This window comes from Rutilus rutilus (assembly GCF_951802725.1).
Source record: "Rutilus rutilus genome assembly, chromosome: 5".
NCBI classification, from domain to species: Eukaryota; Metazoa; Chordata; class Actinopteri; order Cypriniformes; family Leuciscidae; genus Rutilus; species Rutilus rutilus.
The window spans coordinates 44,107,831-44,168,778 of NC_140213.1; the positions used below are offsets into that span (position 1 = coordinate 44,107,831).

The window sequence follows — 60,948 nt, forward strand, 5'->3', positions numbered from 1 at the left end:
AGACACATCCCAGACGAACTTTCTTTCTGGAGGTCAAAGGGCAAACCCTGCATCCTTGGACTGGCAATCAGACAAAAAAAACAAGGCTAAGACATCACAAATAAGCCAAGATACAAGAGGAAAACTCAACATATACACAGGTACAAAGCTGCCCCTCACAATGTTAAATATATTTTCCATAAATCTTCTTTATGTATCCTTCTCATTTTCTCTCTCACATATTGATAAAAAACGATTTAATAAAGTAAAGCTTTCGACAACCATTTTAATATGTCTTTAAACCGCACAAGTCTACTTTGACATTCAACAAACACGTACCTCAAGTGACATCCAAGAAAAAGTAAAGTACAGTTAAGTTTATTTGCTTGTCCATAAACCAGTTTGTGCTTTTGTTGTTGTTTTAGATTTAATGTTTCTCCATCTGTGCAGAAAGAGATCCAGCACGTGGGGACATATGGACCACAGCTGAAAGAAGCAAAGGTGTTGACCGATATTCCATACAGGACATTGTCAGCATTGCTCGGTTACAGACGAAATGACCTTTATCATGTACAGAAATCCAAAGAACATATCAAAGGTAAGGTGGAGAGAGAACGGCCACAAAACAGAGGAGACAAGAGACAGCTGGAAAGAAGGAAAGTGTCAGAACAGCCAACACACTCTCATGGCAATTCGTAACCGCTTTACATTTTGGTGTATGAATTTGTACAATGTCATTTGTAGGTTTTCGTACGATCTGCTTACGCCCCACTGAAGGTTAGGTTTAGGGGTCGGGTTAGAGGATGACCTTTTTTCGAAAAAAAATCATACGTTTCCGTACAAATCACATCATACGAAATGGCCACCAAGCAAAATAGTTACATTATCTCATGAGGATCGGGTTGGAACAGCTCAGAAATAGATCACTGGATTTCTCATGCCAATTTGTTCATGACTACATTATCAAGAGTTGATTGGAGCATTAAAAGGTGCACTAAGTAAGCTTTTGGGTTACACTTTATTTTGATGGTCACCTTTAGACATTATGTTGACTATGAGTACTGTTGCACCTACATGTCAACTAACTCTCATTAGTGTATTAGGGTGTGTTCACCGTTGTAGTTCAGTTCGTTTGGACCAAAAAAATATAAACATTTGTCCTGGTCCACTTAGGAGTTCACATTGGCATTTTAACACCGAAGCTAAAGGCATAGGGATGTGTTCACAACCTTACTGGACGGCTTTTAGTTAGTCTATTTCACGACAGAACTTACCGAACATCCAAAACAATGCTGTACCCGGGCTAAATGCGCTCGTTGCATGTGCGTAACCTACATATGATAGTATTTTGACCAGCTGAGAACTCGTGAAGAGCTTATAAAATGTGTAAAGGAGTCAAAACAGCGGCAGGAATCCCTCCGTCACACACACACACACACACAGATCTGCTGCGAGTAGACGCGGTTCTGATGCCTGTACTGAACTGTGATGGGCAACATCACGACTATGACAAGAAAAAACAGGTGTGCTTAAGCATTCTGTCCTTTTTAGGGTCGCATCTTGTGACATCATGTCCCGTTTTTGGTTTGTTTACATGTCTTTGGTCCGTGTTGTGTTCATATTTCACTCTAAACGCACGAGTTTGTTTGGAAGCGGGCCGAGGCCGCTGAAAAGCTTGTTTGTCGTGCACCAGGGTTCGGATGGCAGCGTTCACACTTATTCAAATGAACCGCACTAACAGAGCAATCGCATCAGGGTTCGTTTTAATCCAACCAAACATGCCAAGTGTGAACACACTCTTAGTTGAGTATTAGTGGACTGTTAGGGGTGGGGGTAGGGGTAGTAGAATAAGCTGACAAAGCTATACTTGCAAAGTGACTTATAGTCAGTAGAAAGTCTGTTGGAGAACGATCATAGTAAAGCAGATATTAAGCAGACACTCCACTAATAATCTAATGAGTTAGTTGACATGTCGGTGCAACGTTACTTATATTCAACAGAATGTCTAAAGGGGACCATCAAAATAAAAGTGTTACCAGTTTTTGTTTTTATTCATCCCAGAGAAGTATATACTGACACCTACTGGTGAGGATGTATGATATTTATGTATTCGTTTTTTTATGTTTTGTGAAGTGCATTGAGCACTGAAAAAGTACTATGTTATAATGAACATATTATTATTATTATGTCTTTATTGTCTTTATTACTATTAGACATGTTGATCTCAAAATGGCGGCCCCTATGAGTGGGCAACCCACTCCATGTGGAATTAATCAGCTTTTATTAGACTACTGATATGACTGGAGTCTTGATTGCATGTGAGTATTCATCATGTTTATTATATAAACTAAATAAAAGTTCTGCTCAGTGTAGGTATTAAACTTTTGAATGAAGAAAAAATAACAATGCACCTTATTTTATCAGTGCCACTGCAATAAAGAGATTAACTAGTTTTGAATCTCATCAGTGCGTCTTCTCATCTGAATCCCCAGAGTCCCACTGACACAATTAAATCTGCCTGATATTAGGTCAGATTTATAATTTCATCTGTCTTCCCCCCCATCTTCTCAAAGCCATTAATCCAAACTAGACTGACATGAGCTGTCAAAGGCATCTGCACATTCAAATGCATTCAACAAAAGATCATTAGAGTTTTCATAACAAACCATGAAGAGGAGGACAAACATGTAATTAATGGTTGTCACAACTACAATTCTCAGAGTTTTACTTATCGCTATTTTGTAACACTGATGTTTGGGGTAAATGTATAATAAGTTTCACAGACCTTATCAAGCACTTCGTATGTTGTGGATCCCGTTTCTTGCGGAAACACAAGCGTTTCAATATGGCTCCATTAGTTATTAATATTCCCACAGGCTGCATAACCATTGTGACATCATCAGGAAGCTCTTAAAGGGGAGGGGCTAAGCGACAGTCCAATACGAGGGAAATGGACAACGAGGTTCACAAAACACCTGCTAACATCAGTACGGACAATGTTGTACCTTTGAGAAAGGGAAAGATAACAACTTGCTCAAACCACTATAGTACAGCAAAACCGAGAGGAAAAACAAAATCGATATCAAAGGACAAATTACAAACACTTGAATTAGCCCTTGAATTGAAACAGTTCAGAAATTGAGTTGAGATGTGCCCAAATTCAAGAGAGAGAAAAAGGAGACGAAGTAACAAGCGTTGACAGGCGAGCGTGAGATCTAGTTGTGAAACATTGCTTTTCCTCTGTATTGAGTAGAGAGGGTATTTCTCAATGGATCAGAGTGAGTTCAAAGGTCACTGGCCTAATCGTTGACCTTCATCATCTGCAAGTATAAGTAGCAGTGTGGCTTTGATACGTGTGCTTTCACTCTATTCTTTACCTACAGACTCAATTCAGCCACCCATGTTTTTCATTATGCACATTTTAATATCCTTATTCGATCATGTAATTTTAAATTCTAATGTCAGATCCCCCCCCAGTGTTTATACAATTATAATAGAGCATTTCCTCTCTTTTTTCGTATGACGTGTTCTTCGTTCATCAGTCAGATTCTCAATACCTGGGAGATGAAAGCACCGGGGACGTTGGATTTAAAGGGACAGAGCGAGAAAAGACAGTCGCTGGGTGCTGTGCTGTAGCTGTGCCCGTTTCAGTCCGCTTTCAGAGGGCACATGTGTCCTGGTTGTCCACGGGATGGGGGGCATTGTGGGAAAAGGGGGAGAGACTCGAGAGGAGAGGTTTTCTATCAGGGTTAGAGCGAGGCATGAGGGGCGGAGCAGTGGGCGTCTTTAACCCAAGGACTCTTTCCCGCTCTCACGCACCTGATGACTGCTCTTACTCATCTTCATCTCCGTCAGCTGGATGTATCGCAGCACGTTTGTGTCTGGATAGAGAGAGGATGAAGTACAGAAAATAAGAAGGCAGGAAGAAATAAAGACAACAGGATCTAAGCTTGCGTTCACACTGCCAGTGACTTTGGCCCTTTTACACCTGGTGTTAAGATTTAATACCAGGTTAAAGGGGGGGTGAAACACTCAGTTTCAGTCAATCTCATGTTAATCTTGAGTACCTATAGAGTAGTATTGCATCCTTCATATCTCCAAAAAGTCTTTAGTTTTATTATATTTATAAAAGAAAGATAGGCTGTACCGAGTCTTTCCGGAAAAAAACGAGCGACTGGAGGCGTGCCGTGTGGGCGGAGCTTACGCGCCGATAGCTAACAACACACAGACATTTTACTCACCGCCTGCGGTTCCAACGCACGACCGTGAACCTTTATTGTTGGGACTGCTAAATCCGGCGTCGAACTGGGCCTTGTTTATAAAACAATCATCGTCGAAATGCAGGGAACAAACAAAGTCCCGTGACTGCAGCGAGCACAGTGCTTTGATGGGCGTACTGCTTTCGCTCTCTCGCTCTGGTCTACGCGCGCGCCCTTCCGGGAGAAGTGCCCTTACGACCCGTATAAGGAAATTCCGCCCCATCTGACGTCACACACGCCCATACTCGAAAAAAACGTTTCCGAAACTTGTGACAAACCAGAAGGAGTATTTTTGGCACAGAAATACTCCATCAAACATACAACTTAATTTTTTTAACTTTGACCATGTTTAGCATGGGAATCCAACTCTTTAACAGTGTAAAAACTCAGTATGCATGAAATAGTATTTCACCCCCCCTTTAATCGGTTTGTTTGATCGCATCACAGGTAGATGAGGGAAACATACACTATAAACCAGCGGTCCCCAACCTTTTTTGCGCCACGGACCGGTTTAATATCAGACAATATTTTCACGGACCGGCCTTTAAGGTGCGGCGGATAAATACAACAAAATATAAAAAAATATATAAAAAACAATTAAATATAATAATAAACGTGAATCCAATGTGTAGGCTTACTTGCAATTTTATTAGCGGGGTACTCGTAATATCGCGCCTAAAGACAACTGAGAAAGCCTGAACACAAACAAAAAGCCCCCCAAAAGAAAAAAATCTCCATGTTTACGGTGCTGATGCGATGTAAGGGTGGCGCTGCCAATAAAGCACCTAAAAGCTGTCACAAAGAACCGATTTTAAGAACCAAAATTAATGATTATGAATATGTAAAATATAGCAGGAGACATTTTAATTGTTTAATAATAAACAAGTGTTTTCTGTGCAAAGATGAAGTTGACAATGCTGACTCGATCTTCGCAGTATGCCTAGTGAACGCGCCAGAGAGAAATGCACATTTCATACGAATTAAGCAGAGAACAGTCAGTTTTCTTTTGTTTTGAATTGTTCTGTTTAAAATTAGACATTTCAAGCTTTCTATGTCTCAGGTCTGTGAGGCAAGTAGGCTACCTTATACGCTGAATTTCGGTTAATTTATGAGATCAGCTCCAGTTCACGCGCCCGCGCCTCCGTGTCCTGATTAAATATTTTCTATTATATTTACTTCTTATTAAATCCTGGCAATTGGGTGATGAAACATTGATTAAAATTAAGATACAATTAATACAAAACGAAATACAATTTAAAGACAGGCTTGCTTTCTGTCTGAGGTCTCTGTGAAAGTTTTAAAGCAGTCTTTTTGTGCCGCTTTCAGAGCGCTGCACGTCCGTAAGGGTGAACAGTCCCATCCGAACAATTATTATAATTATTATTTTTTTTTTTTTTTTGTGAAATAGGCTACATTTTTAAATTAATGCGACTTATAGTCCAGTGCGACTTAGGCTATATTATGTTTTTTCTTCTTCATGACGCATTTTTTTACTGATGCGACATATACTCCGGAGCGATTTATAGTCCGGAAAATACGTTAAGTTATATATTCTTTCTGTGAGGCCCGGTCACAAATGTCCCACGGACCGGTACCGGTCCGCGGCCCGGGGGTTGGGGACCTCTGCTATAAACAATGATTGTGATTTTAACAGTAAAAGACTGTAAAAATGCTACAGTGAAAAACTGTTAATTGGTTAACAGAAAGTTTCCGCACTATATACGGCGAATAACTGTGATATATCTAACCTTACATTTAATGTATTTTTACAGTAAATCCGGTTACATTTATAGTTCTTGAAAGTCATTGTATAATTTACAGTGAAAAAACGTAAATTGACATTCCCACAATTCCTTGCGTGACACTTCACATTTGATGCATTTTTGTTGAAATCATAGATTTTCTTTGTTTTTCTAATCGGTTATGTACATTAGGGTTTTATGTTACATTTAATGTTGTTAAATGAATGTTTATTGCATTTTTTTTCATTTTATGTGTGTTTAGTGTGTGTGTGTGAATGACACTGTGCAGCTTCTATATATTAGTATTAACTTTCTTGTGGAAAAGCTGCTTTTGATTGATGATGTGACTCTCATCTCCGCTGTGATTTGTGGATGTCAGTGTATTACAATGGTACAAAACAGATATTAGTACTTCAATAGGTGGGTAAAGTTAAGCTTGTAAAACCTAAAATGTTGCTACCGTATTTTACGGTGAATTTCTGGCAACCACAGCTGCTGTTTTTTACCGTAAATTTAACAGATTTTGTTTACAGTGTAGGTGAGTAGGCGTCTTTTGCAGCTGTTTGATCACATGAGCTTTTACACTACGAAAGCAATCCGGTCGGATGCGTTTTCGACTACCTCTGGAAGTGGTGGAAAGTGGACAAGCTCAAAACATTTTAGATCCCATTTACACCTGTATTTAGCGGCGTCCACGTGTGACACGATCGACCAAAACGCATCTTAATACTAGGTGTAAACAGGATCTTTGTTACTGCATGTTGCCAGTGGCTGGTGGAGAGATCGCCTGCTGCTAAAAAACATGTTGGAGGGAAAAGACTAAATATTTATGAAATCAGAACATAAAATGCATAATATTAAAGATGAACGAGAAACAATGGCTCTTTGCCGTCGCGGCCATTTATCTGCAGTGAAAGTGCAAGCGTTGGTCTATTTTGGGTTCCTAAAACCATTTAGGCTAGAATCACTTTCACTGTATGTACCAAGCGTGCCGCACAAGCCCTGAAAAGTGAAGCCAAAACGTCTCGATCGCCCCCCGGTGACTGGTCCTAGTATAGGTCATAAACCCCGCCTCCCCGTGTTATTCAACAGGCCTTGAGACCAACTAAACAATTTAATTACACTTCAAATATCTTTTTTCTGAAGGTGGTTTCTGTCATTTACTGTAGTTTTTCCACTACAGTAACACTCTCCACTACAGGATGCATAGATGGATCACATGTGCTCCACTGACTCCTATTGGTTGTTGCTCCCAAAAGCCGCTCTTCATTTGCATAAAGATAAAACATAACTTTGTCGCATCGCCAACGGTCACTGTCAGAAATCGCCAGCTCTCTATTGAAAATGAATGTCGCTGCGTGTCGCTGGCAGTGTGAACGCAGCTTAAGACTAACCCTTCTTAAAATCTTTAGTTGCTTCAGTAAGCATGCACATGAACAAACATAAATACAGGTAAATGGTTTATAACATAACAGCCATAATATCACACTGGACATGCACATATTCTATATATCAGTGGCTCTGAATGTTTGGGTCGCAGAAGATTCGTTATTGTTAACTAAAACTATTATTTAAATTTATTGAAATAAAGCTGAAATAAAATAAAATTTTAATATTAGGTGAAAAACTAACTGAAATAAAACAAGTTGAAGTTATAAATGACTAAAATAAAAAAACTGAAATATATTTTTTTAAAGAAATAATAAAAATGGCAAAAGAATATAATATAAAAATATAAAAATAAAAGCTAATTCAAAATATTAATAAATACCATAATTATATATAATGTATACATATATACAGTGTTTGATTTAAAGGGCATTTTGGTTTACTTTTGTAAAATAAACTTGTATTATTAAAAATACATGCTTATTTCTCATATATTTTAATAATTACATTACCTCCGCATCATCCCTCTTTAACACTCACTTTAAGTTAATCTTCAAAAACATTCATAATTTTATAACACAGTTAAATGTAAACTTTAGCAAATCTCAAAGATAAATATCCTTTTTCAGTGTTATAAGTTTTGTATCTAATTTCACTGGTGGCATTAAAAAAAAAAAAACATATTTAGACATAACACAGAATATTGGCCACGGCATGAAGATAATTAGCAGCTAATCAGCCAGAATTGTAATATTGGTGAATCCCTAATACACAATTTAGTGTTGAGTCACAGTTTAGTGTTGAGTCACAATGCAAAAGCATTTGAGACGCGCCACTGTACATGATATTAAAGCGATCAGAAAGCCCACCTGTGGGTTCACGGCACTTGGCATCGCGTAGGTAACGCAGGGCACACTCATAGTCTCCAAGGTGGTAGAAGGCAATCCCAGCACGGTACATGGCCTTAAAGTGATCCTGCTGGTGTCCGAGGACCTTCAAACAGTACTCCTTAACCCGCTCATAATTCACCAGCTCCGACTGCAGCAAGCAGGCTGTGAGGAAGGAGAGAGTGGACAAGAGAAACAGAAGAAAGGGGAATTAGTACGATGAAAAGGACACGACTAAACAATAGCACAGCTGAAATAAAATAAATCAACAAACAGCTAGGGAGAAAAGCAGACATGAAATATATTGTTACAAAACCCTGGTGTGAAGAGATAAAGCAGAATTAAAGGGCAGTGTGTTTTCTCACAGTCATCAGTTGCACTGAAGTTCTGAGAGCAGCAGTTTTTAATGCGATTGGTTTCAGATAACCACATTAGCACAAAGTGAGGGTCTAATTGCATCTTTTAGCCACTCCAGGCTCAGTGACACGGATGAAGTAATTGTTTTATCTGCTGTCTAAAGAGAAAATAAACCAAACGAGACACATCCTAATCTGCTTAAAAATGTTGGATGTGTCTGAAAATGTGCAACAGGGGTGCAGGTCTAAAGGGTTTATATATAACCACAATAAAAAAAATTTTTTTTGATGAATCTAATGACAGATCAGATATAGCAGACATTTTCCACATCCATTTTTAATATGTCATTGAATTAATTAAAAGTCTTTGGTTTAAAAAAAGAAAAGAAAACGCAGCTAATTACAAGCATTGGCCCTGAAAGAACATCTGCACGGCAAATGAATTACTGCGGCGCCTGCTAGGCAGCTGGTGTGTGTTTCCAACCCTTCATCCAATGAGGGTTATTTATTCCAACAGCAGATGACATGGCTGGACACTGATGGCAGGGGCTGGGAAACTCAATTTCATATTTCAGTGTAAGCTCACTGGTTGTGTGTGTGTGTGTGTGTGTGTGTGTGTGTGTGTGTGTGTGTGTGTGTGTGTGTGTGTGTGTGTGTGTGTGTGTGTGTGTGTGTGTGTGTGTGTGTGTGTGTGTGTGTGTGTTTAGCATGTGTTCAGGAGTTTAACACCCTGCAATTCAATTCATCTCTTGTATGAGCTCACTTCTAATTATGACCTGAATTCACCTCTCACGTTATTTTTACGCACCGGCTAAATTAAGGAATGATGAACCACAGTCTTATGCTAAGGCTCCATTTATTTAATACAGTAATATTGTGAAATATTATTACAGTTCAAAATAAAGGTTTCTATTGTAATATAATTTAAAATGTAATTTATTAATTTATTCAGCATCATTACTCCAGTCTTCAGTGTCACATGATCCTTCAGAAATCATTCTAATATGCTGATTTGCTGCTCAAGAAACATTTATATTGTTATAAATGTTGAAAAAAAGTTGTGATGCTTAATATTTTTGTGGAAACCATGATACATTTTTTTCAGGAGTCTTTGATAAATAGAGAGTTTAAAAGAAAGGCATTTGTTTGAAATAGAAATCTGCTTGTTTGACTGCCACTTTTGATCAATTTAATGCATCCTTGCTGAATACAATTTAATTTAAAGAAATGTGTTGACCCCAAACTTTTTCAACAGTGTATATATATATATACATATATATATATATATATATATATATATATATGTATGAAGACTTCAGATGCAAAAGCCTCTAAGTGCCATCTGAAATTTCCGTCTAGAATGATCATTTTTATCAAGCTTATATGTTTATGTTCACTTATTTCACTTTAATGGCAATGAAAATGGCCTATTAATTGTCATTAAAATGAAATTACTGAACTTAAATATACGAGCTTGATATAAAAACTCATATATATATACATATATATAGTATATATAAACATGTATTTCTATTTCATTTTTAATTTTAAGATTTAATTTTATATTTATATGGTATTTATTTTTATTATTAAATTTTAGTAGGGTTCATTTGAACTATTAATTCTTGCCATCATCAAATATCAAAGTACAGTGATACCACAGTAAAAATCTATGATCGTGCTGTATCTCATAAATGTGTATCTAGTTCAACACCTGTTTACAGCATCAGTGCGGCGCCACTCTTGAGGTCTGACCCTCGCCAAGGTTAATGTCTGTCGGTGCAGTCCAGAGCCTGCTGACCAACACACACACTGACAAAAGATGCAGCTTTATACTGTCCTTTCCTGTTACCTTCCTCCAACTATCACTCATCCTGTCGCTGAAACCCATGTGAAAGTCCTGAGTCAGGGGTCTCGGCAGGACATCAGTAGTGACCGAGCACAGGACAGAAAACATCAGTCCACGACGATTTCTCACCACACATATTCTACACTGAAAGAGCCAAACCGGCACAAATAAATGAGTGACAGACCAATATATGGGTCAGGATCAGGATGATTTAAAATGCAGATCGCAGATAAAAGGAAGGCCGTGTCGTGTGCTGCTGTAGAGACATAAACTAATATAAAGCAAACATCTGCTGACGGCTGTTAACAGCTGTTAAATCAAGACACATATAGTCAGTGGAGGAAAAGGGGAGAAAAAACATGTTTTGCCGAACCTAATGAAGGTTATAAAGACAGAAGGACTAACTAATAAGAGCAGCGGTGAGATAAACGATGATTAGATGACAAATTAAAAGCTCTGAGAGAGAAAAATCTCATCTAAATGAGGTCATTATAGCTGAAATTTCATTCCAACTAGAGTTCGTCAATCCTTTCTCTCCCACTATCTTTGTCGTTTTTTTTTCATTTGTTATAATTTCCCTCAAGATAACACAGTACACATTTCAGGACACAAAACGTCACATGCAGTACAACAACATTTGGCTTTAAGGTTTGTATTGAGTTTCCCTCTAAGACAATACAGAAATGTACTTATAGATTAAAAAGTGCAGTAAGTGATTTCTGAGAAACGCTGTTGAACGTGTATCAGACCGAGCGCCAAAACACACTTGTAGCCAATCAGCAGTAAGAGGCGTGTCCACTTATTAGGGGGAGGTGCCTGTGTTGGGGGCTATTGATATAGGGGTGTGGCCATTGTGGGTGAGGCGTGTTTGTTTTGGTGATTTCAAAAATCAACAACGTTTCTCAGAAATCACTTACTGCAGCTTTAAGAGTGTCATTTCATGCGTCTTAACCGTGATCTCCAGTGATTAACTGGGCAGGCATGCCGCTTTTGGTCTGGGATGGAGAGAGAGAGAGAGAAACTGCCTTTCGGCACACCACCATCACGCTCATCGAGCGTCCTGTCCATCTTCATTCTGGGCAACTGAAACCCTGGCGAGCGCTCAGTGTATTCAGTTTCAGGCAATAATGGTCTAATGGATCCTAACTATTGTGATATCCTGATCTTTCTCTCTGGGCCTTTCTCTCTTTCCACAACACACCTACAAGCGCACACACACTCTGCAGCCTGATTCATCACACAAATGGATAAGGTGTGGCGTTGTGGATATTGAGGACTGCACTTAAGCGTCTGCTGAGTGGCTCTATGCGTGTAATAATGATGGCATTACATATTAATGGACCCGTTGCTCTTTATGCTACATCATAGTTATATGAGAACATAACTGCACAGCTTGAAAACCAGAGCTGGTCCTCAAACACTAACAGGGTCAATCTCGAAATAATCCAATTTTACTGAGGCAGATTTGTCACCCTTGATGAAGAATCACAAATCTGCTCTGCTATTTATTGACATAGAGACAAGTCGGTTCTCTTTCATGGTTCGTCAGTTTTCAATCAAAGATTGATTCTTGTGCAAAGAACCCCAAAAAATGGTATGTAACCCAAAAGCGCAGGCTACAGTGGTTCGGCCACGTATGCCGAATGAACGAACAACGCTTACTTTACCGACTACTCGTGCGAACTGGAAGGCCCAACTAATGGCGGCTAAGAAACCTTGGTAAAAAAGATAAAGGCTGACCCCAAAAACCACAGGCTTAGCCTTCCTGATGCCTGAATGCAAAGCTTTCAACCGCCAAACTATTATACAAAACTTTTGCAATCCAGCGGCACCAAGAGCAACGTATTGGTTTAGGGACAAATCTTGTCCAAACGTTTGCTAAGGGACTTGCTAAGAGAATGTTTATTTCTGGGAAAACTATCCCTTTAAGATGATTTCGAAGATTGCTGGCTAGAGTTTTCCAAAAACTGAACAGGTGCAGGGACAGCTGTTGTGTGTGTGTGTGTGTGTGTGTGTGGGAGAGAAAGACGTGCAATAGGTAGGATCGGTTAGCAAATGTTCAGGATTCCCCTCATTTTTACACCTTCACATGAGAAGAAAACCCAACATGAGCAGAAAAGCTACCGGTTAGTCAATAAAAAGGAAGGGAAATGAGCAAAGCAGGAACGTTGTGGTTTGTGGAGCGCAGAGAATAGCAACAAGGTGAGGGAGTGAGAGCTGGAGGGTAATCGATTTCAACCGCCTCCTACAGGAACATCCATCTCTCTCTCTTTTTTGCACTTTTTGTTATCTTCTCTCCCTCTCTGAGCTGTTTTCCTCTATTGACAGGTGCGGGGCTGACAGCATCAGGTAGAGGAGTGGAACAGTGTTGGTTTGTGGTGATTACCCTGCTGTCACTCGGGTGGTAATTAGTTCTCTCAGTGCTCAATGGCTGATGCAGGGACCCATCGGTCTGAATGACATCTTCCCTCCCTCTGTGTCCTTTCTCACCCGCATCCCGACCTCGTCTTGATCCTACGCTTCACCTACGCCACTGATTAACACCTACTCTCAACATAAGCCAGACCTTTTACTAAACGGCAAAGGTCTGGTCCACACCGCAGCTTATTCTGAACAAGAAACAACATGAACAAACTTTGGGATGGATGGATGGATAAACAAACACAACTTTATTTCCAGAATTTCTCATAAAAAAAATATTCTGGACGTTACATAACGACATCCAATCAGAATAGAGCTTGCCAGATCGAGAATATACTGAGGCTTCATCCTCTTCTCCATCTCACCTAGTGATCTAGTCAGCACAAGCAACCACATATGACATTGCACATTAATGTGTTCACAGTTTACAGTGCAATGATAAACACATGACTCATTTTGCCCATTTTAGCATGATGCGTTTGCTTGTTTACTTAGTCACATGATATCAATGTCATATAAAACACAGCAGTATAAGCTTCCCTCCTCATGCAGTTTTTAACAAGGCAGTAGTTCAACAAAACATATCAACCCTAAACAGAAACAGTGACAGACTGCTTTAAAAGCAACAATAGCAGGTCTCAGAATAGTTTCGCAGCGGATGAGCTCGAGAGGGTTTTCAGCCTTATTTAACAAGGCTGAGGGACCCTGAGCTCACATGTATAATTCAAACATTAGCAAGCTAAGTGCTAGTTCCTCTCCCTGCACTGAAGCCTGTTGATAATGGCCTTGTCAGTCGGTGCACTGTGGCTTGAAGGACGCTGCCCTAAATCATGACTTAGCAGCCACCATCGACTGTCTTTTCACCCATCCATCCCTCTATCCCTCCCTCCTCCTCTCCACAGCTTCCCCTCTTTAGCTCACTATTTCTGATTAGGAGAAAATTACCTATTCATATTGAATGAATCTCATTTCCTCTCCGAGTCTGGCAACCGCATAGTCACTTTACCCATTTTCATTTATCATATCGCATACAAAATCATCTTCCTTTCACAGTCTTCTTATTATATTCACATTTACCACAAATGTAATACGTTTCTAACAGTTTACAGGTGCTATAAATAAATGTCCATGTATAACAGGCAAACATACGCATAACACACCAGACAGATATCACTGGGTAAAAAGAGAAACCAGAAAACTAGCCAATCGCAATCATTTTTCACATTCGCAAAGGAGTACAAGAGTGTTCGTCCACTTTTAGCAGGCTTGGTTCTGGAAGTATTTTTATGTTATTACACCCACGAACAGAACACCACAATCGCTTAGACGCCATTCTGCTCATAGACAGTGCTCCAGCGTATCAACAATGACCGCGCCGGTCCGCGTGGACTATGATTGACAGCTCGCTCACGAGCGAGGGCGGGTCTGTGTTGAAACGCTGCTGTCAATCAACAATCGTAGGAGGGGCGTCCGAACGTGTGACATCACTAGGTCGAACGGCTTGATTTGAGACGGGAAAACATATAAGAAGATTTAAAAAAAAAAACACTGGATGGATTTTCCAAATTTGGACAAAAATGGACAAATTTCTCAATACTTTGCCTAGATTTGATGTCTTTATCGCTGAGATCTCCCTTTTTTGTAAAATCTCTTCAACTCATTGACAACAATAAGAACAACAAGTTTCTAAAGAACTATATATTTTTCTTACTGGTTGAGGTGTCATTGTTATTTCTCTGTATTGTTTTCTTTTCTTTTCTTTTCATTTTATGTTAATGTATTCAATGCAGTGCTGTTTCTTGTCTTGCATTAAAAAAAACAGTTTCTCTATGGAGAAAATGAATGTGAATGTTACTGGTGGAAGGGGTGGGGTTTTGGAGAAACCTCTTTAGTAAGAGACTGAAGTAACAGTGATTGCTTGAGTGTGTGATGGTGAAGTCTGCGGTCATGCACTGAACACTGAGCTCACTGCTGTTCTCTGAAGGGACTCGATGAAGCCCACTCACCATATTTTGCTTACCACCCCCTTCCCCCTCTTGTCTTTTCCCTCAGCCTTTCTCTCTCTCTCTCTGACCATCTGTAATCACAGAACGACAGCCTTGATCACCACACCATGCACATACACTCCGGGGGAGCGGACAGCATATATGACTCTGCAGTTTTTGACCTAATGAGAAAAAACAACCATCTCAGATCCTTATTTCACATTAGTACAGAAAATTACCACCACTTTTGACATCTCAAGCAGACAAAATACACATTTTGCATGTATATATGCATTAAATAGTCCCTGGAAAGTGGGCCAGAAATATTGATGACTCATCTTCTCCACATGGGTGTACACAAATTTTTGTCCATTGGGGCGTGTAAAAATGCTCTCTGGAATGAGAATGTCCTTGTCACCTTAATTATAAATAAAAAAGCACCGTTGCAACTGATCTAAAGCTGTTAAAGACTGTGATATTTCCCTCCTCTTCCCACAAAACCCTCACAGTCATTGTTGTCTATGGAAACCGGCCTCACATCACCCCTATCTGCAGGGATTACCCACAGTGCAACATGGTTTGCGGGAAGAAAAAGCCTAGATTGCACAGTTAGATCTGCTCGTAAGCTCCAGAAAACATCTCAGAAGAGAGAGAATCGTTGAGCATGAGAGGATGAAAAATTAATGCAGCTTACTCCCATAATTCCCCCAAACACCATATGCACATGCTGACTGTAATCAAAACATCCCGGTATGGACACTTGATCGTATGCCTGTGATTTGAAATGTGCAGAGATAGTTTTTTTTATATATATATATATATATATATATATTCCTTGATTGAATTTTGATGCTGATGTTAGAGGATGATGCTGGCTGGATTTCCAGTCGAAAGCCCTTAAGCGATGCACTTATCACCAGAGGTTTCAGTAAACCATTATGACTGTATGGAAACATCACGATGTAACTTCACTTAGACGAGGGCATTAACAGAGAATTGATGAATATGCATAATAGCAGAAAGAGATTGATATAGATCCTTAGAGAGGTCCCTTAAAGGGATGGTTCGAAGTAAAATCAACCTAGGGTCCTTTGCACCATGACCAAACACCGGACGCCGAGGTCACTTCAGTGATTTGGGAAAAACATGTAAAAGTCCTGGCAGAAAGCGATGCATAAGGATGCAGTGTAACGACGCCCAGCTCCAGGAAAGCACTAATATTTTGTTGGTAGTACCAGTTTGCAACAATTATTAGTTAACAACACTAAGTTGTCAACACTTCGGAAAAATTTATAATTTTTGCGTTTTTGGGCGAAAAGTCAGTTTTAAGTCAGTTATTTATATCTTTTGCTGTAGTGTGTCAGTAGGAAATCTCAGTTTACATTTCCAAACATTCCTTTCGCCATTAATTGTAATAATCCAGTGAGATTTCTGTATGCACAAGGAGTCTGACAGCAGCCGGTATGATCTGATCTCACCATCATCGAGTCCGTCTGTGATTACATGAAGAAACAGAAAAAACTGAGACAGACTAAATCCAGAAGAACTTCGGGAACGTCTCCAAGATGCTTGAAGAAACCTTCCTGCAAAGCTACACACAAGTGTACCTGGACAAAAGCCGTTTTAAACGCAAAGGGTCGTTACACCATATATTGATTTGAATTAGTTAATAGAAGTTAATATAAAGTTAAATAAATTAAATTTGTGATTTTATTTTTGAAAGCATTCTCACTTTACAGCATTTTAACACAAGTGCCAGTGCTTTTCACAGTACTGTAGCTTTGCAGGAAGGTTTCTTCAAGCATCACGGAGACGTTCCCGCAGTTCTTCTGGATTTAGTCTGTCTCAGTTTTTTCTGTTTCTTCATGTAATCACAGACGGACTCGATGATGGTGAGATCAGATCATACCGGCTGTTGTCAGACTCCTTGTGCACACACAAATCTCACTGGATTATTACAATTAATGGCAAAAAGAATGTTTGGAAATGTAAACTGATATTTCCTACTGACACACTACAGCAAAATATATAAATAACTGACTTAAATATTAACATGCCTAAGACTTTTGCACAGTACTGTATATATATATATATTAGTTAACATGAACTAAAACTAAACAATACTTAAAAGGAATTTATTAATTGTAGTTAATGTTAATTTCTACATTTAATAATACATTATTCAAATCAAAAGTTCAAATCAATCATCTGTTAACATTAATTAATGCACTTTGAAATAATATGAACAAACACTGAAGAATTGTATTTTTATTAACTAACATTAACAAAGGTTAATAAATGCTGTGAAATCTATATTTCTCAAAGTAAGTTAATGTTAACTATAATGCATTAACTAATGTTTACTTTTTTTTGCAGTGTATTTTCTATGGCATCAGAAAACAAAGGACAAATTAACTTTTGGTCACACTTTAGTTTAGGGTCCAATTCTCACTATTAACTTACTATTAACTACGACTTCTGCCTCGATAAACTCCTAATTACTTCTTATTAATAGTTAGTAAGGTATTTGTTAAGTTTAGGTATTGGATAGGATTAAGGGATGTAGAATATGGTCATGCAGAATAAGGCATTAATATGTGCTTTAAAAGTACTAATAAACACCCAATATCCTAGTAATACGCATGCTAATAAGCAACTAGTTAATAGTGAGAAATGAAACCTAAACTAAAGTGTTACCAATCTTTTTGCTACTCTCAGAAAGAAAAAAAAATGGTACAAAAGCTGTAACTGTATCCTTTCAAAAAGTACTAATATGTACCATATGGGTACTAATACTGTATGCAGGACTATACTTAAGGTACTACTATGGACCCTTTAGAAGTAAATAAGGTACAAAAGCATGCACATTAAAAGCCGCCCCACTGACAGCTATACTGAGTGAGTGTAAATCAGAGATTTGAGAATGAATGACTGCAACACAGGGAGGTTTTCACTTCGACATCTCCAGGCGGAAAAGTGTTGTGTCTCGGACCCGTCGGGTTGAATTAAATGAGGAGGGCTGAGGACTGTCCCTGAATGACTCCGCGTCCTAGAAATGGCCAACGGTGAATCAGCAGCGGTCGCACACGGCTCGCATTCAGAGGACAAACACCACCAGACAACAGCTTTCTGCCATGACTAGGCAGGGAACATTACAACCTCCACTAAAGACAGCATCATTGCAACTCTGTGAACAACTCACGCACCAGGAACTATAATCATCCTGGACGTTCATGGTTATGCAGACTCAAGCAGACATGCCCTGTTTTGCTATAGCAATATATTTAAGTTCTCAGGACCATCACACTGGCCAGCTTCCAATGATCTTAAAATATTCTTGGTGCCCCACTGAGGGTTAGGCTCATGCTTAGTTTTTTCCAAATATTGAACTGAATTCGCACACCAATACGCCAGAACCTAAAATAGTTATGTTTTTTTATGAGATCATGTTGTGTTTTACATGCAGTTATAATAAATGTGGACTGAAGTGTTCAAGCTGCATCACCATAAAAATACCACAAGCGAATCATGCACCATATTCCAATTCTTCTGAAGTTGTGTTCATTTGTGAAGATTATCACGATGAAAAAAACGAGTAAGAATCAAAAGCTTTTGTAGATCACAGACCTTACTTTCTGCAACATTGCAAAAGCTAAATGGGAAAATCCTACTGGGTTTTTGGGTTGTCAAGAGAAAAACTAACTTCTGGATTGACCAACAAAAAGACTTCATCCCAGCATCCCTTCATTGTATTGTAAAGCTGGTGAAATGCAGCGAAATGAGGGTGAACACATGACGTCAGAACTTTCTTTTTATAATACCAAACGAATTTTGACTTATTGTTAAACCTATGTTTTTAGGAAAATCCTGTTTCTGTTTGAGATAGCAATGCAACACCGGACTTTTCCAGGGTTTTTCCATTTTAAACCCTGCACACAAATGCTGCATCTGGAGCTGTCAGCATCAGTACAACCATCTAGAGCTGAAACCTACAGTATCTATCTACAACACATTCACATAAGTGTGCGAGCTCGCATGTAAGGGTGCAGAGCTTCCCCAGGGCGCATCAAAGATTAAAATACACAACATCACAGAGAGAAACTATCCTTAATAAAGTCCCCCTGTGGTGAAAATCCAGCTTTTAATGTTGTTTATGTGTCTATGTGGTGTTTTTAATACGCTTTAAGACAAACCATGTGTAAATTCATAAGTCGACACCATTGCTGAGTATTTTCTCCTCAAAACTGCTGTGAACCAAAGACAGTCTCGAAAACACGGTTTGAAATCGCTGGTGTTTCTGATGTCACAAACTACCTTGCAACCAATCAGATCAACGTGTGATCGTCAACGAGTGGATCTCTGAGCTGAGTGAGTGTGTGTAGGCGGGGCTAATTTGCATATTCATAGAACCAAGCGTGTAGAGTTACATACAATCTATTTTAAAGGATTAGTTCACCCCAAAATGAAAATTTCCTAATAATTTACTCACCCCAATGGCATCCAAGATATCCATGTCTTTCTTTCCTCAGTGGGAGAGAAATTATGTTTTTTGAGTAAAACATTTCTGGATTTTTCTTCTAACAATGGACTTTACCATCGTTTATAAGTCCAAATCAATGCAGTTTCAAAAGTCTTTGAAGTGTTTTAAATTATGATTTTCAAATTTTTTAAAATAATTTATAGACTTTTTACCTTCAATAGTTCGGATTGAGCTGATCAACAAACGGACAGGGAACTACGTCATCACGTTGAAAGGTCACGCCGGCGCCGGCAATGCTATTTGAACTACTATTCATATTCATCAAAATGTTATTCATATTCATATTCATATTCACTGAATACTATAACTATATATATAATAGCAAACAATACTATTTGAACTATCCTCCTACATACGGTCGCATTGTAAACAGTGGGGCGGTACTTCTGCCGGCGCCGGCGTGACCTTTCAACGTGATGACGTAGTTCTCTGTCCGTTTGTTGATCAGCTCAATCCGAACTATTGAAGGTAAAAAGTCTATACATTTTTTTCGTTGTTGAAAATGACCTTTCGTTTCGCTAGATAACAACCTCTTCTTCAGCTGTGATCGCGTACAGCCCGTTTAAACACTTTCGAAGACTTTTGAAACTGCATTGATTTGGACTTAAAAACTATGGTAACCAATGAAGTCCATTGTTAGAAGAAAAATCCCGAAATGTTTTCCTCAAAAAACATAATTTCTCTCCCACTGAGGAAAGAAAGACATGGATATCTTGGATGGCATTGGGCATTTTGCCTAATTTTTCAAGGAAAAAAACGTTTAAATATGTAATTTTGGTGATCAAAGATGAGTTTTAAAGGATCAAATTGTTGACTACAGGGGGACTTTAAGTGTAAGTAAATCATGACAGAATTTTTGGCTGAAATATCCCTTTAATTTCGAGACACTATGGTGGCTTCTCACTCCACTAACCTGTTTACACAGTGTTGTTTGAGGTCAAGATAAGCCTTAAGTGGCCCTTGGAGAGGTTATCTTAGCGTTGTGTTGACGCACAGGGGTGTGCTCCCTCTCTCCCTCTCGCAAACACCCATCAGTACATGACTCAGCATCATAAGACATCGCCGGGAGTTGCTAGAGTCCTTACGGGAGAGCTCTCTGTTTTTATGACATGCTTACAACAGTTCAACAATAACTACTGCATTGCAGGATATAAAACTGCAGCAGCATGTAAGAGCTATGACTATTAAAATATCAGCTGGGGTCTGGGATCATTTTTAAATTATTTTAATTTGATCAAAAGTGACAGTAAAGACATTTATATTAAAGATTTATATTAAAAACAAAAAATAAATGCTGTTCTTTTGCACGTTCTGTTGTATCTGAGTTTACCACAATATATTAGAAAGAATATTGAGCAGTTTGAACACTGTTAATAATTAGAAATGTTTCTCAAGCAGCAAATCATCATATTAAAATGATTTCTGAAGGATCATGTGACACTGGAGACTGGAGTAATGATGCTGAAAATAAAGGAATAAATTACATTTTAATATATATTAAGATATAAATCAGTTGTTTTAGATTGTAATAGTATTTTACAATATTACAGTTTATATTGATCAAATAAATGAAGCCTTGGTGAGCAAGAGGCTTCTTTCAAAAACATGAAATATTACTGACCCCAAATTTAGTTGTGTATGTTATATATTGCTTATGTTATATAATCATATAATCTCTCCACTGAGTTTTAGAGAGGAGGGACGTCACTACACGGAGAAAGCTCATACTAGACATTTTAATTGCATTATCTATTCCTGAACCTTGAAGGTTTCACCTTGATACGAGTCGGGCGGCCTGAAAATGTTCCACACTGATTTGGCATTTAGATATAATATCAATCCAGTTTTACATTTACCCAGATATTTCTGTATGATCTTTTAATGCTAATAAATAATGAATCCAGATATCGAGCTCATCTCATCTCTTGAGCTGATCTCTGTGGAAAAGTGAACATATCAAACAAATATGCTTTTAACGCAAGCATATTTACCAGCCAAGTAAAGCGCTCATATTCCTTCCCTTACGGCCTTTATTTCTTCATACCACTTGTTCTCTCAACCAACTTAATTGCAGTTTAAGCAGTTCTTACAGATAAGCCTTGCAAGCATTCTTAGCTTTGTTGGCCGACGATGAAAAATGGCCCAAAACTTGAGAGTGCGGAGGGACTTAAACAACATGTTCAGGTTCTACAGACCCAGAAAAGGGAAGCAGGCATTCAGTCTCTCTACGCACACACACACACACACACACTGCCAAACCTCCTCTCATCCAGTACTTTATGATCTCTCTCATTTTCTCCTCCATCCCCCCAGGTCATGGCAGAGCACTATAACATAATACAATGTACTGTACAGTAAGTAAAGCCTGTGCCCAGAGGAACCCTATGGCGATGCCATGCCATCTGCGGGCCTGGCACCAGCTCAACAACCACCAACCTCACCCCGTCACATTTCTATACTCTTCACCTCAGACAGTCTTCCAGACCGAGAGATCTGACAGATGAAAAGAGCGCGTTTAATATTGCTTTCCTTTTTAAGCATTTGGCTTATCGGGACAGTGATAAGACCTTGAGTTGATGAATGTAACGCAAACCACTATCAGGACTCTCCGGAGTCAGCCAAGCATAGAAAGAGAGGAATACAGAGAGGAAGTCTTGATTTCAGTTTAACACGGCCGCTTCTAATTGGACATCAGGGTTGAGAAGTTCATTGATTGTCGCTGTCAGTTGTAATGAGAGAGCAAAAGGTCAGTGGGAGTTATACACGCATGATTTCTCCAAGGCCTTATGTGATGAAAAGAATACTGAAAAAAAACTGTTTTCAACATTGATAATAATAATCAGCATAAAATAATGATTTCTGAAGGATCATGTGACACTGAAGACTGGAGTAATGATTCTGAAAGTTGCCTTACATTTACTTTACAAGTACAATCAACTTGGATGTTTAAGTCATTTCAACTTAAATTATATTAAACTGACTTAAAAAATGAGTTGAATCTTGTATAACTTATAAAAGAAAGTTGAAAATTGCTTAACTTATTTTGATTAGTTAAAGCAATGTAAAAACATATGTTAAAAACATAAATTATTGAACATATATTTTTTACAGTCACATGAATTATATATATTAAAAAAAAAATTTTCAAATAGAAAACTCTTATTTTAAATTATAATTACATTCAACATATTACTGTTTTACTCTTTTGATAAATATGAGACTTCTTTCCAAAAACGCACCAACCGCAAACTTTTTCTCTGAAAAAAAGATATTTCGTTTTTTTAAAGTCACCATGAAATCAAAATTGACAATTATTTTTTTACAGAATGTTGCAGAATGTTTATAATAAATGATTGATCTGTGCACTTTTTTTTATTCATGTGCATTCGTAATCTTTAAATGAAAAACGTTAACCTCCTATTTAAGAAATTCACAATAAATAATAATAAAGCAAGATGCCCTGTTGAAATACGTGAGATGTGTGGTTTATATAAACTGCATAGGTAAAGTATAAATTAAAATTATTGTGACCGATGTGGAGGGGGAGGAGAAATTATATGTGCGTCACGTTTAGTCAATAAAACTCTTGCGCATAGGAAACACCCGTGTATACTCGCTCATGACTCCTTGGGAAGCCTCCTCACTCCTCACCTCGGTGCGATTAGAGAATTGAGATGTCCTTCAAGATGGCTGAGCTTGATTGGTTTCCGCGTCATAGGATGGAGGACGGAGGAGAGAGGAGACGAGGAGGGATATTGAGAAGCACCCGAGGTCTTGTGGACTTCACAATGGCCGCCGCGTGAGCATCAGAGCGCTTAATATTTCCTCCTTTCTGAAGATTCTGGGCGCTTAACCCAGAATGCCCTTTGTGATATGCTGGTTCGAGAACAATAAGCAATAGGTCTAAGGTTATGGAGTTCAAATATTGTTTTCATGAACTTGCAAACCTTATTCAAAAAGTTAAGAACGAAGGAGAAGAAATTGAAAGAGAGTGTGGAGAAACTAAGTTAGCAAAGATTTATTTTGTGATATACTCTCAGAACAGTTTTTTTCTTCTTCTTTGCTTAGGGGTAAAAATAAGTTTGAAATACCTTTGCAGGTAACCAACATCCCGACGCCTTCCACACGGCTGAGAGCGATGCTTAGATGAACATGTTTCTCAATAACAAAATAAACAACAAAAATAACAGCCAGAAGGATGAAATCAAAAAAAAAAATTCTTTAAGTAAATTCATCTGGTTTAAAATTGCTTAGATATTAATACTGAAAAACAAGATGAAAATTTAAATGAAAACGTGTCAAAACACAAGCTTGATAAAAGCACAAAAGCTGGTTTTGTGAGTAATAATAAAATAAAAGCTTATCCAATTCTACTCACTAGCATTGTTGTTTTAGTCATCTCTAATAATACATACAGCTTGAAATGTGCTAAATTGACAGTGTTGATTTTATGACTTTTAGTGACTTGATTCTCCTAAATGAATGCAATATAAATCACGACACATTCCCAAACATCCACTATTCCCACCATTCCCACCATTCACTATTGAAGAACATGTGAGTCAGTCCAATTAATAGTTTATCTGTGGTCAGTAGATGCTGGTATATTTATATATTTATTTATTTATATAGAATACATACAATATATTAGGCTATTATTCATAATTTCTGGCTTCAGTGAAAGGCTACCTAAAAGCTAGTCAGGGTCTGTGTTGGAAAAGTAACTCAGGAGTTCCTGCATATCTTGCATAACTGCACAACCAAAAAAAAGTTTCAATGTAGACATAACCCACTTAGAAATCCTGTTTTGTCGTCTCGGGAATTCTCGGCTTAGACGTGGTGTTTTGAAGCAGCATGGCAAATAAACCATTCATCATCTTGCTGTCCAGACAGATTTAGAAAACTGTACTTGGCACATGTATTTCTTGATTTTTGTTTATCATATGAATATACTTTCTTGTAAGCTATCTTCCTGTCTCTTTCATAACATCTCTTTGCTCAGCTGCTTTGACATCTTCCTCTTTCATTTGAGTTTCAGATATAGCATTTTGTACGGTGTCTTGGTCCTGTCGAGACTGACTCATGCCACCTTGCTGAGCTAAGATTCGTGTGTTCGCTAGCGGCGACTCAGCAGGCTTTAGAGAAAAGAGTGGTGCAGAAGTTGCTGTGGCTGGCTGAAGTTGAACAATACAGATGGAAGGCCTGGCCTTGTCACAACAAACCCGAGTTTAGAAGGCCGTTTCCCTCACGCAAACACACAACAGCCTCGTTCAGATTCGCAGGACACACAGTAGGCTATTCATCTCTCTCTCTCTCTCTCTCTCTCTCTCTCTCTCTCCTCATCACCCCTTACTTGGCAACACACAGAACAATCGCTGAGGACAGCGAGAGAGTCACGTGATTGTAGCAAACAGAACGCCATGTACGCACAATACAGAAATACAAATCAGTTGTTATGGATCAAGGATTGTGCTGTGAGGACGATCTATTAAAACTAGCATGATTTTACATGTCGTCCAAGGACCTGGGGCCTCATTTATAACCGTTGCGGACGCACAAAACAGGCCCTGAAAGAGGCGTACGCCACTTCCGACGCACAAGTTGTGATTTATAAAAACTTGACGGGAAAATTTGCGCACCTGCACGCAAACTCTGACCCATGCGTACGAACGTTTTGGAGATGGAGCAGTTTGGCGACACCGATGGTGAGCTGGAGTTAAATGTCTTTTCGGTCACTTTTAGACAGAAAATCTAAAGACATATACAGAAAGATGATACAAAATATAATTTCACTCACCAAGCCTGTCACTTGAAGCAAATATCCATCCTTTCTTAAATGTCCGCGCCAGCTATCGCGTTGGGCCGTTTAGTGAAACTGACGCAAATAACAGTTTAAATAAATAAAATAATGATTTAAACTATGTTTATATCAGAAGTAAAACATTTAGATTAAATATGCCATTCAAATGATTGGAGTTTAACACTTAAACATGAAATCATTACTGCGAAGTTACAACATTTTTTTATAGCCTATTCAGTCAATAGAAATATTTGTTGTGGATGCGATGTTTTTGAACACTTTCCCTGTGTCGTGCTGTGTTTTAATGTTTTAACCACAGAGATAATTGCTTATGATAATACCAGATTGTCTGAGAAAATAGTTTTGTGCAAATAATGCCCAAGGCCTATCTGTTTCCATTAAAAATATAAATCAATTAAAAATACAATTCGGCCAGTGGAAAAGATTGAGAAAAACTTTTTCTGAAATGTATTTTACACTATTTGATTTATGTATTCAAAAACAAGGCAAGGATAGGCAACTACATGGTTTTTATTAATGTAATGTGTCTTGTACCGTTAAACGTTATCACGTGGATGAATAATCATGCAAATAATATGCAGATGAGGATCTGCATAGTAAAACTAGGCGTTGTAAGCTCCATATATAGTTATTTCGGGGTGGAGACGCATGTGTGCACAATCTTCCGCTGACTGGGATTTATAAAGTGAATTCTGCGCAGGTTCTGGCGTACGAACGGTTTTAGAAGTCTGAATATTTTTTTGCGTACGCCATTTTTGGCTTTCGGGCGCACGTACACTTTTAGTAAGGTTCCTACATACAGTTTTATAAATGAGACCCCTGATGAGAGAAATCGAAAAACGAACTGGTGTGACCGTGACGTAATTTTGAACAAATTCAGGCAAATATGAAGTTCCTTTGGGGTTCATTTTGGGAGCCAAAGTGATTTTTCTGGAAAAGTTTGCTCCGGTTGGTAAACAACTTTGACGTGGAAATCTTCTCCAGTTCATTTCTTCTGTTCAGTCCATCAAGGTCAGACGTTGAACACAAAAAACATGAACACACTGGAGAGTCGCTTCATAGTAGAAATTGAAGCTGTACTTCTAACTGAAAGTGACACTGCCACTGTTTTTTCATGTTTAATACTGTAAAACTGTTGCTTTAAAGCTATCTAAATGTGCGTATAAATAAACGTGGAAAGCGTGCAGAACATATATTCATCTAAACATCACTCTCAGCAGTGTGGATGGTGTCGGGATGTTTGTTAACTGCAAAGATGTTTCAAACTTCTTTTTACCCCTAAAGTGAAGAACAAAGAAGAACTTTGCCGTGAGTTTTTCCAAGGCCTTAAAGTCTTGAATGGGAGATACACATATAATTGATAAAAACTAAACACAAAACTCTGTTTGCATCCTACATTGCACCTCAACGAGCCTAAATACAGTATGACACTATAAAATGCATCTTTATATAAGTTCTCTCTCTATATATTCCCTGCTCATCCATCATCATGACTGCAGGAGGACAAACAAAAGAAGGTGACGGAGGGAGGGAATTCACACAAATGGAAATTTTGCAGCGTCGAGACTCTTTCACGCCTTGATGCTTCCCCCAGCGGGCCTGAAGTGTTCGCCACTTTTGTGACATTCAAGCCGAACCTCAAATCGAGAACCGTGTGAGACCGCTAGAGACATCAAGGGCCACAAACACCAGGCATCCTCACACTCATCCAGATCGAGCAGATGTGCATGAGTATTAAACAATATTCTCTCAGTGAGCAAACACAGTTGGCATCTGTGATCCGTTTTATGTTATCCCCTCTTTATCGACAACTAAACTGACTAAATTTACTTCAAATGACTTTTGGGTAACAATATGCAGCATCAGTGTGTAATCACATAGAGAGGGTGTGTTTATTATAATGGAATATTACTTGCAGATTGTAGACACAATAATGCTCATTAGACTATGATTTTGAAGCCATATCAATATGGTTTTGATTGTTTTCTGAATTAAAAATGTTGTAATTCTCTGTAAGCTTTAACTTTGAAGCTGCTTTGTTTAAAAATGCCATTTGCTAACATGCATCAACAAACACTAAAACTACCACAAGGAAATTAATTCATGTTCTTGAAAATGTAACATTTGTTCCAGGTTTAAAAAAAATTGACTAATGGGGAATTTCAATGTTTCCCATCCACAAAACAAACAGCAGCATGCTTTTACACCAGAGGTATGATGTTGAGTCATTATAGTTGTAGAACAAAGCGTGAAAGTCTCTTCAGGTGGCTTTATTTCTCTCAATGGATATGCAATCTTATAGAACTGACACTCCAACCTTTTACCTCACATCACCAAGAACTTGAAAGAGAAAAATGAATAAAGAGATTAGCATACTAGGCTACGTATCAAAATATTAGTTCACGTGGTGCGTTTAATCTGCTTGCTCTCTCAAATAAAAGCAACGTGACATTAAATGAGCTTGGATTATTATGACACTGGCTGAATCTCACTGGCTCAGGAACAATGAAGGCCAAACTGGTTGTTATAAGCGCAAACAACCCAGCACACAAAGAACGTTCCATTAACGTTAGTATCTGGTTCCCATTTGGGTATTTTCCCATATTTTTTTTAGTTCTTTTTAGGTTTTATTTTTTTCAACCATAAAATAACATTCCCAGAACGTCGCAGGGTGTTTACTTTTAAAACCTAAAACTAACTTACAGGCTAAAAAACGTTCCTTTATGGTTATTTTATTGGTTATTATTAAACGTTGCGTGTGTTTTTGTGCGTTTATGTTGAAATGAGATCAATCAAAACGCGTTATAACGATCATATAAATCCAACTTTATAGCTAAAATATTAAGCCAGGGTTAAGCATATAGAGTGAAAAGCACAGATATCACAGTAAAGATATCGGAGTCGCTACAGGGGTTTGGGGAACGCTAGAGCAACGTTAAATTAACGTTAGAATAACGTTCCATTTCCGTTAAGAAAACTTTCCTGGCAAACCATAAACAAACCTTAATAGAACCTTCTGAGAACCAAACACTAACGTTCTGGGAAGCAGAAATTGCTGGGAAATGCTTGATCGATTGTTTTCAGTCTTGTCTGTATAAAAACACAATCGTTTTCTTGCTGTGGAATTACATCTATATTTATATTTTAAGCCCTTTATTAGCCTCCTACACCTTCCCCTTATCAAAAGCATCTCAGAGTGGCTTCAGCCTCATGGTAACCTCCAAGCGAGCGGTTCAGAACAATGGCAGCGGCCGTTCCCGAGTCTCACCTGTCAGGCTGTCGTAGCACTCGATCTCGGTGCTCTCCACCGCTCTCCTCTGCTCTTCTGTCAGCTTGGCAGCGGCTTGGTTGAGGAGGTTCACCTCGGATCCGGTGGTCCCGTCGACGACATGGACCCCTTTCAGTTGCAGCAGCGCCCTGTGATATTTCCCAATAGCTTCCCGGAATTTCTTCTCCTTGTAGCATCGGTGACCCTCCGCTTTGAAGTCGATTGCTTTCTGTATTTTCGCCTCCATCTCCATCTCCGCGCCGCCGACGCGATACCCTCCGCCGTCCCCACCCGCCGCCGCCGCCAGACTCCGGCCCCCAGCCTCCGGGTAGCTCTTCAGGCTCTTGATCGAGTGCTGCTTCGCTTCCATCTCGCTCAGGAAGCCATGCTGGTCCGACACGGGTGCCTGTGTTCGCTTTAAGGGCTGGAGCAGCGTGCTGTGCATAAAGGATGCGAGCCAAACGAGCGGCGAAAAACACAGGCGCGACCGGATAGTAGGAAGTAAATACAACACTAATGATTCCCGGCTGTAAAACGCGTAAAAGAGACAAAGAACTCTAAACAAATAGATGACGGGTGTCTCTGGTAACGTGGAGGAGAAGCTAGAAGAGGAGGAGGAGGAGGACTCGTGCCGCCGGCCAGAGCAGCTTCAGCACCACAGACAGCGACAACGAGAGCGAGGCATTATGGGAAGGATTTAATCGTGGCGAGATGATGCTGCTACTGGTGGATCACGATTACATTAAAGAGGAAAATCTACATGCGTAAAGCCACACATGCATTTAAAACAATGCAAAGGCTGCCCATCTTTACGTCATTATCGTTAAAAGCAAAAGCTAGGCAATCCAGCTCATAACTGTTTTGGATCATGGTAGCTGGTTGATCAAACATGTAATAAAAATAAATGAATAAAATCAACATGGTATGACCAGCTGGTTTGCTGTATATAGTTTAGACCAAAAAAAAAAAAAAAAAAAAAAAAAACGGTTCATGAAGCATGTCAATTGTGCCCTTAAATTGTCTCCCAGATCCAAGTGGAATTAATCTCCCTGGGAGCTTGAATGATTCATTTTCCTGGCGAAACACCCAAGTCTGCTGAAGCTGGAGAGATAATTGACTAATACACATCTAAAGGCTAAATTGTTGTGTATCCAAAAGATATATTACTTTGCTTTAAATCTATTACTAACAACATAAAAATACCAGTGAATCTCTTTGGTGTTAGTAGTACATTGTAATTAATAACAGCCTAAATGAAAACACCGAGTCAGCATTAAGAGCCAAATGCTGAACAGTGATGAACTGCTGAAGTCGTTGTACAACACTATAGACATAAGGGCTTGTGTAGTCCTCGCCATCTGTCATTTACTAGAGCATGCATTAAACACACTTCAGTGCAATGCTTTTTTTGCAAGCACATCAGTTTCGACTCATCTATCCTTTCATTTTGGAGAAACTATAAAAATTATTTAAAAAAAAATTGTCATTATCTATAGTGACCTTCTTTATCAAACTAATTATGCAGTAAACGTCTTTAAAGGGACAGTTCCCCCAAAAATGAAAATTGTCATTAATTACTCACCCTCACGTCGTTACAAACACGTAAAATTTTCATTTGTGTTCTGGAGATGAACGACATTTTTATGTGTTTGTAAACGACATGATAATTAATGACAGAATTTTCATTTTAAGTGAAATATCCCTTTAAACGCTTTCATATTGCGTCGATCAGTTGCTTCCATTGTGAAATGCACTCAGATTCAAATAGGATTATAATGACAGCCCTTCAAACCACCAAGATACCATAATAAGCATGATGTAACTATAATACGCTCTAAAACCCAGTTCAATTTATATATAATTCAAGCATTTCACATGACATTTGAAAAATAAAAGAGACAATTCAAGGTTTTTTTCTGTTTTATCTTTTTTATATTCAATCCATTCCAAAAACAAATAATCTTAATATTTTATAAACTTACCCAGTTAAAATGTTTTCTCAGTTATTTTTCCTTAAACAATCTAACTTAAATTCTGCATTTGAGATGCTTCAAATTAAAATGTTTATAAAAACAGAACAACCATGACATAAAACACAGAAAGTGAAGGTGAATACCTATAAGAACAGGATGATTAGTGGATACTGTAGTAAACGGTGTAAAGGGGTGAAAACGTACACAAGACACAAGGGTCCACCTCCACGTGTGTTGCTTGGCAACAGCATGCTATTACCAATGCTATATTTGCTCTGCTTGCCCAAGTACATCACAAATTTCCATTGGGTGGCATTTCAAATGTGGAAATTTGATAGCAGAGGCTCTTTTACACACTGACTGTGTAATTTCAAGCAAAGTAACAGTTGTGGTCATAAAGGGGCGGTCACACGACACTTAAATTCTAATCATATGCATGCGAATGTGGGAGAAGTTTTACATTTTGTTACATGGCGTTCAAAAGCCCAACTTTGGGGAACATGATCCTTTGAATTTGTATGGTAAAGACATGCTAACGTCACGGCGTGACCTCTTAGCTGATCGCAAGGAACACAAACGTTCAAGCTGCAGGTATGCAGTAGATATTTATATGCATATTTATAGATCACTTGTTAAATATTGAATTTTCTTTTTTTTTTTAAGTCCAGTGTGACCACAGCTTAAGGCGCATTAAAAGGCTTTTCTGATCCTTTAAGTTAAAGGGATAGGTTACCAAAAGAAAAGTCGTCATTTACCCACCCTCATGTCCAAAACCTGTATGACTTATTTTCTTTTTTGTTCTGCAGAAGTATGTCGATAACCAAATCATTTAAGTGTCCGCTATTTGATCAACAAAAAGACATTTCTTAAACATCTTTTGTGCTCCACAGAGTTTTGAAATGAGCAAATGGGTGAGTAAATGATGACAATACTCATTTTTAGGTGAACTATCTCTTCAAAAACAGGAGGAGGTAAGAGGATGGTTGAACATGAGCTTTCTTCATGGAGGTGTTTGTGGTAAACAGAGCACATGCTTTCACTTACGTCTCTTAGCTACCGTAGTAAAAAAAAAAAGATATTTCGAGCGTTTGATGCCGGGCGTCATGCATTTTAAAATCTTCATTATTAACCCCTTTAATGTGGGAAAATGTTTCACTCACAGGGGCGCAGGAGAGTAGCTATCAAAGTAGGAAAGCAGGATAAAGAATGATTCCTACAACCAAAAATCAGGTATGTCCACACACACGCTGACATTTAACATATTGCAGCCGTCCCTTTTCGTCCCCTAATATCATAATCATAACGCTTAATGAGGTACAGCATATCGACTTCCCAAGCCATCAAGGGTGGTCCTAGAGTTTCTCCACTCACTCAAATGGAAATTCAGGTGGGTTTTAGGTTATAAAAGGAGCAAGCAGGATAAAAAGGGGTGTCCTTTTCAGTTTTTGTGCATTAGGTTTTCCGGGTGCCCAGCCTCTTAAATACACTGACTGCCCCAGCGTCCATCTGAGCCCCGTGAGTGTCACCTGTGCTGCTACTGACCTTAGGGCTGGCCAGAGCGAAGCTGCCCTGGGCTTTGCTTCTGCTACTCGTGACTCGACTGTCCTGCGTGTCTGCAGGCTGACTGACTAGAGGAGTAGAGGAGGTAGGGTTGACTGACGGGGCCTTTCCCAGTCTCTGCAGCACACCCAGTTTAGGGGTCCCCTCCTGGATGATGGAGGAGGAGGTAGAGGATATAGGTGGTGTGCCTTCAGATGGGGGGAGTTTGTACTTGTGGCCCAGTCGACGCAGAGTGAGAGGTTTTGATTTGGTGTTTACGCTCTCTTTTTTAGAGGAAGGTGGAGGTCGTTTGAGGACGCCGGCATACTGCAGCACTGAGCCTTCATCATCGCTTTCATTGTCCTCGAAGGAGTCAGTGATATTAACGGTCTTCCCTCCACGCTCTTCATCTTCCTCTGCCTCTGCCTCACCCAGTCGGCTAAACACACCTGTTGGCTGCTGCACGACAAAACGAGACAGGAAGACAACGATGCAAAAAAGTTATTTTTTGAAACACTTTATAATTAGTTCACATTAGTTAATGCATTAGCAACAAATAATACTCTTCTGAATACCTTATACGATAATGGCTTCACGAATTCTACCAAATGATGGGAAAATATCATCCCATATACAGAGGCAGACACAGTCACTCCTCGTGTTTACTGGATAGCAGCCGATCCAGGGGATAGCATGATATTACACATAAACCTCTATAAAAATAGTAATGAGTGTGTGAAGTGAATGAGTGTAAACTACATGAACGAAATGACGCACAGCACGAACGCAAATATATATGTGGCCCTGGATGACAAAACCAGTCACATGGGTAAATTTTTTTGAAATTGAGATTTATACATCACACGAAAGCGGAATAAATAAGCTTTCCATCGATGTATGGTGTACAATATTTGGCCGAGATATAACTATTTGAAAATCTGAAATCTGAGGGTGCAAAAAAAATCGAAACATTGAGAAAATCACCTTTAAAGTTGTCCATTTATGTTCGCGATTGTGCTGCATTCACTCACAGAAATAAATGTTTTATATATTTACGGTAGGAAATTTACAAAATATCTTCATGGAACATGATCTTTACTAAATATCCTAATGATTTTTGGCATAAAAGAAAAATCGATAATTTTGACCCTTACAATGTACTGTAAGGCTATTGCCACAAATATACCCGTGCGACTTATGGTTTTGTGATCCAGGGTCACATTTAGCTGTATTGCCGTCTTCGGTGTGTCTCTCAAAAATCAGACCTTTGTCAAGAGTAATATCAGCTAAAATACTGAATCATACACATTTTTACCATTTGATATGTCTATTTAAATGTTGTAAACTTTGCATATGATACAAAATACGTTTCTCTGTCTCACTCTCTCCCAGAGCCAGCAAGCGTTATATATTCTTTATAATTTGTTCAAATTTGCATTTATAAGCATAGTAAAAGTTAGCAATTTTCAAACACTGAATATTTTCTTTCTACTTCCATTTTATATAATCATCTATTTTTATACAGAGTCCTATTATATGAGGTAGTATAGTATTTTCTCCTTTTATTTAAAAGGGCTATTATGTAGAATTCAGAAACACTCGATATTAGCGACACCGGTGGTCGTTGAGCAAACAACAAATTGTTGTTTAGGGGTAAAAAGAAGTTGGAAATACCCTTAACAAACAGACACCATTCTTAACTTTTAGATTAATATGTAAATATTACATATTTCTCACAACAGCGGTAAGAAAGCAGCAGTTAAGAAAGCATCTGAACATAGCGATGTGGATGTTTGCACCAGCTCATGCACAAGCTTGGCATCATGTCAGCAGATCAGGTCATTCAAATTACACTATTATGATAGTTTGATTATAAAGTATATTTGAGACTATAGACTATATAGATCTGGTTATGTGTGAGACTATAGTTTGAATGAATCTCTTTACAGTGCATTACAGTACAGAATGGCTCTTTCAGCATTATCCTGAACATTAAGAATTCATTTCACGTGTCACTGAACGGAAGAGAGGCTCTCGAGAGCGTAAACGTCACATGCTTTTGATTTTCCCGGCAAAAACGACCCGAATCCTTCACATAAAAATCAGTCAACAGGCTTTCATAGACAAGCTAGGAAGTCGGGGAAGGTCTCGTTTTTAAAGTTTCGTTACAAGCTGTTCACACATTAGCAATAAAAAAAAGAGATTAGTACATGAACACTCTTACATATAGCAAAAAAATGTGTTTCATGAGGCCCAATACATTAACTAATGTTAACTACAAGAACATTGTAGTGTTACAGAGTCAATAAATGTGTAATAAAGAGAAAACAATTATCAGTGTATGGGTGTACAGTGTATCAGTGTAATGCTCTCGTTTATCTGATAGGCAAAATCAATACAATTTCTCACCTTATTGGTCGAGACGGTGTCAGTCTTAGACTCTGCCCCAAGTCTGTCAAACACTGAAGTACGCTTTAAAACCTTGGCTGTGGCAATGAAAGGGAAGATGATGAGATTAAATCAATCTCATCTGTACCAACTGCAAATTTTCAGTTTGGCATGTCTAATTTCAATACTTAAAATTACAGTAATAATATATAAAGCTCTAAGCCTCAACAAATATACTATGTCAGGGCACCTTTCTTGGCCTGCTGTGCCAGGATGCGTCGGGTGCGATCGGTCGTGCCTTTTGGCATGTTTATGATATATTTCCCCTCCATTTCTCTAGTGACTCGCCGGCGCTTCTTTTGCAACCCATTTTCTTCTGCTGGCTTGCTGGGAACTAAAACTGGGAAAGTTTTAAATCATCCCATTCCATTTAAAGAGTTCATCCAAACCCATCTACTCTACTGTTCAAAGGCTTGGGGGTCAATGCTGGGGTTTTTTTAAAGAAAGAAAGAAAGAAAGATGCATTAAATTGATCAAAAGTGAAATATTTGAATATGTAAATAAATACTTTTGCATCGTTACAAAGGGTTTCTATTTCAAGTTTTCAAATAAATGTTGTTCATTTGAACTTTCATTTTCAGGATTCATCAACAATCATCAACAATCCTGAAAATAAAATGTATCACGGTTTCCACAAATATATTAAGCAGCAGCTTCTAACATTGATAATAATTAGAAATATTTCTTGAGCATCAAATCAGCATATTAGAATGAAACAGAATCACAAATAAATTACATTTTAAAGTATTAAAATTATTTTAAATTACACTAATATTACCACAATATTACTGTTTGTACTGGATTTTGATCAAATAAATGCATCCTTGATGAACATAATTTTTTTTAAATCTTACCAAACCCAATTTTTGAACAATAGTGTAAATAATATTTATAATTTCTGTGTCCTGTAATAATCTGAGCAGTTAAAGACTAGCAAGGTGCATTCACTAAACCCTTGACTGGCATCTCTACTCATCTACATAAAGTTCAATCACCGGTACCTGGTTTGGCACTGGCGTTGGAGACCGTCACTGATATCCGGTTGTCAGGGCGCCGGGCAGGAGTGCTCGGCGGGGAGTCCCGACTCAGAGCATTGGCAATCATGCGTGTGGCAGCTGTCAGAGTAACATGAACATTACCAGAGCTACAGCTTCAGCCCATTCAGACAAAGATAAATCACTCCCTGTATGAGCAACCAGTAAAGAACTGCAGGGAAACTCTCAATTAAGGACATGAGGAATAAGTATATGCAAAACAACTTAATACTTAAAATACTCACGAGTGTTAGCGGTACGTCTCAGTTCAGCCTGTACACTAGTTTGTCCAGCCGTAATGGCCTCGGTTGCCATTTTACACATATCCTGTATTAAGAGAAAGGAAGAGTAGTTCATAAGCATGCCACACTTTAGTGGTCAACAAATACTGACACCAATATCTAGAGACCAGGGTTTCTGAATGCTGCTGAGTTATGTACTATACTATTTTATTCCAAATTGACAATTAAAAATTCAATCTATTAATAATTCTGTCTGTAAATATTGACTGTTGACCATCTATACTTGGCAGGTTAACTTAAGTGTTTCAATAATGTCAAACTGCCAAAAATATTGGCACATTTATTAGACCCATTTCACTTTTTGCAACATTTACAGACGCAAATACATCAAAATCCAGCATTTGCACCAACCTGTCTATACACTTGCTTTGCATGTTTGAGAATTGCTATGATGTCCCCGATGACTGTGATTCCCAAGTCCACCATTATTTCTTTACTGAGGTCCATGAGCATGTTTTTCTGAATCCTGGACAAAAAAAAAAAAAAGGTACTTTGAGACATTTACAGCTTCCAGTTGTGTTCAGAATGTTGTTTGTTCACATTTCAGAGCAGACCAGATCCTGACCTTTCAAAATAGTGAAAAACATCCAGCAAATTAAAGCACACATAAGCAGGCTGAGATCAATCCTTTTTTTAAACAGTCTCTTAAAAACAGGCAATGTTGGGGGTAGTAATGCATTACAAGTAACGTGAGTTACGTAATCAGTCACAAGTAACTCATTACTTTCAAATTTACAACAAAATATCAGAGTTACTTTTTCAAATAAGTAATGCAAGTTACGCTGTTTTCCCATGCATTGACTGACAACTCTCCTGTCCTGATGTAGAGAGAAATCAGGAGTGAGTGCAGAGGAGTTGTGTGTGAAGTGAACATGATGGGTATTGTAGCTTAAGACTAAATGCGTGCATGCGTTTACTCATCTCACTTGCACAAATGCAGATTCAGTATTCCTCAAAATGAATAAAAAAAATTAATCAAACCAACAAACAAACAAGCAAGCCCAGCAGAAAAAAAAAGTAATGCAAATTGCAAAAGTAATGTAACGAATTAATTTCCATAAAACGTAACTAAGTTTAAGGGGTAATGCAATATTGTAACACATTACTTTTAAAAGTAACTTTCCCCAACAGGAACAGTACAGATGTTCATGATCACTACATTAAAAGGAAAACATTTGTTTTTACCTGTTATCAACAAATGACACGGCATAGTTGACAGCCAGTCCAGGAGGGATCCCAGCATCTTTGAAGAACTGGATCCATTCTGAGGTGGCTAAAGCACCAAGGAAAACACAGTGATTATATACATTATGAAAATGTTTAATTGAAGTCGTCTCTCAAATTATGCACTATACACTTACTTAACTGTGTAGTGTATGAATTTTATAAGGAGACTGGTATAGCACCTCCCTATCAGCTACGTGAGGGGAAACTGCGACAGGTAAGTGCATAAAGTGTCCAAAAATTCCACACTTGTTGTTTACAGGTAATTAAATGCATCATCCGGATATTTAGAGTGCACTTTTTCTTTTTGGAATTTTCAGTGTGAACACACTAATCGCAGTATTTATACAACAAGACACTCAGTACAGATCAGTGCATAAGTATGCAAACGGATGCACCTAATGAGAAATGTGTGCATTTTTTTAATGTTACAAATGACTGTAAAATGAAAGCAATCAGTACAGCAGTTTTACACTATCTTATTTGGGTACTATACGGTTATCCGGACCACACATGACCACACGTAAATGTACTATACGGTTAACCTAACCCTACCCAAATAGGTGTGGTCCGGATAACCGTATAGTTATTATTGTTAACTTATTTTGTTTATCATGGCTTTTAGATTTGAATATTTAATGTCTCAGAGGAAAGTGTTGATGAATGTGCAAATAAAAAATATATATCATTATATATGATATTATATTGCACAGATTGATAATTTACTTTAATTTGCATAGTTGCCATTAATTAGATAATTGGATATGGAAAAACACCCTCATAAAGGTAAAAATAGGCACAGAAAATCAATTCTATGGGGAAAATAAAAATAAAAAATTGGCGTAGACCAAACTCAACATGGAAAAGAGGTCAGCAGCATATAGGATATGAACGACAAAGAGAGAACACATGGTCAGCCAGAGCAGCTGCAGGGGTGTTATTTTTAAAGCTGTGAGTCTTGTGTCAGTAACTGAAGGTCATTCACAAGCTTAAAGGGATAGTTCACCCAAAAACTGTCATCATTTACTCTCCCTCATGTTGTTTCAAACCTGTATGAATTTCTTTCTTCTGCTGAACACAAAATAAGATATTTTAAAGAATGTCTGTAACCAAACAACTCTTGAGGTCTCACTGACATCCATAGTATTTTTTTTTTATAATATGGAAGTCAATGGGGTCCATCAACTGTTTGGATACCCATATTCTTAAAAATATTTTCTTTTGTGTTCAGCAGAAGACAGAAACTCATACAGGTTTGAAACAACTTGAGGGTGAGTAAAGGAGGACCGAATTTCTTTAACAAAACTAGCTGTTTGGATAATGGTCAAAAAAGGGTTTTATGGTCTAAGGCAGGGTTTCTCAAACTCGGTCCTGGAGGGCCACTGTCCTGCACAGTTTAGCTCCAACCCTGATCAAACACACCTGAGCAAGCTAATCAATGTCTTCAGGATCACTAGAAACTCACAGCTAGGTGTGTTTGATCAGGGTTGGAGCTAAACTGTGCAGGACAGTGGCCCTCCAGGACCGAGTTTGAGAAACCCTGGTCTAAGGTTTTATTTCAATTTAGGATTAACCTGTCAGTGTTCAGTGTGTCAGTCGTATCACTGGCCCACACTACAGTATATTCTAAACCCGGCTGAAAAAACGCCTTAAAATGGTTTTGCTGGTCTTAGTTGATCTCAAAGACTGACCAAGCTGGTTTAGCTGGTCTCACAGCTGAAAAGGTGCAAAAATCCTTCATAAACCAGCCAACCTCGCCAGGCACTGAGACTAGATAAGAACAACAAACCAGTTTATTATATTTAGCGGAGTATCAAACAATTATTACTTTTACTCATACAGAAAGGCACAATTATTTTAAGGGAATTGTTCTATAAACATATTTACATATACATATAACACCAAAATTACTGAAAATGGTTTTAGAATAAAGAGCATAATGGTCTGTTGACATCTAGACATTCTTTTAAAAAAATACTAACAGTTATTAATAAACAGACTAACGTAACATATAGCCTTATATTATGTCTGTTACAAAAATGCCCATTAACAGTGTATGTGCACCACTAAACTTCACAACACAAACATATTTTACTCTATTCGCTAATAAGATATCTTAAAGCAAGTTTGAGGGATATAAATAGCATATTAATAACAATGTTGGGTAAAAAGGAGACAATAGTAATACAGCGCGGGGCCTGTTTCATTGAACCCAGCTGCTGTTATTGCGCTTCAGCCCTTCGTGAAGACCAAACGTAAACCTCTCCAAGCCATTCCCCTCTGAATGTCCCACCGCAGAAAGCTAACTATTGATTTAAGCCGCTTTTCGGACCTGTACAGGCACCTTATTCCAAAAATAAGGGTCATTTCTTTCTCTTACCTGTTGTGACGGTCGCCATCTTGCCAGGGAAAAACCGACGCGTTGCGGAAATCTTGTGACGTCACATCCTCTCCGTCTTCGGAACGAATCGGCTGACCGGAATGTTCCGAATGAACTGGGCAATCCCTGGCTCCAAAACATGTTTTATTTAACGTTTTGTTGCTCCAGTGGGTCAATTTGTGTGCAATTACTGGTACAACTGGAAGGGTTGTTATTAAGCGGAATTTTCCATGACAACCTCAGTCGCCATTCATTACATGGAAAAGAGATGCAATGCTATTAATGGTGTCTTACTCATCTGTTTTTCTTTTTCACCTGTTAAAGAACGCCTTACGGCTTTATAAACAACAAAAGGGTTAGTAAATTAGGATAATACTGTATTTTTGGGGGGGGTGAACCATCTCTCTGATTTCTGAACATCTCTCAACTTAATGTGCTGTTTCTATTGTATCCACTAGATGCCGTTAAAAGCTCATTAATAACATATACATATGAAATCATATACTGTTTGTTTGAGTGTCTGAGCTAAGGGTTTTCAGATGCCACAGATCCCAAAATATGGTTACACTTTATTTTAACGTGTCCCTGTTACATTGTAGTTATGCATTTAAGTACTGCGTAATATTAATGAATTACATGTAGCCTACTTACTATAGGGTTAGCATGTAATTATGTCTAATTTATAGTCATTACAATAGTAAAAACATAAAAATAAAGCGTTACCCGATTCAATTTATACCATGAAAGAAAAAAAAAATTATAATATGTTTGAAAAACTAACAGATAGAGTCTTTGTGAATATGTTTATTTTGTAGACATTTCCTTTACAAGAAAAATTGGACGTCATACAAAGATATTATAAGATAGGACAGTACACCAAGATTTCACAGTCTAACAATATGAAATGCCATTCTCCATTCATTAAAGGGCTAGAAATATAGCATAATGGAGAAAGGGTGAAAAGAGAGAGAGAGTGTAGAACGTCAGATTATATAATTCACAAGGGTTGTTCAGTATGTATTAAATATGCTGTTCAATATGAGAACTCTGAAACTCACTCTGCAAAGCACTCTGAAATCTTGAGTGTCCTTAACCAACAACCTCAAATCTCCAACGACAGCTTTCTTAGTCAAGAATATACAAACAGTATTGAAAAAGCACCATGTTATTTTCAGTTTGAAATGTTTTGTGATGATTCTTGTTACACCCAACTTTGATGATATAGGAGAAATAGCTCTTTAACAAGTAGTTCTATTTCACTCATACTGAAGGCGATCTTAAAATGTGCATTAGAAAGTGAAACAGTTCACTTATCAATCCGTGCACTGACATACATGACCGTCCCATCACTGAGGTCTCAGCAGAGTAAACCATACACAAGGTAAACTGGAACGACAAACCAAGTTGTCTCAAATCTTCACTGTGACACTGTAGCATCAGAAATGACTTTTATCATACAATTGGCTTGATTTGCTACATGGTTCAGAGTATCTGATATATTGCATTGCACCGTGTCAATTCAAAGCACTGTGAATTTGAAAATACCTAGGATGCCCATAGCTAGAACAGCTTAAAGGGATACTCCACTTTTTTCGGAAATATGCTCATTTTACATCTCCCCCAGAGTTAAACAGTTGAGTTTTACCGTTTTAGAATCCATTCAGCCGAACTCCGGGTCTGACGGTACCACTTTTAGCATAGCTTAGCACAGATCATTGATTCTGATGAGTCCAGTAGCATTTCTTTCAGAATGACCAAAGAGTTTCAATATTTTTCCTATTTAAAACTTGACTCTTCTGTAGTTAAACCGTGTACTAAGATCGACGGGAAATGAAAAGTTGCGATTTTCTAAGCCTATATGACTAGGAACTACTCTCATTCAGGCGTAATAATCAAGGAACTGTGCGGCTGTACTATGAGTGCAGCAGGCGTAATGATATGACGCAGCGCCTGAAAATAGGTCTAATAGGTTAGACAAACTTAGTCCCGGTCACGTTGGAAGAAGTTACCGAGCTGGGGACTATTTTCAGGCGCTGCGTCATATCATTACGCCTACTGCACCCATGGTACAGCCACACAGTTCCTTGATTATTACGCTGGAATGAGAGTAGTTCCTAGCCATATAGGCTTAGAAAATCGCAACTTTTCATTTTCCGTCGATCTTAGTACACGGTTTAACTACAGAAGAGTCAAGTTTTAAATAGGAAAAATATTGAAACTCTTTGGTCATTTTGAAAGAAATGCTACTGGACTCATCAGAATCAATGATCTGTGCTAAGCTATGCTAAAAGTGGTACCGTCAGACCCGGAGTTCGGCTGAATGGATTCTAAAACGGTAAAACTCAACTGTTTAACTCTGGGGGAGTTGTAAAATGAGCTTATTTCCGAAAAAAGTGGAGTATCCCTTTAATCTAAGCAAAGAGCTTCTGCAAAGTGGAAGACCACAGAGTCACTGATACTGTATCATTTAACCGACATCTCCTTATGCTATAATATCAGAGACAGATCATATTCGTAAAAGATACAGTAATAATATGTTTTGGTGCAGGAGGAACAAAAGCACCAACAGCTGAAAAATCAAAACAACATAAAACTGTTGTGACACACACGTTTGACAATGTGCTTTCTGATATCATATAATGTCCCGCTTTGTGAAATCACAGCTCTGCCTTCATTACGTCACTCTTTGAGACGCCATAATTCGGTTTTCAATGCTAAATGAGAACGTAATTTCATCAAATGGCTCTGTTGGAAAGAGCTCATTCTCTGCTTGTATTTGAACCTCTGGGTCTAAGTTCGACCAACAAGGCAATGGTGCACTTGTGTATACAAATGTAGCAAGAAAAGGCATTTCGATTTAAACAAATGTACAGATATTATTGTTTCCACCGCGTAAAATATCCCACACGAAGAAGTCAATGAGAACAATGGACCCCGTCTGTTTGCAAAATACTTTCCCATCTCTGTGATCATATCCGTAACATGAATTAATTAGGGCTGGTTAAAAGTTGTCCATCAAGCCCGGACTATCACACACACGCACGCACACGCACACGCACACACACACATACAAGCCAAAGGGCAGACAGCACACACTGGACATGATAAATCAATGCAACGCCACTGTTTGAGAAACACAGCTGAATATCATATGCTCATCTAGAATACATTGAGACACTCAATTCATTTCTTCTTTTTCTTTATAGCATATTTATTGATCTGTTTATGCATTTATAGATATTTTGCGTCCAGTGTGTTTTGTCCACAGGGTTTGATGAACAAGGGCTGTGGGACCAACCTCATTGACAAATCACAAACCTGTGATACATATACGTGCACCACAGTTTCAATACAGTCATCATACATGTTACACGTTTCCAATGAAAGGCAGTGACAATGCTTTTCATATTAAGGTAAAGCGGGGCTGTTATTGTTTATTATAATATATTTTTTGTTCTTTTAGAAAAATATCTATATTTAAACCAAAACCAAGTGCATCAAGCTCTCCCTTCTGTCTTCATTGACAAAAATAACATTTTCTGAACATTCATATATTACATTACAATCATTGTGTATATATATACACTGAATATGTATATATATATGCATACATAATATATATTTATATATATATATAGTTTTAGACATAAAAAAGGTTCATAGTGCACAACATGCCTTTTTAGTTGCCAACATGAGATAATTATGAAATAATAATAATAATAACCATAATAACAATATTCGTGATAACTGCAGAAAGACATTTGGCAGTAACGGCACAATCAAGAGCAAAAGAGAAAAAGCATCATAAAAAAAAAAAAAAAAACAGTAACTCAAAACATCAAAAACATTCACAGGAAAGTAAACAGTTCATATTCAAAAGCACATCCCGTCCTTTAGGTAGGTCACCGTTACGTGTTCCTTCCCTCTGCTGCCGACATTTGTGCTTTTTCCATTTTAACAACAACAACAAGAACAAGAACAAGAACAACCCCCTAAAGAAAGAAATCAACTGGACATGTAGTCCTCTGTGGCTTCCATTCACAATCAAAGCCTAGAGGCCTCAACTCAAGGACAATGTCAAGGACTCTTAGAAGCACAGAGGCCACTCATCCAAAACCAAGAGGTTGTCCTTTTTTTTTCTCTTTTTTTGTTTTTTTTGTTTTGGGTCAACTCATTATAATGCTCTTCAAACCCAGAGTGTAGATTCACTCTCATATGCCATCATCAGATAAGTCGCTTTTGAGATAATACTATCGTTGAAACACAGAATGAAACCCCGGGAAAGGGGCGTAACACGGTGTGAAAGCTCTGAATGCGAATACTCTCATCATCTCATACCTCCAGATCCTCTGTCGGCCTTGCTGAGGTCTAGTGTGTTTCCTCCGCTCATCCCAAATCAAATCCTCAGCGCTGAGGAGGAATAAAGAGTCCCGTTCCTTTAGCCTGTGTGGTGGCATCTGAGACGGCGTTTGATCTGCGCGCTGTGGCTGGTTCGTTTAGTTGTCCGCTCATTGTGAAGTTCCTCTGTGGGCCGGTCCGTGCGAGGGGGGGGGTTTGTGGTCACTCAAGGATCCATGGGTTTTCAGGGTCCAACGGACTCTCGGGGGCTGAAGGCTTCAGTGAGAACCAGAGGTACATAAAGACAGGAGAGAGGAGAAACAGATGTGGAGATGGACAACGGAGGGAGAAAAAAAAGAGAGATAGCTAGGTAGGTAGAGAGTGTGTGGTCATGTTCTTTTGTCATAGGAAGACGTCAGACGAGGTGTGGATGAACTGGATGGAGACAGAAAGGGTAGCAAGGTAGCCCAAAACAAAACCCACAAAGCAGTTCTGTACCCCCCCCTTTTTTTTTTTTGCTTAGACAAATACACAGCAGGCACCAGGCGTGAAGAGAGAGAAGGAGGGAGATGGTGCACCAATGTAAGCTGGAGCGAGAAAAAGATAAAAGATGTGATATGTGTCAAACGGATTAAAATGTCTATGACAATTTAAGTGTGTGTGTGAGTGTGTGTGTGTGTGTGGGCTACTGACTCATCTTGATATTAAGCCTGAATTCATTGTGAATTAATATACACTTACATCATCTGATGAAGTCACTCAGACACTAACGCATCTGGGCCTCGCAGGGCTTAGCTGTAAACGATCAATGCGATGTCTGAGAGGTGTGATGGTGGACGTTTGAATGTGTATGTACATATGTGGTGCTGTCGATAGGCAAGCAGAGATATGCAGAGCTCTCAGAGTGCAAGAAGCGAGGGTGAGTTCAGGGAATCAGACGACTGATCGCTGCTGCTGGTTCGCTGGTTAGCGCTGGCCCCGCAGGCTCCCTCTGGGTAGGTGAACACAAATGAAGATGTGTATGAGGGGATGTAGCTGCCGGCGTCAGGGTTACCGCCACCGTCGGCAACAAGACACGGGCCGTCCGGCGCCGGCTGGCCCTGCCCATAGAAAGAACTAGAAAAGGCTACCTCCTGCATCATCCCTGGCTGCTGTTGTTGTGCTGGGGCCGGCTGTGTCTGCGTGGGCTGTGAAACCGGGATGTGCTGTTGCTGTTGCTGTTGCTGTTGCTGTTGTTGGTGGTGGTGTTGTTGTTGGTGGTGGTGGTGGTGGTGGTGGGACGAGTAGGCGGGCGGCAGGTAGAAAGAGTCCTCCTTCACAGTCAAGCCCACCACGGAGACAGAAGGCGCCTGTGGGGACGTCTGCGGCAGCGGAGCGGGGGGCTGGTCCTGATAGGGCATTTTGCAACCGGGTTGGTGGGCGACCAGGACGAACTCCAGACGCTCCTTCTCCTTCTGCAGCTCGGATATTTCCGCCTCTAGCTCGGCCTTCTCCTCCTCCAAAATGTCTGTCTCCTTGTGTTGGAGAGACAAGAGGAGAGGGACACAAGGGGACAGAGATTATATGATCACATGGAACGAGCACAAAAACAAGGCTTTCCTTAAAGCACTACTTCAAAGTACGCGTTGCTATAGTTTCAGAGAGCAACAACACAAATAAACTTTATTTGCTTAATTGCGAAATTGCTAAACTCTGTTCCCACAGTATAATTACGGCGGGTTTATATGCTAGCCCTTTCAAATTACAATGCACATGTGCGTTGGTACCATTTACAAACTATCATTGTAAAGAGCAGAATGGCATGTTATGAATCCAGTAACTATGATGCCTGTTATCATGGATCAAATATTGCATTGGATGTAATGTAACAAGTGTAAGTATATGTGAGTACAGCATCGCTCACCGACTGTAACCTGTCTGTGAGCTCACGCCGTCGGTTCCTACACTTAGCGGCGGCCAGTTTATTTCTCTCTCGTCTCACACGTCTTTTCTCCTCCTCCTCGGGGGTCAGCTGGAAACAGAACAAATTCAGTATCTTATTAAACCTTGTTTTAGGCTTTTTCGAATCAAACGACTAACCGTGCCGTCGTGGTCCCCACTCACCGCTTCATCCCGCGCACGACGGCGGCTCCGGGACTGTCGCACCGGGCCAGGAGTATCCGAGCTTGGTGGGGTGAAGCTTCCCGGGGATGAAAAGCTCGGGCCTGGGAGGTCGTAAGGATCCAAGGCAACGGGCTGTGTCATGGTGCTGGAGCCCGAGCCGCTTTGCCCCGGGGCCATGGAGGAGATGAGAGTGGGCTGCACCATCCACTGCAGATCCTGGCTGGTGGTGATGGCCGTCACTGTGGGTACAAATGAGCTGGGCATGTCCACCCCTGCCCCGGTGCCGGTCGACCCTCCACCCAACGCTACCCCGCCAGTGGCTGATACACACTCCTGGAAACAGAAAAAATAAGCAGCATAAAACTATGGGCCTCACCAACTTGGCATCCACAGGATTAATAATGTTAACTAAAACATAAAAAATTTAAACAAATTGAATGTTAACTGAAACAAAATTATTTCAGCTAAGGCAACACTTTCTCATTTTCATTTAGTTTAACTTGAAATGCTAAAATAACTCAAATGGGTTAGACTTTATTTTAAGTTGTCAATGTTAGTTATACATTGAAGTAATATTAGTTAACTACATGTTCTTACTATAGGGTTAGGGTAGGATTAGGGTTTGCATGTAATTATGCATATGTAAAATACACTGTAAAATAAAGTGTTTCCCTAAAATGAATTAAAATAAAATAAAAATGTACACAAACTACACTTTAGAAATCATTTTTCGAAGTTGGGAATGCAACAAAGATTATTTCAGTATGTTTTACAGGAAAATACTATTTCAATCGTTCCACTTCAAAATGTCATCTCTTGCAGTTCCTTTGTAATTAATTGTAAAATTTTCAAGCAATTTCCGAGTGAAAACGAAAATAGTTTCTACGGCAATTTTTCATTGTAGGCTAAATATGAAGAAAAACGATTTTTTTTTTTTCAAAATATTGTCTTATTCAAAATATTAACAAAAACTATAATAGAACATCAATGATATGAAAATAACACTGCGGTAAAGCTGGATTTTCCAGTGCCTCCATATAAAGATAACAGACTAAACATTATGGAAATAGTGTGTAACATTTTAAAAAACATGGATCCTTATCAGAGCTTTCTGTTTTGTGAGAAAGAGTTCCAGTGACCATTTAGCCATTTAATAAATGATCTGTGCACGACTATTAAAGGGATAGTTCGTTCAAAAATGAAAATTGTATCATCATTTACTCACCCTCACGAACACAGAAGCCAATGGCTACCGTCAAATACATTCTTAAAAAAATCTTCTTCTGTGCTCACCAGAAGAAAGAAACTCATTCAGGTTTAGAACAACATGAGAGTGGGTAAATGATGACACAGTTTTCATTTTTGGGTGAACTATCCCTTTAAAACATATTTAGGAGACACAACTGTATTAGTACGGTTTCTTATTTCAGTGATGCCAGTTGCGAGTCCAAGTGTCATTAATATTCATATGAAAGCGTGTTAGGCAGAGCGTGCGCAGCGTGACGCAGCCAATCAGCGGCCTAGAGTCGCCCTCCCGTGCCGGTTCCTCCGCCCCCGTCACACCCCCGGTGTTCCCCTTAGCAACCCAACGTAACACTCCAAAATAGAACGCATTGACGTCACGCAGAAGCGAGAGCGGTAGCAGTGAGCGCGAGGCGGAGCTTCGAATGCGCGAGTCGGAGAGTTCCACGGTTTGTCATCTGTTTCTCGGCGTGCTGCTGTAAACCCACCACGTTGCTACCGGCCTGATTCCGCGCGCATGCTGACATGTCAGTATTCTATTAAATTCTATTCCGACTTTACAAATGCAGAAAGAAAGAATTCAAACGCATACCCTTTGCAGCTTCACTCAGACACACATCTCGCAGCGACCGTGCTGTTTAGCAAAACAATTATTTGTAGCTTTACGATGTTTAAATGCGTTTAAATACTGTGACTTACTTGCGGTGCGCTGGTGGTGGGCGGACTCCCGAAGGATTCCACGGAAGACAGGTACTGAGATTCAAGAGAAGGAGATGAGCTTCCACGGGAGCCGGTGTCGGGGTCTCCGGGGAACCCCTGATACATCTCCCCGGTGGAGCCGAAAGAAGCCGAAACACCTAGTGTGCCCGGTGAGAACGGGTAGTCACCTGTCACGCAACACAAGACACACTGAAGCGTTTTGCCAGGGCATTAACTATTTGCTTTTGTAAACCGTAATGCACTATAAAAGCGAAACCGGGTGCGTTGTATATTAAATATGTTTTATCAGCCTATATTAAAGTCACCTACCGTAACCAGTTTTATTTTGAGTCTTCGTGAAGATGCCCTTGGTCTCTTTCCAAAATAGTTGCATTAAGACATCAATCCAGTTCCCTGCTGGAGGAAACTTCTATATTCCAATCGCTCCTTGGATAACACTTCCCAGGTCTTGGTACAATCCGTGAAATGTGCATTTATAAATCCATAAAAAATAATCCGGCATGTGTTTATTATAAACGGGAGTAGAAAGTGTGCGGTGTTTCGGCAGCAGCGAAGCGCTCTTGTGAATGAAGCCTGAGAACGCATTGTAAAGTAGGGAGTCCTGGCTCCTCCTCTTACTGGTGTTCCGCTGACGTAGATGCCCATATATGGTCTAAAAGCACTGTTTTTGTTTTCGGTATCTAAGCAATATGACGTGTAAGGGATTCCCTCACCCACAGAAAGAGACGAGAAGAGCTCGCGGTCAAGAATAGGTACGTTTACTATTACTTCCACAAGATATTTTTAAGTGTTAAATGGTTTTCACGGACAATATTTAGAAACGACACGGTTTGCACATATTTTGCCTAAAAATGCGTTATGTTTAACTGTAGCTTTATGTAATTTATATGTCACTATATCAGCTTTAAATAAACAATTTTCTCTCCTAGATTATTTGACCTGTTTTCTCTCCTATATTATTGGCCTAACATGCTTTATGTTTAACTGTAGGTTTATGTAATTTATATATCAGGTTTACATAAACCATTTTCTCTCCTAAATTATACACTGTATATTTAAATTACACTTAAAAAGTAGACTAATATTAATCATTAAAATATTAAAGACAAGAGATCGGAACAGAATAATGAAACACATTTAAAAACCTTTTAGAGCTATGAAAACGCTGTACAAAAAAAAAATATTTTATAGTGTAATATCATATTCAATAGTCACAATAATTTACTCGATTTTAGTCAGTTTTTATTTTGCATGTTTTAACTTTGGCACAACATTTACTTAGTTGAATTAACAGCTGAACTTAAGTTTTTCAGTTTAATATTATTTATAGTACATACGTGTGTGTTTATATATACATATATATTCACTGTAAAAAAAAGTACATTTTTTAAAATTTTAAGTACAGTCAACTTGGATGTTTAAGTCATTGCATCTTGCATTAGATACTGACTCAAAAAAGATGTGCATATGCATATGGCACACCTATATAAAACACCTGAGCAATCGTAAAGCTAATTTAAGAAGGATATTGTGCTGAGGTAAGCAGTAGCACACGAGGGAAACCCTCTTTCAGCTGTTTTGACTCACTTGTAAACTTCTCAGCGACACGCCCCGCGGATTCCCCGATACACTGGATCTTCATTCGCTGCTAACAGTCTTGAGAACCGGTCGGTGCAGTGATTTACATTGCCTGTTTTCTGTTGTGGGTAAGTGTGGGAACTATATGCATGATGCATCCATCTCTTTGTTATTATCAAATCGTGTTATATAAATATGTTATAATCAGTTGTTATATTCAATGACATTTTTTTTAAACCCATAGTTTTAAGACAATCTCTTATATGCTTAAAATGATAATGCACGGCGATCAGTGGATCTGTCAGGATTGTTCAGCAAACAAAGCGCTCATTATTATGCGCCATTTACAAGAAGCATGTAGTACAAGTTCCAGGCCGGGCAGTGGGATGTAGTGACGGAAGTCATAGTGAGTGTCACTATAGGCTACTGTCACATTTCACTTCATGTAGGAACAAAGCTGATTCATTGCTCTGTGTGCAGGGAAACGAGCGTGGCTTATTAGTAAGGTAACGCACTCAAATAAACGCGGTATAATATGCAAGGTAAAACGGTGTACCAACCAATACCTTAGGCTATATCTCGACGGTGGGCAAGGAAAGGAAGGGTGGGGAAAACAACAATTAGTCAGCAGCTCTTGAGCGTCACCGGCGGAGAACGCCGTGTCCTGTGCTAGACGTTATAACGACCGAACAAGAATGACTAATGCGGAGTAGGATACTTCAAACATTTGACCAAAATCCGTTAAAACGTCAGAGAAATTATATGTGGGATGTTTCAAGATGAACTAGATAAGGAGACGCATCTATAGCGTTAAATCAGTGGCAGGTGCTTTAGGCGGCCCGTTGGTTAATGCAAATAACATGTTAGTTTGATAACTTGGAAAGTTTGACTGAAGAGCTGTGACTGAGATGAAAAGTCATTTAAATTACTCACCAAACCCTTTCCCCCGTTTTTCTGTGGACCACAGAATGTGATGTTAGACAGGATAACAGTCACCATTCATTTTCATTGTAGTGAAAGTGAACGCATTCTGGAAATGATGAGTTGTTTCGACGGTCAAATATGGACTTTAAATTAGATTTTAAACCCAAAAATCCAAGTTGTGTTTGTCCATAAACAACCCGGCATTTTTCAGAATGCATTAACTTTCACTACAATGAAAATGAATGGTGACTGTTATCCTGTCTGATATTGTGGTGTCTGAGGCTGACAGTCGCTTAACAAGCGAAAGAAATTCATTAACACTAACGTATTTTAGTTTAACGATCAAAATAAATGCATACTGTGTTGGAACGACATCAGGAATAAGTACATTGTGACTTTTCATTTTGAGTGAACTGTCTCTTTAAATTCCGTTGGTCTGCATTATAACATTTCCATTCCAGTCAAGAAATGTACAGACCGAGGGAAACAATACGATGATAATAGTAAACAAACTCCTGTTAACCGTCTCACATGGTTTAATGCAAAACCAAGTAAACGGATTCTTTAAAGCAAACAATCCCGCGACGTTTACAACCAAACCTGCGTATGTATACAACGTCTCGTCGCCGAGGAAACGGCGTTCCCGCGCGTCTGACGCAAGGACGTCACGACGATTGGTACTTTTTTGTTTTTGCTGCGTAGCAACCGGTTTCCGCGGTAACCCTTAAAGGGGCGGTACAGCCACACACACAGTGGTTAAACTGTGAGAGTTTTGCCTGTGGGAAAGCGCGCTTTCAGTTGTGTGTGTGTGTTTACATTCTTGTGCTTTTACAAGATATTAAAAGGCGCATAGTTACATGTTTTAGTTTATTATGAGTAGACCACACGTAGGCTTTTTTTAGTCGTCGTTTATTTTTGTAGTTAGTCCCATTAGCTGTAGCTAGCGTGCTAATCTTTTTTTTTTTTTTTTTTTTTTTTAGCTAGCGTGCAACTGTTGCAGACGGATAGTAGCCGTCATGTTAGTAACAAAATGAATGATTTCAAAACCACGCTCGAGGCTACTCGAAATGTGTATAATCTGTTAGATGGTTAGTTGCCTGTTATAGTCCACAATAAGTCATACTTCTTGGATCTTTTACACAATTTATGCCAACTAGTATGTTTTATCTCTGTTGAGTAAAAGGTTTGCATAAACACAAAAGACTGTGGCTGGTGTCTATTCTACTTTACTACATGGATCAGGCATCTTTTAAGTAGCTGATATTCTATAAAACAACAAGCCACCGATATTAAATCAGGTTTAATGTTTTTAGATCTAGATATGCACAATAGTTATTTGCATTAATATTCTTATACTTTTTTTAAAATAATTTAAACATGTTGCTTACACAGCAGGAAATCCAGGTGTAACTGGTTTAATTCAATGCACAAACTATTGGCTGAATGTGGACAACTTGAACATAGTGGCATATTTTTGATTAAGACATTATTAGTTTATTTATCTAGCTACTGTAATTAACTAAATATATTATACAGCTTATTTAAAAAAGAAATGTAATGCACTGCTCTTTATATATCAAGCATTCTTTAATCTGTTATCAAAGTTATCTTTGATCTGTTATCCCCCCAAAATGCATGTTTGAGTTGTTTTAACTGAAAGCAACTTGGCCTGTCTTATCTTAAAATATATCAGTGCCATTGTTTTGCAAGTTTATAAAAGCTACTTAAATGTCCTAATAAAACTAAGGCCTAATCCTGGCTTAATCTAAACCCTGTCTGTGAAACCAGGCCTACATGTTATAAGGTTCTCATGTTTTACAGGATACATAATTGCATCTAGTTATCCACAATCAACAGCAAAGAAATAGTGCAATTAATTTGGAAATTAAATAGAAATAACAAGATAAAATAAAATAAAAAATCAATAAATCATGCCATTAGACCCCAGAATTACCACTGGTGCATTTAAAGCGTGACATAGACAGGGTTCTTGACAGCTTTTTAAAGATGTGACAGCAATGGCACGAAACAGTAAAATGAACTATGCAAATGTTATAAAAGGTAATGATCATATACATCAAGTTATGAGATTCTTATGTAACTGTTGTATATTGTGTATAATGTTTCCTGGTGTCTTTTTGCCGACAATACAGTTTTTAAAATACTTGACTAGTAAAACTCTGTACATACTTAGTTTTCAGTGCTATGCCTTATTTATTCAACACATGTCAGTGCATGGATCCCCAGCACGACTGAACATCACTGATTTAAGAGGTGCAGACTCTGCAGTAAATCAACTGGACAAACCGACAAAACCAGAAAGTGGATGAACTACAACAGAATATTAATAAAAGATTCTGTTAATGCGTTGGCAGTCTAGCTGTTCCAAAGACAGAAGCTGTGGTGCGAAGTACAAAAAATGACTCAGAATTGATTGACACTTTAAGTCATTAAAGCTAGTAAAAGACTGTGATATGGAAGTGTAAAAAAATCTCGATCTCTAGAACAGGACTAAAACAGGCAGCCTAACATTTAGTGTGTTCTATACATTTTTTTTTCTTTACGTATTTTTTAATTGTTTTAATGTTCATTTTTTTATTAGTAATTAATAATTTTTTGAATGCTTTTTAATATATAAATAGCTTGTGCACCTATGCTATATTAGAAGTTTGCTCCTTTTTTAAAAGTTTTTATTAAACGTATCAGCGGTTTTAAACATGCTGTATAAATACAAATGTATTTCTCTCTTAGTTAAGTAAGTTAACCCAAGAGATGTAAGCATGCCGTTTAGCGTGCTGATTTGTCCTGTGATCACAAACTGGCATGCACAAAGAGTTTACTCAGGCGATCGGCACATGTTTTGTTGTTTCTATACGTGACTACAGTTGCTGCAGTTTGTGAGTTACTGGCAGAACAATGAATAGGAAAATATGTTTATTTGCATTTCAGTTCAAACAGCCCAACTGCGCTCCCGGGTCTTGGGTGTTCTCATGCATTCATTTGGCTTTATGCAAAAATAAAGCTTAGTTGTCCTGTTTTGCCATTACTTAAGAGACATATTGTCTGCCTTGTTTTTTTTAATTAACCCTTGCCATCTTGCTCCAAAAAAAAAAAGTTCCATAATGCAGGGGAGGGCCGTGTGTTTTGTTTTCTCTGTCTGTTTTTCTCTCTCTGTTCTTTGTACAACTTGAACCCCTGCATCAATCACGAGAGTGTCTTGTTTCCTGGAGAGGCGGGACATGTTTGCCTGGTTCCCTGCCCAAAATATTTGTAACCAGGCAACAGCAAGGCCCATCCCACAATAGCTCTGTGTTGTTGACACCCATCTTGGCATCCTCACCCTAACAGCGTTGCATAACCTCTTTCTCTAACTTCCCAATGAGCCGAAACGGTCTCATAATACTCTGTGCATTCTCGAAGAACACTGCACAACAGTGTGTTATTGCATTTTATCTATGGTTATTGCCCTGGACCTTTGTTTACTTTCTGGGTTTAGACGACTGTGTTTGCTTTGCGCAGACGGACGGAGTTGCAGAGAACCGGAACATCTGCAGCTGAACTGAAACTAACTGTCTGCTGCTGTATCCTCCATTAACACAGGCTTCCCTGCGGACATGTTGTGAAGTTAAGAAAACAATACTTGCATTAAAGCATAAAGTACAGTGAGTGCAATGCTAATGTGTAAGGAAATAGTCTCCGTTGTGAAGATGAGCTTAAATCTTAAAATCACCCTACTGAAAAATCATTGTAAACCACCCTGGCTGGTTTTAGAGCAGTGGTTCTCAACCTTTTTGACCCACAAGGACCTTTTTCACATTTCTGGGGTTCCCAGAAGCGAAGTCGTCGTAGTTGGGTAAACTAATATAGTGGTGAGATTTCCCATTTGCTCCGATAGCAAAGGATAAAATGCATGATAGCCTTTCCTCAACTTTCCAAAAGAGGGAATACATATCGAGAGATTGCTTAAAGCAGTCAGAAGAGAGAATTATGAGATATTTTCTGTCACTTTATTAGCCATTGTATTATAAACACCCTTGAAGCAGTGTCATTTTTTTTTATTTTTTTTTGCCAAACACAAAGCGTTATAAATGTATAGTTTTTTTTTTAATGAAAATATGAAAAACTTGGATTTGTGATGCTGATAACTGTGGAAAAGGGTCAACAATAATAATAGTTTTGTTTTCATGTTGTTTTATTTTTATTTAAAGACACTATGGCCTGGTTTTACAGACAGGGTTTAGATTAAGCCAAGATTCGACCTTAGTTCAATTAGGACATTTAAGTAGCTTTTTATAAAACTGACTTAGAAAAAATTACTGATGTGCATCTCAAGACAAAACAATGACTCTGACATAATAAGTTGCTTTCAGTTAAAACAACTCAAACATGCATTTTAGTCTGAGACTAGTTTAAGCATTGTCTGTGACACCAAGGGTGGGAGTATGCATAAAAACTAACTTAATAATTATAATTAAAATAAGTTTGAGAATTCCAGAAGTTTTAAAAGCGGAATGTTCTTCATATTTAAAAAAAGGATTTTTATTTTATTTATTTTTTACACACAATTTATGCTCTGTAAAATATTTTAGAACTTAAAATGTATATAATCCTGGTTCTTCTTCTTCTTCAAAAAAAAACTTTTGTTTAGGGTATTTTGCCTTATTTTAAATGATTTTAAGTTATCTTCGTCCCCCCTTTAAAGTTTGCTGAGGCCACCAAGTGTGTTTGGAGGGGTTTCTACACTGATCTCTAAATCTAAATCTAAACCAGCTCAATTTAGGCTGGTTTATTTTCAAGGTGAACCCAGAAATAGGGGTACAGTAGGAGTCCATTTCTGTCCCCCAAGGTACAATCTACACTAACGTGCCCCATAGGGCTTATTATTGGACCTCAAGGTACATATGTACCTTTTTGAGGGTCAAAAAGCATTAAAACGTACATATATGTACCGTTTCTTTTAAAGGTTAAGGTACAATGTTGTACCCTCAAGCCCCAGTGACAAGCCATTGTACCCCTAAAGGTACAATTACGCACTTTATTTTCTGAGAGAGTAGCATGTGGGAACTACGGTAATCGCTGATCTTCCACATTTTTCAACATATGTTAAACATTTGGGGAAGTTGTCCCGTTTCCAGATTGGATTCTTTTGGATATCTACATATTATAACATCTTTATCCATCCCACACCCCATAAAGAAACGAGTCTCCTTTTTTTCTCCCTTTGCTTCTGTCTGGTAAATGGGGAAACTCTCAGTCGTGTCTGGAAACATCTGGAGGGGCAGACAGCATGAGGTCATTGCTCTACCTCCCCTGTGTTCTCATCGTCCGGGTTCGCCACGCGTGTACGTCTGTCTGCTCCCAAAGAATGCGAGAGAGAGAAGCTGCGGAATTTAGAGTCACGTGATTCGCTCCCCTGCATGTGCTTTTTTCCCCCTGATAACTTGTTTAGACAAACTGGACTTTAAAGGAATAGTTCACTTAAAAATGAAAATTCTGTCATCATTTACTCACCCTCAAGTTGTTTCAAACCTGTATGAATTTCTTTCTTCTGCTGAACACAAAGGAAGATATTTTGAAGAATTGTCAGTTGATGGACCCCATTGACTTCCATATTCTTTTCCTACTATGGAAGTCAATGGAGTCCATCAACTGTCTGGAAGCAGAAGAAAGAAATTCATACAGGTTTGAAACAACTTGAGGGTGATTAAATGATGACAGAATGTTCATTTTTAAGTGAACTATCTCTTTAAGTTGTTGCTTTAACCAATCCCATGTGGCTGAGGGCACAAAATAAGGATCTAAGATTTTAAATACTCTATTGGCATCTATGGTTCCATGAAGAACTTTTCACATCCACTTTCCATTGCACAAAAGGTTCTTTAGATCATTAAAATTAAGAAAACAATGGTTATTTTAGGAACTGTTCTCTGAAAGCTTATTTGGGGAACATAACATGGTTCTTCTATATGGCATTGCCGTTTTGGAACCCTAATAGTTCTTCATAAACATACTAAAGGTAACCGCGTGGTCTGGTCTGAGTGACCCTGACCAACACAATCAAATATTTTTGATTGCCCAATATTAGACCGCAAACCAGTGACGGGAGTTATGTGATTCTCCATTACATTCATAACTTTCCGTCAGGATTCCCGTCTGAGTGTTCGAGGAAACTGTAAAGGAAAAGGAAACTGCGTGCTGTCTTTGATAAACCCGCGGCACGATGGAACTCTTTTCCGCATTCAGAACAAAATCAGACCTCTGGAATGTGTTTTAGGAAATAAACACTGATAAGTGTTTGAACAGAACCGTTTGTTTAAATAAATAAAATGTTCAATCTGACGTGAAAGTCACACCATAATTTAAACTAAACGTCGCCAATTTTCTGTCTCCAGCTATCACTGTCATTCCATTGTGTAGAAGAACATGAATTGCCATTTTGTTCAATGCAAGACTGTGCAATCCGGCGGGCTCAAGCATTACAGAAATGCAATCAGTGGGTTTAGTATTCAGCAGCGTAGTGTGACTCAGACAGCGTAAACCTCAAGCGCGTCAAACATAGCCTACTTTCGGCAGGCCGCATGCCAGACAGAGAGACACAGCGCTGGTTTAGGGAGAGAGAGAGAGAGATTGTATTCTTTCTCTTCCACCTCTCTGCATATCCATCAGTCTCCAGCAATTCTTTCTCTCAACCCCCACATTCTCTCCTGCTCTTCGCATCCGTCTCCCCCACTCCTCCAATGCTTATGCAACAGTTGCCCTATTTTAATGCGGGAGGTTGTGAGGGAAGAGAGATGGAAAGAGCAGGTGGGAGGCAATGATGGAGAAAGGAGGAAGGGGGGTCCAGGAGTGCTGTCTGAGAGCACTGCAAACGTCAGGTGAACGACAAACTGTCCCTTTCTGACTCCCCCGACCGCCCCCCACCCCTTATCGCTCACCCGCAGTCGAGTCTAGACAAGCCTCGTTCTCAGAAACAATCGCGAGAGATTGCTGTGGGACTCCTAATAAAAATGTTACAAAAGGGTTACTTTGAACTATGAATGTCACTATGAAACTGTAAGGGAAAAATATTCAGTTTTAAATAGTTAGGCTACATAGTACATACTAATAAACATTCATGAACTCACACATCAGCTGTGGTAAACGGAATCTTCACGTGAGAACCAATGAGATTCATTCTCGCGTTACGCAGCACGTTTGAGCTTCAGCAAGAGTTTGTTCTCTTGCATCAAGCAGGTTCATTTGAGTTTCTGTTTAAGTTCACTGATCAGTGTTTATATGTGAATAAAAGCCTAAATTTAATCTGTTCATCATATAAAGCGATCGAGTCTCTTCAGAAAATTTGGACTAAACCTCATATGGATTAGTTTTAAAATCTCTTTATGAACTTTTTGAAGAGTCAAAGTGGTAGTTGTGTAGCTGTCAATGGAGGGACAGAAAGCTCTCAGATTTCATCAAAAATATCTTCATCTGTGTTCTGAAGATGAACGCAAGTCTTACAGGTTAGGAACAATATGAGGGTGTGTAATTAATGACAGAATTTGAATTTTTGGGTGAACAATCTCTTTAAATGAAAAATCATCAAGACTGTGGGAGGAAAAACAGACTTAAGAAACAGTCACATTTACCATTGCTCTGTGAAATTTCACAAAATCCAGTCATTCCAATAGGAATCCGTCCAATCGGGAGTTTCGCGTATGGGCAAAACATTTCCCTACACAGATTTCACTCACTCAAATTGCCACGTTGACCAACATAAAAATTATTAGTTTGAAACAAAGTGATTTTGATGTGAGAAGTGCTTCATATATCTCTACACTATCAATGGACCTTTTTTTTGCCTGTGAAAATTCACTAATGTGACTGCACCTTTAAAAGGATAGTTTACCCCCAAATCAAATCATTACTCCTGTATGTCTTGGTGTTTTTTTTTAATACATCTCCTCTTTTGTGTTCGTACAGGTTCGGAACAATATGAGGATGAATAAATGGCAGAATTTTCATTTTTGGATAAACTTCTCCTTTAAGTAAGTAGCTTCCTCTCATTTGAAGAAACACCTGAGCTTGTTGGTCTATCAAAAGCTTAGTATCATCACAAATGTCACCAAGAAGTGAAACACACCTTCATTTGAATTTCATTACTGCAGAGTGTGTGTTTGCATCTCCTGTGCATTTTGATGCAAAATCTGTGTTTGATATTTTAGAACTGCATATCATTTTGGTTTCTGTGCTCTGATTGGCTCAGACTTGTGCTGGGAGAAGAAAAGAGCGTGGCGTTGTCTTGAAAACAAGAGGGGTGCGAGTGAGATGAGTGAACAGCACTGTGCAGAAAACCACCTCTGGCATCTTTATTCAGTTATACAAGTCAAATATTTCTGTTTTATAGGTTTATAAACTAATAAAAAAATCAAAACCTTGCAAAGAGCCTTCATCTATGAATTATATTTAAAAATATGTTGAAAATAATTGTAATATTATTATTAATATTATAATTAAATATAAGGGGAAAATCCTGTATATGAGTTTGTCAGTTTTCCTTTCGCTCCCTCCTTCTCCATTTATTCCCAAGAAACTGTGTCGTATCGCAAAATGCAAACAAATATCAAGCCTCTCTCTCTCTCTCTCTCTCTCTGTCGCTATTTCTCTCTGTCGAGGTAACCATGGCAACGGATAGCGTATCCTTCTAATATGGCGGCGCCTTCCCGAAATGCAACGCGGAGTGAAAACATTGTGACATAACTCCTCATTATCTATAGCTACATTAAATGTCCCGAGCTGTTTTTAGCATATGGAGAGAGATCACCTAATCGTATATTTTAATCAGGCAAATGTGATTACAAATTTTGGAGATAACAGCTGAGTAAATCACAAATTAAGGTCGAGATGATAATTTAAAGCATCTGTCAGAAATAGCTAGCTCTGTAGGATAACACAAACTGCACAGTTTTCAGTTTCTTTAGTCCGAAGACACAAGCCTGGAGATGTTTACTGATGGCCCAAGGCATTATGGTTGTAGAAGGTTGACATTTAATGCCGGAAGATTCATTCCCCAGAGATGTGAAGCTTCTTTGAGTGCCTGGTTCACTCAAAGCAATTCAGACTTGTGAAATAGACTGTAGTCGCATATGCATGCAGCCTAAATAATTGAGCAATTTAGGCAAAACTGCACTTTTCTCATTATACTGAACTAAAGGCACTTCAGTCTTTAATTATATAGCATTAACGTACCTTTACCAGTGCAATTATGAGCAATTATCGTACTTGTTATTCGATAAATACAGATGTAAGTTAGCAATTAGAACAGGGCCGAGAAAAGAAATCTACCTGCTGATTATCAGCCTATTACTTTGATTTCATATTACTCTTTTCCTCCTGCACATGCAACCTCACAAATACCAACACCATCCTGCCAATTTATCGGCATGTATTTTTAAAACATGCGTAAAAAAAGCATCAAGTTCACCCCAGTTTCATCAATGCGTCAGCCCCTAATGAGCTGACGTAAAAGTGAACACATTTAACAAAGTAGTCAGTGTGGGGGCAAACAGTCAAATGCAGTTTGAGTGACGCATTAGTCAATGTGTGATGCACTCACACCCAAAGAGTTGACATTTTACCCATATTGTTGTTGTTCATAGGCACTGACTCCCAAACGCTCACTTCATCTACTTTTGGTTTGACTGTTACATAGTCTCAGGGTGATGAAGCTCAGAGACAGCCCAAAATGGCACAATTGCGTCGTATTCAAATATTTCAGGTAAGTATCTATAAATACTTCCAGTGACATCAATTTCAGTAGTATTGTGTTCTCCAGCCAGGTCTAAAAATGCATCTTGGCAGTCAACTTGAAGAAGGCACCTTCCTTACGGAGCTTCCACTCTGGAAAACGCTCCCACACACGCTACAACTCTGGAGCTATTCCTGTCGCCACCCCCATACAACTGTACCGAATTACCAAGTGTCGGCAAGAAATAGAGGCAAAACATGTCACTGCTGCGCACCAATGGGATCAATGGGGGAACGAAGCGAGGGGTGACGGAGAAAAGAATGATAACATGAGCACAGATGGAGGGAGGTGGAGAAAAGGTTGGAGGAATCAGTCACACAGACACATGTTCGGCAAGCTGCTGTGCCACTTTCCTCCTCACTAATTAGATTCAATCAAAGTAGATGTTCTGCCAGATACCCCGATGCTGCTAATTCTTTGGTTATTTTAGTCCTTTCTCAGAAAAACCCCATACAGAATTTGATATTTACGGCCATCTGTCATCTTGGCCTGTGCGTATTCACGTAGGCAAACTTTTTAATAGGTATTTCTAAACAAGTCAGCTTTATCTGATCAGAACGCAAACCTTATACACAGACAAGGTTTAAAACATCAGTCACTGCGTCAGAGACAGATTTCACATCTCAGTTAAAGGGAGACTCTTTAATTAGTATTAATGTTATTATTAAAGACTGCTGAATTTTTCAAATGGTTAACGAATGAATATTTCTTCAAAACTTTTAAAGTCAAACGCAGCATTTGTACGGAAGCTACTGTGTCTGTGTGAATAACCTTGGTCTGCGGTGTTTTTGGCACAGACGCTCATTCTGTCCACAGGAAACCTTTTAATGCTTCTATTTTAGTGCAAATCACTCTGATAAAAC

At 38.7% G+C, this 60,948-nt stretch overlaps 3 protein-coding genes across 6 annotated transcripts; all 3 read right to left on the reverse strand.

The window, feature by feature from the left end:
• Positions 1-2,689: 2,689 nt before the first annotated feature.
• Positions 2,690-29,155, reverse strand: ttc9b (tetratricopeptide repeat domain 9B). The gene is made up of 3 exons (XM_084409474.1): positions 28,497-29,155; positions 8,239-8,421; positions 2,690-3,860 (listed from the first exon to the last, which is right to left on the reverse strand). The coding sequence occupies exons 1-3, from the start codon at positions 28,939-28,941 to the stop codon at positions 3,766-3,768; spliced, it is 723 nt and encodes a 240-aa protein (XP_084265600.1). The 5' UTR covers positions 28,942-29,155; the 3' UTR covers positions 2,690-3,765.
• Positions 29,156-30,923: 1,768 nt separating this feature from the next.
• cUnh19orf47 (chromosome Un C19orf47 homolog) lies at positions 30,924-39,515 on the reverse strand. 3 transcript variants are annotated; one of them, XM_084409761.1, is made up of 8 exons: positions 39,397-39,515; positions 36,978-37,065; positions 36,144-36,258; positions 35,736-35,817; positions 35,458-35,571; positions 34,647-34,796; positions 34,418-34,494; positions 30,924-32,467 (listed from the first exon to the last, which is right to left on the reverse strand). In XM_084409761.1, the coding sequence occupies exons 1-8, from the start codon at positions 39,413-39,415 to the stop codon at positions 31,922-31,924; spliced, it is 1,191 nt and encodes a 396-aa protein (XP_084265887.1). In that variant the 5' UTR covers positions 39,416-39,515; the 3' UTR covers positions 30,924-31,921. The 3 variants fall into 3 exon arrangements, with proteins under 3 accessions (XP_084265887.1, XP_084265888.1, XP_084265889.1); XM_084409762.1 differs by having other exon boundaries at positions 34,647-34,790; positions 39,397-39,505; XM_084409763.1 differs by lacking the exon at positions 34,647-34,796 and having other exon boundaries at positions 39,397-39,505.
• Positions 39,516-43,559: 4,044 nt separating this feature from the next.
• On the reverse strand, positions 43,560-48,363 carry fosb (FBJ murine osteosarcoma viral oncogene homolog B). 2 transcript variants are annotated; one of them, XM_084409355.1, is made up of 6 exons: positions 48,109-48,363; positions 47,779-47,966; positions 45,838-46,170; positions 45,638-45,745; positions 44,865-45,248; positions 43,566-44,725 (listed from the first exon to the last, which is right to left on the reverse strand). In XM_084409355.1, the coding sequence occupies exons 1-6, from the start codon at positions 48,170-48,172 to the stop codon at positions 44,660-44,662; spliced, it is 1,143 nt and encodes a 380-aa protein (XP_084265481.1). In that variant the 5' UTR covers positions 48,173-48,363; the 3' UTR covers positions 43,566-44,659. The 2 variants fall into 2 exon arrangements, with proteins under 2 accessions (XP_084265480.1, XP_084265481.1); XM_084409354.1 differs by having other exon boundaries at positions 43,560-45,248.
• Between the last annotated feature and the right edge of the window lie 12,585 nt (positions 48,364-60,948).

Excerpts from the sequence above, each read along its gene's own strand:
- ttc9b (XM_084409474.1), bottom strand. The coding sequence starts at position 28,941 with ATGCACAGCACGCTGCTCCAGCCCTTAAAGCGAACACAGGCACCCGTG. Across the intron at positions 8,422-28,496 it reads GTGCTACGACAGCCTGACAG|CCTGCTTGCTGCAGTCGGAG; the intron begins GTGAGACTCGGG and ends CCTTCCTCACAG. Across the intron at positions 3,861-8,238 it reads CAAGTGCCGTGAACCCACAG|ACACAAACGTGCTGCGATAC; the intron begins GTGGGCTTTCTG and ends CTCTCTATCCAG.
- cUnh19orf47 (XM_084409761.1), bottom strand. Across the intron at positions 35,572-35,735 it reads GAGACGTACCGCTAACACTC|CTGCCACACGCATGATTGCC; the intron begins GTGAGTATTTTA and ends TTACTCTGACAG. Across the intron at positions 32,468-34,417 it reads ACACCGTCTCGACCAATAAG|CAGCCAACAGGTGTGTTTAG; the intron begins GTGAGAAATTGT and ends TTTGTCGTGCAG.
- fosb (XM_084409354.1), bottom strand. The coding sequence starts at position 48,172 with ATGCAACTATTTTGGAAAGAGACCAAGGGCATCTTCACGAAGACTCAA. Across the intron at positions 46,171-47,778 it reads CCACCACCAGCGCACCGCAA|GAGTGTGTATCAGCCACTGG; the intron begins GTAAGTCACAGT and ends TTCTGTTTCCAG. Across the intron at positions 45,746-45,837 it reads GTCGTGCGCGGGATGAAGCG|CTGACCCCCGAGGAGGAGGA; the intron begins GTGAGTGGGGAC and ends TTCTGTTTCCAG.